This window comes from Ursus maritimus, unplaced genomic scaffold (assembly GCF_017311325.1).
Source record: "Ursus maritimus isolate PB19 unplaced genomic scaffold, ASM1731132v1 scaffold_27, whole genome shotgun sequence".
NCBI lineage: Eukaryota > Metazoa > Chordata > Mammalia > Carnivora > Ursidae > Ursus > Ursus maritimus.
The window spans coordinates 10,782,092-10,847,629 of NW_024425230.1; the positions used below are offsets into that span (position 1 = coordinate 10,782,092).

Consider the following 65,538-nt stretch of genomic DNA (forward strand, 5'->3'; position numbering starts at 1 on the left):
TCTAGAAGTAATTTTATTACACTTCCATCTTTGTATGTACTTTTTCCTATATTGTTTGAATTCTTCTTAATGATGACTGTGAGTTTAAATTTAAAAAGAATATTGTTTTCATGCCCCCGGGTGGCTCAGTTGGTTAAGTGTGGGACTCTTGATTTCTGCTCAGGTCATGATCTCAGGGAGGTGAGATCGAGCCCTTCCTTGGGCTCTGTGGTGGACATGGAGCCTGCTTAAAACTCTCTCTCTTCCTCTGTCCATTCACCCCCTCTCTAAGGAAGGAAGGAAGGAAGGAAGGAAGGAAGGAAGGAAGGAAGGAAGGAAGGAACGAATGAATGAACAACATTTTTTCTTTAAAATTTTATAAAGAGTTGGAAGACAGTTTGATGTAGGCAGGACATAATAAACTGGGAGGTGGAAATGTAGATGTTTTGTTTATCTGAATTTGCCTACATTTACAATTTTTATTTTCTAAAATATTGAAGAAAATTGAGTAATTTAATTCAGAATGAGACTGGCTCCCTCTTAGGCAGACAAGCCAAATGTGCTTTTTAATTTTTATACTGATGGTACTTGATCCCTTGTCCATTGTTTTTTTCCAAAATTCACTGCTTGGAAAAACATTCATTTCTGATTTTTCCCAAAATGCTTTGGAATCAACCAATAAGGGGAGGGCTACTTTTAAAGAGAGTGGAATACAGATAATTACAGTGAAATAAAATTAGAAGAAAAATATGCCTACGGGGGGGAGATATTATTTTTATTTTATTTTTTTCATTTTTTTAATGATTTTTTATTATATTATGTTAGTCACCATACAGTACATACCCGGTTTCCGATGTAAGGCTCAGTGATTCATTGGTTGTGTATAACACCCAGTGCACCATGCAATACGTGCCCTTCTTACTACCCATCACCGGCCTATCCCATTCCCCCACCCCCCTCCCCTCTGAGGCCTTCAGTTTGTTTCTCATAGTCCATAGTCTCTCATGTTTCATTCCCCCTTCTGATTACCCCCCTTTCTTTATCCCTTTCTTCCCCTACTGATCATCCTAGTTCTTATGTTCCATAGATGAGGGAAACCATATGATAGTTGTCTTTCTCTGCTTGACTTATTTCACTTAGCATTAGGGAGATATTATTTTTAAGTAGCTGGATTTAGAAGAACTAATGTAGGGTTTTTATAAACTTCACTATGGAGTTTTTAAGCAGGGTTCTGTCACCAGCTCTCTGTTCTTCTCTACTAATCCTCCTGAGAAAACTGACAAGGTTTGCAGCAGAACCAGGGAACAGGACACACAGTAAGCCTTCAGTAAAGCTACACAATTACAGTTGCTCTTCACCGGACAGAAGAAGAGCTTGAGGATCAGAGTGGTCAAGTGCCAGACCTCAGGTCAAGTCTACCGGGTCTCATCAAAATGAAGTGGTTGAAAACAGTACTGAATCTGTCCTGCGAGTGCCATTGATTTAAAAACATCAGTAACTTCAGTGGGAAGAGTCTACAGTATGTTTCCTGATCTTATCGTATATGTTTATACAAATAATAAACTTATACAAATGAAATAGATACGGTCATATGAAAATGGCTGGATGGATTCTCCAGAAATTTGGGGCATGCGTTTACTTAAAATATAGGCTATCTGGGGAGCAGGAAGTTACATTTGGGGGGCATGGGAGTCATCTTGGAGCAGCTTCAGCTGCTGAAAAGAGCTTATCAAATTTGCAGGTTGAGTTTTGAGCCAACGTAACCTAAAGAAACAGCCTTTGGAACATACACACAAAAATTTTTTAGGTTTTTTTAAGGGGTCCCTTCAAAGGGCTGGTCCCCCCATCAGCTGATGCTAAGACACCACCAGAGGCCCTATGTGACTGCTGACCTGTGCCATGTTGACCACGGGCAGAGGAAACAGGCAGTGGTTTCACATACAAGCCTGTACAGGAAGTCACAGGGGACAGACCCCACAGGGAGCAGACACCGGTTGGAAGCCCAGCTGTGTGTCAGCAAGAGTTTACTACTTAATGATTGAACTGGGCGTACTGGGGAGGCCAGCTGGACATGGTAGTAGCAGTAGCTAATATATTGGGGGTCAACATTGGGGTCCCAGCCCCTGTGCTGTTCCCCTTACACGCATGGACGCCTCCAATCCTGACAACAGACCTGTGAGCTAAATGTAATTACCCAGTTATCCCCCTCAGAAAACAGAGAAGATGGAGCGCTTTCCCAAGGTGGTACCTGGCGAATGGCAGAGGCAGCAGACAAACCAAGGCCTGGTCCAGGGTGTAGTCTGCAGACTTAACTGCATACATTTGAATGCCTGCTCCACCACTGCCTAAATATGCGGCCTAACAAGGGCCTTAACTGTACTATCACTCAGTTTCCTTGTCCATAAAATGGGCAGAATGATAGTATCATTGTTGTAGGGCTTTCATGAGGGTGAAATGAATGAATAGCTTATGAACCCCTCCATGATGGCTGGTACCCATGAAGTCCATAGAACGTTAGCTACGATTACTGTGGCATGATATTTCATATGCTTTGCTTCTTTGAACATTCCACACAACAGCAAGAAGATACTAGACGTTCACGAAAAGAGAAAATTTGATTGAGTTTTCAAATTCTTTTTTTTTAAGTTTTTATTTAAATTCCAGTTAGTGAATATACAGTATATTAGTTTCGGGGGTACAATACAGTCATTGAGCTTTCAAATTCTGTACTAATTTTTTTTTTTTCAATTAGGCAAGGCCCTAAATTTAAGATTCCATCATTGAAAAACACCTGTCACTTCTTTACAAGTCTCTGGCACCAACACCCAAATGATGAATGACAAAACTCAGAGCAGGGATGTGGCCGGCAAGCAGGAAATGGCCACTTTGCTATGATGACAGGAGGATTTCTTCAGGATTTAAAATGGCGGTGTGCTTGGTGACTCACCTGGTCCCTCCCGCCTCTGTCATGAGCACAATCCCTGGGATGCTGTCCTCTCTACAGTGCTGGTTGGGTTGCATAGTCAAACTTTCTTGGTGTTCTGCTGGAGATTACTAAAGAATCATGACGAAGGGAACATTTCCTGCTAAGCAGGGGGGTGTGGGCCATGCGTATAGGGCACCTGTTGATTGAGCTAACCTGACAAGTCAGATCACTTTTTGGTTTGTGGAGACAACTACCGTGGTGGTTGTTTTTATTGTTGTTTTTCCAGAACAAAAGAGGATTTCTTAAGGTAAAGTGCCTTAGACTTCTTGTTGTATTGAAGTCCCCATTTCTTTAGCAAATTGACCAAAGGATGGAGTTTTTCTTGTGCCTATGGATTGGTTAATATGACTATAAACATTTATTCCTTGTTACATGTTTGCTTTTCACTCACACACACTCAAGTCAGTTTTTTGGGGGGAAAAATTGGCTGCCTTTGACTAAGTGGTAAGAGCGGAGATGAAAAGATAAGGTCAGTAATACAGGGGAAAATGCTACAGGAGGTTTGAGATAATAGAAAATATGTATATTGTTCTCTGCCCCCTGGTTCTTGGCACAGAGCTTCTAAATCCCTTGGCATTTTCTGGATGATAGGAGTATCTTTTGTTCTCATGAGAGGACTCTGGCTGGGCTCCTGGGTAGCTTCAGGATGGGGGCTGGTCACCAGAAATACCAAGCCATGATTAGAAACTTGGAATTGTCGGCCCCACCTTCTATCCTCCGGGAAGTGACAGGGGGTGGGGGCACTAGAGATCGAATTAATGATCAATCATGCCTATGTGATGAAGTGTCCATAAAAATACTCAAAATACGGGACTCCACGAACTTCTGGGTTCACGGACACATCTCTCTCCTGGGTGTGGATGATGCCTTTGTTGGCTAATTAGTAATAGGCCTTGTGAACAGATCATTCTCTCCTACATACTAGTTGAATCGACCTTTGTGGGTGAGTAAGAGATGTGGTTGGATTCTGTACAATTATAGGTTAATGATGGCCATGCATCATGCTGCCTGGGTAGTTTCTTCCCCAGGGCAGTGGGCCCCCTCACTAACTTGATTCCTTAATCTAGAAACATCCAAACTTATGTGTGAATACTTACAGTCCAAAACCCCATTGACAACGGCCTGTATGCTGGTACACCTGAGTAGATTTGCTACCTTTATCACCTAGAATATTCCCATAGTACCCTGACTGGCCTTCTTTCTTCTTTGCCTCTTTGAACCTACCTCCTGCAATTGAGTCACAACGACACCCTCAATTGCAAATCTGACCACGCCTGCCCCTGCTCTGACCTGTCTGTCCACCTCACCAGCCCTGTATTTCTTCACCTCATGGGCTATGCTCCTGTAAAACCAAGCTCCCTATACTTATCTCGAGTTTTCATGTCTTTATTTATAACCCTGCTCTTCCCGGAATGCTCCGCTCACTGGTCATCCCCAGGCCGGGTCTGACTCATCGTTCAGGTCTGAACTCAGATGTGATGTGCTCCAGGAAGCTTTCCCTAAGCACCAGGGTCGATCTACATCACCCCAGGTATTGTTCCATGTTAGCACCGATGTCCTGACTGTGCGCTTGTGCCCAGCCGCTGGATCAAACTGTGAAGTCCCTTTGGGTAGGCCCTTTGTCTTATTAATTCTCACTACCCAGCACCCAACACGGGACCTGATACTTAGTAGACATTCAATGAATGTTTGTGGAACTGAACTGGTTTTTGACTCCCATGGCTCTGGTCATACATTCTGATTACGTCCTTGTCAACAAATCTCTCCCTGTAGCTTGCATAGCCTTTGACCTTATGATGAGGGCAAGTGGGACAGGACTGGGGTCCAGGTTCATTTCCCTCTAGAATACCACAGCTGTTTGTTGCTTTCTGGCTGATGGAAACTGAGGGGATGTTGGCACACCCAGCTATTATGGAGTGTGCAGACCTCATTAGGAGGAGGACACTGGGTCGTTTCTGGGTGTGAACAGCAACCCCCCCCCACTATTATCAGCCCAAAGGGTGCCCTGGAAAGTAAGAAGGAAGCCATGCCCGTGGCTTCCTGACTCTCACACATGAATGTACATACACACACATATAGGCACCTTTTTATTCTCAGCAACCCACCCCAACCCATCTCCTTGAAGACAAATGATGGGGGGGCTGACACTCTCTCATGACTAGCCTTTTAGACACATAAGAGAGCTGTTTTCATCTTCATTGGCTCCTTTATTGTAGGAAAGAGGGGAAGACTGTCGTAAGTCAGAGAGAACTGGGCGCGAGGTTAATTTCCCAAGTGGCTCTTACCTAAGGAGGAGTGTGTGGCTGTCTCATCTTGAAGTTTCTTTAGTCTTTGAGCAAGAGATATTCACTGGAGCAGAAGTGCTGGACATTTGCAGCAGAAGTGAAGCCTCTTTAGGGAACGTTGTGGAGTTCCAGAAACACAGTCCAGTGGATATTCTTAGGCTGGCTAATAGGGGAGTTGGTTGGAATAGACCAATATATTATGGGTTTACATCATTTGTTCCAAGACTTTGGAATATACTCTTCTGCTCATAGTGAAAATTCCAGGAAAAAGCCAAAGGAAAGTGCTGCTTTGTTTCTCCTCCATTCGGGGCGTGTGTGTGTGTGTGTGTGTGTGTGTGTGTGGTGGTGGTGGGGAGTGGACCCAGCATGGATTTTTAAATCCACAGCCTCAGACTTGAATGACCCTTTGGAACTGGGCCCAGCCACGCTGACGTGCTCGCACACACGGTGCTCGATGTTTGCATGATTTGTCTGTGGACCGTGGCCACTAACTTATTACTTTTTTTTTTTTTTTTAACAAGGAGACGAGTTGGATTCATCTGGCAAATGCCATCTGTGGCTTTCCTCCACTGGAGCCTTCCCTGAGAGAGAAAAAACTTCGTTCTTATCACAAACATACCATTTAGAGTAGCTGGTGCTTATATTCTCCCTCTCTTGTGATTTTCTTAAGGACTGTTTTTATCAAAAGTGAGGAAGCTTTAAATTAGAGAGGCAATTTCGGCCGTAACAAGACGAAGAGGCCACTTCCTGTTAGAGCAGTCCTTCCTAGGGAGTTGCTCAGACGCCTCGCCTCCCTCGGGGTTTCGTTTAGAACAATGAGTCTGCGCGTCTGCCGGCCCCAGTGTGGCCCTGGGCTGAGTGTCTCTGCGCCGTCTTATGTAGTCGGCCCGAGACGGAGTGATTGCCCCTTCAGTTCCACTCCACTTCATCGAGTGAATGGCCTGTGCAGAAATCAGGGATGGGCTGGGGTGGCCTGGGGGGCTCCGTCGTTAAGCGTCTGCCTTCAGCTCAGGGCGTGATCCCGGAGTTCTGGGATCGAGCCCCATGTTGGGCTCCCTGCTCTGCTGGGAGCCTGCTTCTTCCTTTCTCACTCCCCCTGCTTGTGTTCCCTCTCTCGCTGCTGGCTGTCCCTCTCTCTGTCAAATGAAGAAATAAAATCTTAAAAAAAAAAAGAAAAAGAAAGAAATCAGGGATGGGCTATTTTGGGGATGGCAGGAATTGGCTTTGACGGCCCGGCCAATGGTGTGTGTCGTGGCACAAGGGTGATCACCAGTCCTCCCAACGAGTTCCAGGTGCACGGACCTGGCCTCCTTCCCGGAAGATTGGCTGGGAAGGTCCCCAGGATTTCAGCTGTGCGGCCAGTGCTCAGAGCATTTTGGGAATTCCCGAAAAGCCCTGCAGCAAAATAGCTGAGCCAGCCCGCAAATTCTTCAACCTGAGCTTTGAGAAACGGCCAGTCACAGTGCAGAGCCAAATCGGGTCATCGAAGTAACGCCGCAGTGGTCAGAAAGGAGCTTCTGCTGAAAGTGAACACGTTTGTTCTGCTGTGCAGTTTGTCATCTGGCTCTGCAGATAATTCCAAGAGAGGGCAGCACAACTGTGAACGATGTCAAGGGCCTGCAGAAATTGTTTAACCACTGAAGGTCATGGTGTTTGCTGTTATTTGCACGGTGTTCATTAAAAAAAAAAATCGGCTTTAATTCTTTTTCGTCTTAGCAAGTGAAAGGCAATAACCATTTTTGAGTGCCTGTTCGGGGCCCAGAACTCTGCTAAGCACTAGGAGAGTAAAGAGGATTTTAGCAGTCGTAACCCCAAACAACAGACACAGTGCAACCCGGATCAACACAGAGGTGTGTCCTGCTTGGGCAGAGCGGGGGCGGGGGAAGGGGGGATTAGAGACTGTCCTGTCTTGCTGTACCTCTGAGAGAAGGGCCGAGGTGGGAAGAAAGGGACATTGCTATTAACTAAATCAGCCAACTCCCAGGTCTTGACATCAGTCCTCCTAGCGATAGATGGCCAAGTTGACAGAGCCAAGCTGAGTGCATTCTGATGTCAAGTGAGAGGTAAGTGGCCAGGACTTCAGGCCCACGTTGTCCAGCCTGAGAGCAGGGATAGGCAGGCCAGCTGCAGACCGAGCCCTGGAGAGAGGAGTCCTCAAGCAGAGGACACGGTCCCCCTGTTGCAGACCCGGAGCCAGGCAGTCTCACTCTGGACTCCCTTTTCTACCCTCTGGCCCTTTATCCAATTAAGAAGTCAAAGAATTCCCATGCTGGTCCAGACAATGGTCCTGGGCTTGGTCTCAGAGAAAGAGAGTCAAACCCCCAGCACAATCAGTGGAAACCGCTCTTGGTGGGTGGCCATCAGGGCCAGGAGGTGCCTACGTCGTGGTGAGGCTGACCAGCATGCCCTATCCCAGGGCCTTTACGCACCTGATCTCACACACGTGTATATCCGCTCTGTTCCTTATCTTCCCCCCATGCTCATAAGGTGAAGCAAAAGAAGCAAAGGGTGTGTGATAGGAACATCGGAGACCCACTGAATGTCCAGCAGTAGGGTGCTGGGTAAATTCATTCTTGTACATTTTTAGTCCAGACTATTAGGCTGCCATAAAAATTATGTTGATGAAGAACCTTCTAGATTCCAGCATAGTGATTGACAAAAGCATAATGATTGAAAACACGACTAAGTTCCTAATGGGATCTCAATGATGTCTAGCCTCATACTTTAAATGAACAAAATATGAAAACATTAATTTATTTCTGAGGGTAGGATTGTTTACTTTTTTTGTACTTTCTGAATTTGATGTGAACAATGGAAGTTATGACATTTAAAAAAATATTTATTTTTTATTTGAGAGAGAGAGAGAACATAAGCAGGGGGTGGGGGCAGAGGGCAAGGGAGAGGGAGAAGCTCAAGCAGACTCTGAGCTGAGAGTGGAGCCTGATCTGAGATCCTGACCTGAGCCGAAAACAAGAGTTGGATGCTTAACCGATTGTGCCACCCAGGTGCCCTGGAAGTTCTACCATATTTTGAAAATTAACAGATCCTCCACGCCAAGCTGCAAAGACTGCTTTGGTCTTGTGGATAACCTCTAGGGGTTAGATCTCCCACAGGGCAAGGATTTGTGTCTTTCATTCTTCTCCCACTACCCTCCGATCACCCCCTCCCTACTTAGCACAGAGGAAGAGCCACATGCTGAAACCAAACCAACCGGGAATGAACACACACTGAAATTGTCTGGGGCCCTGTAAGTGCTTACTCCCAGTCCTTCTGGGAGAGGGCTCAGTTCTTTAAGAGCTCATCCAGCCCACAACTGTTGTCCAGCAAATGCTATATTCCAGGCGCAGCTCTTGTTATGGGCAATTTCCATGCCCGCCTTTTCTGTTGACTAAATAGCCTCTCTTGGGGGTTTACGCTCCTGTTGTCTACATAGTCAGGGAGGGAGGGGGAGGAGACAAAATAACGTCAGGTGAGTCTCCACTATTGTCTCATATAATCCTCACAATAACTGTGTGAGGATTCTATAGACAAGGAGAGGAGTTGAGCTCAGAGAGGTTAAGCAATTTGTGCAAAGTTACACAGCAGTGAAGGAGCCCAGCATGGCCAAGCTCCTGTTTTTCCTATGACACGACCCTGTCACTTTAGAGGAGCACAAAAAAGTCAAGTTCTTTATTCCATACCCAGCTTTATATTCCACTAACTTTAGTAAGATGTCCAGATATAGAAACTCTGCAGAATTTGAAGATTCACCAGATTCAAGGAGGATTGTTGCTATTCTGGGGTCGAAAAATTGTTATTTTCCATGGACAACAAAAAAGCGCTTAGAAGTTCTTATACTTCCTTTTCTTTGAATCTTCACCTTGCATTGCGACCTCACCAGCTGGTCACGTTCTATGAGATGTCAGGGTTTATCTTCACCGCAGAAATTCTGTAAGCTGACCCGAGTGACAGGAGCACAGGGCTCTCCTTATGTCCAGGGGATGTTGCTCAAGTGATGGCCTTCCTGCTTCTTTCCGCGCTCCTCTCCTCTGCTCTTCATTTCCTTCGGTCACTGCTCTCCACGAAGGTCTTTCCCCATCTCAAAACTTGGCACCTGCTCTTCTTGCCAGGAGTGCTCTCGCGGCTGGCCCTCCTGTGGCTGGCTTCCCAGCATCATGCCCATTTGGGCTGACATGCCATCCTTTCCCAGAGGTCTTCCCTGGTCCTCATCTACGGGAAACCACCCTCAAAGAGCCACTGTGTCTCCCACCCTCTTGTGGATTTTCTTTCAATTACCAGCTACTATTTGCATTCCTTCCTTTATTTGTTCGTTCATGTGTTTATTATCTGAAGAAGCCCTAGATCCATGGTTGTTTTTGTCTCCATAGCAACTAGAGTAGTACCTGGCATGTACAACGTACTCAATACATGTTTTCTTTTCTTTTTCTTTGTTCTAAGTAGGCTCCACACCCAACGTGGAGCCCAACATGGGGCTTAAACTCACAACCCTGACATCAAGACCTGAGCTGAGATCAAGAGTCGGATGCTTAACCAACTGAGCCACCCAGGTGCCCCAATAAATATTTTAGAATGAGTAACTGGGCTCCCGAAGCCAGTGAGTATAACTTTGTGCCAACGAAAGCAGCCTCCAGGCAGAAATGGCGGGGTTAGGGCAGCAAGATGAGAGATTATGAAACCAGAACCCCATTATCAAAAAGCTTGGAAACAAGGTCACCTTTTAAGTATCTAGAAACCCCCACTCATTTCTTCTACCCCTTGTCTTCCATCCCACCTGAGGTCTGACTCTGAGAGGCTTCTCTCTGCCACCCGTAGACCACGGGATCTTTTTTTTTTCCTGAGTAACACCATGGCACCAAAAGATCTGTTTTATACTGGAATCCATTTCTAACATAAACACTGTTTGTCTCCTGCCGTTCAGGGGTATCTTTGTTTTCCTTGTTAAGGACTTAACTTCTTCCCAAAGATTAGATCGTTGGGAAGTTGCTATAGGTCTCCTGACTCGATATCAATCCCTTCTGCAGTGAAAATTGAGCTGGTCCCCTTCCACGATGAGACAGGAAGTGGTGTAAGCCAGGGGGTGGCCCCACGACAATGTCTGTGCTGTGTCCCCCGGAGAAAACCAAAGCCAAAAGCTGGGAACAGGTGACAGGAAGACCTGCAGATAGAAACTGACCTGAATTCTGAGAAACGACCAGAGAAAGGGAAGTCTGGACACCAGCTGGTGTTCCTCCCAAACCTGCTTATTGTGTGAATTCCTAGAAATAGTGCGATACCCAGAAACAGGCAGGAGCCGCACACCCAAACAATGACTCTCCAGAGATCTGTAAAGGTATCAGGAAAATAAACTAGGCAACATGGCAGACAAAGGACAGAGCCCAGTTTTGGCCGACTAAGCTTTTCCTGCTTGTTTCGTTGTCGCTGTTATTGTTCTTGTTGACCTATTAAACTCTATCAAGAGATAAGAAGTCTAGTGAATGTCCTCTATTCGAAAACATACCTCTGAGTTCCAATGACAGTGGCAAGTATTCTTACCAGCCACCATCTTTAGGCTGCGGAAATGTTGTAGTGAAAAGCCAGCCATAGCTCTGTCTTCACGGAGACATGACCTTCATACAACGACAGAGGACCTCCGGGTCCTGAGGTCTCTAACCGAGGCTCCTCTCTGCAGGACAGCAGTGTTCCAATACACTGCACTTTGCAAAAGGGGGCATGGCATCTAAATGTTCTAATGCATATGTTCATCTCCGCGAAGGATTTCTACAGAGGAATTTTATCCCCCCAATAATGTCATCGCTCATGAGGCTCTTTGGCCTAAATATTGGATGAGAATCTCGCTAAAAACAAGGTCTTTCAATGGAATAAGACGTGAGCATTCTCTAGCTTCAGACCTTACTGAAACTACATCTCCTTTTTGATTTCTTATGCTTTGCTTACCAGAAATCTATGCTGAATCTAAGAAAAGAGTTTCCTTCTTAGATTTTAAGAGTAAGAGAATTTTTTAAAATGCAAGGGCTGAAGAGCTATGTAAATTTTTCCTTTGACGGTTTCCATGGCTGGCAATGGCATTTTGGGGTTCCAGAGAGGTATTTATTTGGAGACTAAGGAAGATGTGTGAACCAGGAGAGGAGAAAATGGGGTAGTAGGGCAAGCATAGGAGATGCTTCGGGAAACCTGAACTCTAATCCTGGTGTCTCACTGGTGTTATTCGGGATGGTGCCACTTTTGCCTTGTCTAAAGTGAGAGGTGCTGTCCAGGGAAGTGTGCTGAGACCCACTAGGTTCTATGAGCCTGTGAAGGGCAAAAGTGTCTCCTGTATACTCTAATGTTGTCAAAGGGATAAGCAGCAGCTCCCCACCAGACAATCCATGTAATTGAAAAAATAAAATGGCATTAAGAGTGAAAAGTACCTAATAATACTTGACATTTGCCAAAAGTTTATAATGTGCTGGGCAGTGTTGCTACAGTCTTTCCATTAAATTTCATGACTCCCCGATGGCAAAAGTAGCATTCTGAACTTTTTATTTTTTTATTATTATTTTTAATTTTTTAAAGATTTATTTATTTATTTCAGAGAGAGAGAGAGAGCACAAGCATGAGCTGGGGGAGGGGCAGAGAGAGAATCGATTCCCCGCTGAGCAGGTTGTTGACTTGGGGGTCTATCCCAGGACCCCGAGATCATGACCCGAGCTGAAGGCAGACGCTTAACCAACTGAGCCACCTAGGTGCCCCTAACCTTTCTATTTTTCCACACCCATGGAGGCTGGGGCTCAGAAAAATGGCAGCAATGGCCAGAAGTGATAAAGCTGGAAATTGGCAGAACTAAGACTCCAGTCCAGGTGTCACGCTGCAGCGGTCGGGTCTCGAAGGGGGGAGACTGTTATGAACAGCTTGTCTTCCTCCATAGATGGTCTCTGTGAGCCATTGAAGGAGGAGGGGAAGGAACGGAGACCATGTTTCTCTCTTTGGGTTTCATATATAAAAACAGCTTCATGGAACCATCTCACAAGAAGGAATTTGCTGGAGGCAACCTGAGGCATTACCTCGTAGCTGACCCTCAGGTATCCATTACCACCACCCACCTGGGACCTGCTGATTTGACAAAGGCACCCAGACATCACTCCACAGTGACTCATCTCACTGTCTACCTGTCAATGCCATCGTCCTCAGACATTCTGGTGGCCTGACTTAGTTGTCTGTTCATGTCTCAAGGGACATGCCTTTGAGATGCAATGTAAGATGCTTTGAAAAATCAGATATTGCTGAACTGGATTGCACTTGGGAAAATCCAGGGAGGGTTCTCTAGATTCCAGGCCTGATGGCAAATGATTAAGTGGGAGTAAAACCCCGAGAGGAGATTCTCTAGGAGGGTCAAAAGCCTTAAAACATAGGAATGGCTTTTAGAGATTGTCCAATGCTGCAGTCATTAAAAGTTCGAACGTGTGCTAAATCATTCATTCATTCATCAGACATTTTTCTGAGCTCTGTGTTAGGCTCTAGGGAGGCAAAGATGAATAAGGGAGGGGCGCCTGGGTGGCTCATTCGTTAAGCGTCTGCCTTTGGCTCAGGACGTGATCCCGGCATTCTGGGATCCAGCCCCGCATTGGGCTTCTCCGCTGGGAGCCTGCTTCTTCCTCTCCCACTCCCCCTGCTTGTGTTCTCTCTTGCTGCCTGTCTCTCTCTCTGTCAAATACATAAATAAAATCTTAAAAAAAAAAAGATGAATAAGGGAAGTTGCCTACTTTCACCATCTTGTTGGGAGATACCTCTTATTAGCACACCCTCATTAGTTTTGCGGGAAATTTTACAAGTTGTATTGCATGGTGTATCTCTTTCTTTGGAATCAGAATATCAACCTTGAATCTAGATCAGGGTCTCATCTCTCATTCTAATCACATGACTGCTCTGAACCTCAGTTTTCTCTTCTGTGATTTGGGCATAATCATTTCTACTTCATTGTGTCATTCTGAGGGTTAAGTGAGATTCTTCGTATGGACGGACAGTTGCCCCTTGAACAACATGGGGGTTGGGGCAGTAGAAATTCTGCATATCATTTTGACTTCCTCAGAACTTACCTACTAATCGTCTACCGTTGACCAGAACCCTTGTCAATAACATAGTCGATTAACACATATTTTATGTTGACTGTATCATAATCTGTATTCTTACAATAAAGTAAGCTAGAGATATGAAAATGTTATTAAGAATCCATAAAGAAGAGAAAATATATTTATGGTACTGTATTGTATTTATTGAGGAAAGTCTACATATAAATGGACCTGAGCAGTTCCAACCCATGTTATTGTGAAGTGTCAACTGGAATTTGCCAGTGATTTAAGGTAAAGGATGGTGAATAAATTGGGCGTATTTTGGGGCTCCATGAACAGATTTCCATCCTCCTTCTATATTCCAAGATCTTACTTGGCAGCCTTACAGGCAACAGATACGCTTTTTTAAAAAGTTGATTAGTTGAAATTATCTCCTGCTTTTGTTCCTAAAATGAGACAAAGTCCATTTGTATTAATTTCTCAGGGTTGGCATGCTTGGGAATTCTTGTATCAGTTACAGCTCTTGGATGATACGCACCTAGTGTTACTCAACTTAAAAAGGCATTTCAGGGACGAGACAAGGGGGATTTTTTAAAAAGATCTTATTTATCTATTTGAGAGAGAGAGAGAGCAGGAGCAGGGGGAGGGGCAGAGAGAGACAAAGAGAGAATCCCAAGCTGACCCCCTGCCGAGCATGGATCCCGATGTGAGGCTAGATCCCACAATTCTGAGGACATGACCCGAGACAAAATTGAGAGAGTTGGACCAATTAACTGACTGAGCCTCTCAGGCTCCTGTAGGAGGATTTTTGATAACTTCATTAGTGCAAGAAGCAAGCAAGGGATTTTAAGGATTATGGACAAGAGCCTTCATGAACACCTTCTGACCGCTGTGGCCCAAACAGGAGCAGACTTGTGGTGAGAAAGCCGCAGACGGGCCTAGGTTTTCTAACAAGTGCTGAATGCCGCCCATGTGTTATTGAGGGCTGACCCAGTTCCTAATGGCACCAACAGCAGGCATGAAGCAAGTCCTTCTGTTTATAAGCAGCTCAAGGTCAGGTGGGCTTGGTCTACCTGGCTGGCACTGGGCCAACAAATGCACATATTTGGGAAAGGCTGGCGATGGGCCAAGCTGAGCGGCTGGTCCCAGAGCTGATCTCCTGACCTCTCTGCACCCTGAATTCTCATCTGAGTTCTCCTTTTCTCTCTTTCATGCCATTCGCCAGTTCCCCATTCCTTATCTGTCACCTTGTCTTACGTTGAATAGCTGACCCATCCAGGCCCCTCACCCTCCTGACTTAAACACTTGACCACCTACTGGTTTTTGCTTCCAAGTAGTCCCCAAGCTGCAAAGCCCGAGTTCAATGTCTAGAGTTCTTTCTACCTTGGCGGGCGTGGTCTAAGGCAGAGTTTCTTAAAATCCCTGGACTTGCTGGGGCGCCTGGGTGGCTCAGTTGGTGAAGTCTCTCACTCTTCCGCTCAGGTCATGGTCTCAGGGTCGTGAGATCAAGCCCTTCGTCTGGCTCTGCACTCAATAGCGGAGTCTGCTGGAGATTCTCTCTCTTCCTCTCCCTCTGCCCCTCCCCCCACTCCCTCTCTCCCTCTCTCTCTCAAGTATATAAATAAACCTTAAAAAAAAAAAAAATCCTGGCCTTGCCAGAGACCCCCTTTCGGCAGGCCTGAGTCAGAAAATTCATGGGGTATCCAGGAATCTCTCCTTCCAACACATACCCTAGGGCATTATGATAATCAGATTTGAGAAATAGCTCGAATCCTTGTGGGCCTGGTAAGAGTTGATAATAGTGTTATGTTCTTCTTCATATTTGCATTTTCTGTGAACAAACTCCAAACTGCCGCATGATCGGTTGTGTGGGTGATTTGAGCAGCAAGTGTGGCCTTAATGGAATGATAAGAAATACTGTGTCTGCCCGGTGGGGAAGGGGCTCTGGGTGCTGACGCATCCCAGGCTTTCACCAGGTCTTAGGAGACATATTTTAGAGCTCTCGGAGCGATAAGGCTGCGTCTTCAACTGTGGCAATTCAGTCACCCAGGAAGATAGAAAAGGAGAGATTAGGTTCAAGTGTCTTATACCTTGTTTATATAAAAAAGACAGAAAGACTGGAGCAAATAATTAAGCTGCGTGATGGTAGGGACCTCCACATGCTCCACTCACATACGGTGCCTGGCACACAGGAGACTGTCCATAAAGCAGATGGGTTGAATGAATAAATGAATGAAGGGCCGTTGCATTCAGGGAATGTGAGTGTGACAGAGCTCCTGACCTCTATTTGCATATGGGTCCTCCCACCTGCATGATGCGGGGAAGAACTTAGCTAGAATCACAAGAATGGGGGGCGCCTGGGTGGCACAGTCGTTAAGCTTCTGCCTTTGGCTCAGGGCCTGATCCCAGCGTTCCGGGATCGAGTCCCACATCGGGCTCCTCCGCTGGGAGCCTGCTTCTTCCTCTCCCACTCCCCCTGCTTGTGTTCCCTCTCTCGCTGGCTGTCTCTGTCAAATAAATAAATAAAATCTTTAAAAAAAAAAAAAAGAATCACAAGAATGGGGTGTAAACTTGAGACCACTGTCTACGGGATAGACATTCACTCTCTGTGGGAATCCTGGGCTCCAGGTGAAAAGGGGAAGAGGAGTGTCTCTAGGACACCGTGTGGGGGCCTGCTGAGACAATGGACTCAAAAGGCTTTGTCACCTCCTCGCTCTTGAATAAATGTGAAGGATTATTGTATGTTTCCTCCATGTAAATCAGACCAATTCTCTACCCCATGTGACCCCATCATCACGTCTCGGTTTCATATTCCAGAGGGGCATCTTTTAGAAGGAATCAGTGACCAAGATCTAAGAGACACTGGCGCTTTTTTGCTTCTTTTTCTCAATATGCAGACATCCCATCTCTTTCAACTCCAGAAGAACTAAAGGTAAACTCTGGTATTGGCAGTAGAGGATGTCGTGCTCGGTGACCTCGAGCAAATTCCTGGACATCTCTAGGACTTGGTGTCCTTCCCTATAGAATGGGCCAGTTCGTTTCAATCATCTGTCCTGTATCTCCTATGGCCTCTTGGAAGCCCCCTGCCAGGAGATAAAGGGTAGGTCTCTTTAATGGTCTGAGGATAAATGGGAAGAGGCTCAAGGGTGTGACAGAAGCAAAACAAAGGTGAGCGCCCTTTGACCCCTTTCCACAATGCACACATGGAAAGGTTAACAGCCAGGACAAAGAAAGGAGTCCGGAAAGAAAACAATAGTAGCCTTATCTGTTTTTCCTCTCAGTTACAGTGACCTTCTCTGGGCAGCTTACCCATGCTGTGAATCTATTTTCTTCTTTTCCACCTTCACTCATACTACACATTCAACAGGTCAGTTCTGCTGGCTTTCTTGTCTGCACAATGGTATTCCCAAGCTTTGCGCTTTCCTGTTGCTCATTTTTCATTTTCTCAAGCAAAAGAGCAGTTGTTCCTGTTTTTCTGCTTAGCCCCTCACAAGGACAGACTCTTAAAACACTCTCAGGCATGACTGCTTCGACAACTGGCTTGCCTTTGTTCTCCAGAGGACTGAGCTCCCTGTGTACCATGCTGTTCGGGGTGACTCTAGCCTCTCACCCTCCGGCCCGCCTACCCCTTTCCAGGTGTAGCTTCCCCATGCCCAGGGAGCGGGCAGGACTTGGGCTCTGCCAACTGGCCTGTTACCATTTCATGCATGTCCCTGTCGCTTGGACCCGTGAGCCCTTGGGAAGGGGTGTAGTGAGATGTAAAGAGTAAAGGCTATGCAGATCATGAAACCACGGCTTTACACGGAACTAGCTTTGAGAACCTTACAAAATTTTCTAAGTTCTCTGAACCTTAGGTTCCTCTTGTATGAAAAGATAATAATGATAATCACTTTGCAGAACTGTCTTTAGGCTAAAATGAGATCATTGCAAATGGGTTGCTCAAAGAATGGGTTGGTATTTGCTCATGAAATGACTAGCTAGATGTCCTGATCTCTGTTCTTTGCCTCTAATTTCTACCCAAATTTTTAAAGTTGGATTTTTGTCAAACCAAGCAGAAAAAAGACAGTTTAAAAAATGGGCAAAGAGGTGGAATAAGAGATTTCACAGAAGATAAAGCCCAAATGGTGGATACATAGGAAAAGTTGTTGGACCTCCTGGTAGCTATGGAAATGAACACTAAAATAATGGGGAATCACTTTATAAAAAGAAAACCGGACAAGTATTAAGTATTGGTGAGGATATAGGAAACAAGGAGTCTCGAGAGTTGTATATTTCAGATAGATCATGATGTATTCCTACAATAAAGTACAAACACGTGCCCATTCCTAAAATAAAATGCAGGGAGCCTGATCTACGTATGTTAACACAGATAAATCCTGAAAACAGCAAAGAATGATAAAGAAGATAAAGAAGTATAGAACAGTGCGACCACATTAATGTGTTGCCTCAACACACACACACACACACACACACACACACACACACCCTATATTGTTTCTGAGGGGGAGACAGAGTAAGATTATGAAAACATGAACGAGATAGAGTCACACACGTTGGTACTATTGTCTTCTGTTGGAAGGAGCGAGAGGGGAAGCCATCAAAAACTTGCAATAACATCTTTGACTTTATCTAATATGTTAGATTTCTTTTTTTAAGATTTTATTTATTTATTTGACAGAGAGAGAGACAGCCAGCGAGAGAGGGAACACAAGCAGGGGGAGTGGGAGAGGAAAAAGCAGGCTCTCAGCAGAGCAGGGAGCCCGATGCGGGGTTCGATCCCAGGACCCTGGGATCACGCCCTGAGCCAGAGGCAGACGCTTAATGACTGAGCCACCCAGGCGCCCCTAATATTTTAGGTTTCTATATGTAGAAACATCTAAAGTAGATAGAGAAACGTGGGTGGTGAAAAACTGGGTGGCGATTAGGTGTGTTTGTACTTTCTTCTTATTTTCGAGACTGAAAATACTTTATAGTTTTAAAAATGAAAAATAATGTAAAATTTTTATGATTGACACAGTGAATTACCAAATGGAAATTCAGGTTTGCCAAGGACCAACCTACCCAAAGGATTGACCTATGCCCATTTTCCTGAAGTTTCCAGCGATAAGCTCAAAAAGAATGGTGTGGGGGCTTTTTAACCTACACAGAATCATACCTGAAGTGATCTTAAAAATCTAGGTCCGTTGTTAAGAACATATTTAAAAAGCTTCAATCTTTCCTACAGATATACTGCTTCATGTAAGGTGACCGTTGTACTTTTGTTTTTTCTCATTTTCTACTCAAAACTGATAGCATATCACCTTCTGATAATGCCTTGACCTTCAATGCTGAGTGCTGAAGTCATTTACAGAAATACGAAAAACAGCTCTCCCCAAGGTCCTTCCCCCAGATCCCAGGTCTCTCCTGAGTGGTAGTGCTTAGTGGAAGTTGGCCACCAGGATCCTACGTGGTGGCTACACTGGACCCTCCAGAACTGCTACAGGAGAAGAACAGAGGATTTGCCTTGGGATTATTGGATAGTAGGGGCGGTTCAGGGAAGAGAAGAAGGATCTGGATGTTCAGTCTCCCTGGAATCAAATTTAACACATCTCATCATTGAAGCAAATGACTGACGCAACTGTTCTAGATTCATCTAAGGCTTATTGAACATCCATTATGGCTCCATATTTTATGGGATCTACGCTTTGCGATTGTTCCCCCAATATTTCTCTCAACAACCACTCGAATTGTATTATTATTTCCATTATTCAGATAAGGAGACTGAGGCCCAGAGAAGTTGAGCGGCTTGCCTCAGGTTGTGTATTTGGGGATCCAGGAGTGAAAGCCCAGTCTCTGATTCTGTTTGGTGTTGCCTTTCTCTTAGACAATTCTCTGACTGGATCTGTTTTCCTCTGTTGAAGAGCAAGCTCTTATTTCTCTTTCCAGGAAATGTTTTTCAATTACCTGAAAACATGTATTTTGAGAAGAGCCTCACACTTTTCCCTACAATGTCCTACTTGATAACCTCAGTGGACGCAAGTGAAGAGAGAATCCCTTTTGATCACTTCACCTTTGCAAATGGAGTAGGCAAATGACCCCAAGTCAGAGTCAAGCTTCGTGTTGCCCACGAGGAATGCCTTATCCAGGGGCCAGCAGGAGAGAGCCATTTGATTCCTTTTGAAAGAGAATAACAAGTTTATGTTTGTTTGAAAATACATGACAGCTTATTATAGGTTTAATATTATTAAAATGGTTTGTAATGTTTTTCAAGGATTTGAGATAAAATACGTCTTTTCCACGTTTTCTTTCATCAGGGAATCTGTCCATCCCTCGCTGAGTAACCCAGACTCTTTTCTGAGTCTTGCCTCTGACTGTCCATCTTGAAGGTTTCAGTCAACATCATTGAGACTGGCCATGTCCAGTCATATAGCCCTCCGTTTAGTGCAAAAAAAAAAAAAATACCTGGTTGGACTCCTGGGAAGGTTTCTTACGTTGCTTGAGGAGTTCATGCCCAGACGGCTGGGGCAGGGGAGAACTAATGACCTCAGCAAGAAGGATGCCAAGGACGGTAGTTGCACACCACTGCAGATATGGCAAATTAGGAGTCATTGGGGTTCACCAGAAAATCATCCATGGTCCTCCTTCCATGCCTTTGGGGCCGAGAAGCTCCTGCCTGATCAAGCTTTTGAAGGAGACGTCCAGGAACAGACTTGAGGGAATGACAAATGTTGTTGTGAAAGGCAAACCGCTTCTCCACAGCGAGCTGGTATCTGACGTTGCCTTTTGTGCTGTAAAAGCCAAATGAGAGGCTTTTAAATTATTTCCGTTGCCTAGGAAAGAGAAGTATTATCCGTGGTGACAAAATCATCAAATTTTATTATGCACAAGTCAGTGCTATATATTTCAGAGTTTTGCTTTAAAGGATATCATTTAGAAAAATGGGACAGCTTTTCATTGGCTTGCAAGTTTCTATTGTCAAAACATATTACCAGGAAAGTACAATATGTTGTAAAATGACAAGGAACTGCGATTCAGCCCTGTTTTGACTTTATTTATAAAAAACAAATTAATAGCAAATGAATAAAACTTTTAAACCATTATCTGAGTAATAATACTAAACAAAACAACTAATAAAGCAACCGCATTCAAACAGCTGTTTAAGAAAACCCAATGATATTTCATCCATTGTCAAACTTGGCATTTGGGCAGAATAAAGACCAAAGTAAATATTTATTGATTCATGTGAGAACACTGAAAATTCCTCCTTTATAAGTAGGATAAGCAAATAAACCATGATTTATAAAAACCCTGGCTTACTAAATCAGCTAATGGGTCTATTCAAAAAATTCTTATCATGTAAACTGTGAACTGACAATTATAATTGAAAATTACCAGTTTCTCTATGAATTTAATATACATATAGTTAACCACCTGCTTGACTGTTCTACAGAGCCATTTAAACGTGCAAATGGATGTACAAATGTTTGAAGGCTTTTGAACCAAACACATTAATTGCCAGTCTGTGTTAATGGAAACAGGCAGAATGGATGCTTGTCTCTCTCTGTAATAAATATAAAAATTCCCTGGGCTTCTGAGTCTGTGCTGAGCACAAATGGAGGTCTTTTATAGGAGAAGCTCATGTGTCAGATGGAGCCCCTCAACCCCAGCCATGTAGGTGAAAAGGAGACAGGAAAAAGTTACGCCAGCCAGATTGATTATGCGTGTCACACTCTTAACATGGCTCTGTCCAAGCTGGGGACTGGTTGCTTCCCGACTGAGCACCGACCACTGCAAAATGGGCCGTGAGAACCGAGATAAAGTACAAAGGAAGCCAGTGGGCACGTCGGTGCCCTATTCCTTTGTGATCCCATGCTTTCCTTGAACCCCTGGACCTGCCCTCACCAGGTAGTGACCCATGAGCTCCGAAGCACTTCCTCCCATGAAAGATGTATCAGTCCTCTCTTCCTTGTCTACTTATGGGGTCTAGGGGTTCACGGACACCTGGCATAGACTCCTCTGCTCAGTCTCATTCAAAGGAGTCACTGGTTGTCTAGGGCAGGTGCCCTCTCTGGGAGCTGGCACGCCCTGCTTCCCTGTGACTCTGCCCATCTCAGTGCAAATGGAGGGGCCTCAGCTCGACTCTGAGCTAGAGCTCTCTGATGGATGCAGATACGCGGGAAACAGTTGGGGAACCTTTGGGGCGAGAAAGACTCATCCCAAGGTAAGAGGCTGCTGGGGAAGGCAGGTCAGGTCCCATCTCAGAGCTTTAGACCTCAGAAGGGAGTGAAGATTCTGAGGAGTGTGGGTCTCCAGACTTTGCCAGCAACACAGTCCCAAGGTTGCTCATCTGGGTCTTAGGGAGCAGGAAATCTGCAAATAACAAACAAAACAGTAATTTCACTAAAAATTTGGCAAATAGGTTGGAGCCCAAGCCATGTTTGGGCGGGGGGGCTTCTAAAAAAAAAAAAGAATACAAAATAATAGGAAACATTCTCCACTTGGTAAAAATCAACCTCATGTGGGTCTGTGAAGCCTTTAGGGCGTTAGAGATGATGTCAGGGGCTAGTGGGGATGGGCTTATTCATGGAGCCTTCTAGAAAGTTCTTGGGAGTAGAAGAGGAACTTGGCAAGAAGCTGAGGTTTTTGAAGAGCAAGTTGGGGTCAGAGTGAATGACACAGAGTGGGGTTATTATTTTTAGTGGGACCCAATTTACCTCCACAGACTGATGGCACCTGGAAACACCCAGGTGAGGTGAGGTATGAATAAAGTATTACATGTCAGCCATTTGAAAATTTGTTTCAGAGCCAGCCGGTCCAACCCCACAAGGACATCCTGCTCAGTGCTGTCCCTCACCTCAGCTTCGGTTGCTTTGCTCAGTGCCACCACTGGCATTCAGTTTTGCTCTCCAGCTTGTCTCTCCATGGCTTTTGGATGCTCTCAAAGCATCGAGGCCAAACTCAAAGGACAAAGACTTTCCACCAGTGAAGATATCAAGAAGACGGTGCCACAGGCTCTGAGGGGAAGTTCAAGAGAGGAGCTCCAGACGTCCTTTGAGCAGTTGTGTCGTCGTGCTGTGTGGTTGTTCCTGGTGTGCCTGCGCATACCGTCTGGTCCCGGGACTTACCTCGCATGGTAATTACACAGTGAGGGGGGCCAGGCTCAAGCTAGACCCAGGTCATTGCTGAGGCAGCTGCAAGAGGAAGACAGAGACCCTGCTGCTCTTGGGAAATCAGGTCCTCATTCCTTTGAAGTCAAGAGAGACAGAGACAGAGAGATGGCAGAGGAAGACAGCAGATGGACAGGGCACCCCTGGGGCCTCAGACTATATGCATGTGTGCACAGAGGTCAAAGTCTGGGAGGAAATTGTGTGCAGAGATGTGATCTGTGACCCAGAACCCGTCTCTGGGCCCGGGAGCACCGTGGGCTGGCTGCAGGCAGGCTGACTCTGCATGGCAGAATGAGGAAGGAGAGGCCACTGGGATGCGGGGAGGTGGAGACTGGACCACCTGTAGGGCCGGCCTCCATGAGGGTCCAAATCCCAGTGGCCAAAGCGGCCTGAGCATTCCAGGCCCCACACATGCGTCTTTGTTCATTTCAGGGGAACACTTCTCACGGGGGCTTCTGGGTGACAGCGGGAGGATTTTGGTGCTGAAGCTTCAGACGCAAGAGACAGTGACTCAGCAAAGGCCTGCAGCTAATGTGTTTGGGGTGTGAGGAATGGAGCAGGCTTGCTCCTGATGGCGGGGGTAGGGGGGGCGGGGGCGGTCAAAGGTAGGGTGACCAACTGTGCCAGTCTGTCTGGGACGGGGTCCCAGGGCATGGGGAACATGCTGGGCAAACAGGACAATTAGGGTCCCCTGAATGAGGGCAGTTCATCACTGAGCAGGGCATTAAGACCTTGACTAGGTAGGAGGTGACTCTCCAGCTTTGGGATTATCTGGGTCTTAACATAGAAACTTCCTTCACAAAAATCAGGTACAAAAAAAAAAAAAATTCTCACAAAGCACAAAACAAACACCAACGCAGACAATTTTCTCTTTTTTTTTTCAGCACTTATTTTTCTAATTATTTTTTTAAATTTAAATTCAGTTAATTAACATAGTGTATTATTAGTTTCAGAGGTGGAATTTAGTGATTCATCAGTTGTATATGACACCCAGGGCTCATTATCTCAAGTGCCCTCCTTAATGCCCATCGCCCATTCCCCCACCCACGTCCCCTCTGGCAACCCTCAGTTTGTTGCCTAGAGTGAAGAATCTCTTATGGTGCCGACGATTTCCTCTTAGTGAATTTATCTGATATATAGGAACTCTCATTTTTGCCGAGGAGCCACTGCTGATTTATTTTTCAGTTTAGAGAATTTCTCGCACCTTCGTCTTCCTGGGGGATCCTGGTGTAGGAGTTGAGGTTCTAGGCCTCAGCTAGGAAGGCAGCTGTCTGGGGAAGGGTTCTGTCCTAGCCTCCGGCCAGTCTTATGTGTGCGTCACACAGCCGGTGAGAAGCGATGGCTGAGCAAGGCAGGCGAACAGGTGCCTGGCTCAGACGAGACATGAACAACGAGCCATAGTCCAGCTTGTAGCAGCTTAAATCTTGGAGCCAGCTGGGGGACTTTATCTTGGAACCAGTCAGGCTTCTTCTAAAAGGGTCAAAGACCTGGTATCTACAGCCGGGCTGGAGAAAGAAGAAGGTTAACGTGCAGGTTGTCGGGCTCCCCCCAACTCACCTCTTCCTTGTGAGACATCTGTATTGTGATCAGAAGCAACTGTGAGACAATCAGAAAGCCCCTGGTTCAATGTGGACACTGCTTAAAACACCTCCCATGGGCAGTGGGCTTGATTCTTGTTTCGTTGGTCAGAGGACGGTTCTGGGGCTGGTTGCTTTAAGATGGCTTCAAGTACAATGCAATTCATTTTCTTTCTTTCTTAAAAAAATGTGCTATTTATTTATTTGTGTGTGTGTGTGAGAGAGAGCAGAAGCTGGGGCAGCAGCAGGCAGAGGGAGAAGCAGGCTCCCTGGGATCATGACCTGAGCCGAAGGCAGACACTTAACCGACTGAGCCACCCAGGCGTCCCTGCAATTCATTTTCTTAAAAACACCACTTTCGTGTGATTGATCCCACTTCTCTTTTAGAGGAACAGGTGTTGGCGTCTGCAGCTGGCCCTGCGTGTTTAAGATAAGTTATCCACTCACATGGTTACCGAGGTTTTTTGTAATGTCAGGTTAAGATAAAGGCAGGTATTCGTTGCTACAGTTTTCCCCGGCACCCAGCATTCTGTGTTTACCTAGAAGAGCCAGATGTTGAATTAAGGATGAAATAACAAACACTGGGATTTGCTTTTAAATCCACCTCCGTGGAAGTGGGTTCTCTTAAGAGGTTTACAAGGAAGTTTTGACGTTAGCCTCTCCCAAGGAAGATAATGAAAACTAGAGACTTGCTTAATTTTCTATTCCTCCCGTGAATACGCATACACAGACATCTTAACCCTGGTTTGAGGTAGGCAGGACAAAAACATTATAGTGTGCTAAGGTGATTAAGCTGTTTTTCCATAATCTTAGTTCCCTTGGAGCTATTAAGCCTGATTTGCAGGGACGCTGGCAGATAGCAAATATTCAGCATACATTCTTGTATGGGCTTATATGGACATGTGGAGCTTTCTTAATTATGCCAGGAACTCTTGTGGCTCAACATGAGGGTTTCGCTCTTAAGTTCCTGGACTGCAGTGACTCAGGGCGTGCATGAAATACGGAACTGTTTTGTTGAAAGCCTCTTTCACTCTTATTTACTGCCCGTCGGTATATCAGCTCCCAAAACGAAGGCTGATCCTTTGTGTTCCTCGAGTACTGGGGTGACTTGGATGACAGTGTGCCCTCTCTTGTGTCCCCAAGAGTATCAACGATGCAAGTTTTCATGGGCTGTCTGGCCGGTGGGGTAAAGCCCCCAGTCCAGAAACAGTCTCCGTATATCCGTCTGTGCGCATGCGCCTGCTCGCCGTATTTCAAAGGCAGCTAATTAACTACGGACCATAAACCTTTATACTTTACTTGAATGAACTCAGTAAACCAGTCCAGGCAAGTCTGAGTATCTTCAGTGATAGCAAATACAAATAAGCTATCCTATAGCTCTCGGATGGATGTTGGCATCTTAGATTAAAAGACAAAAAAACAAAAAAACCAAAAAAAAAAAAAAACAAAAACAAACCCCCAAACCTGACATCTTCACGTTAAAGTGAATTTGTGTATGTGAAGAACACAGTAAATACTACATGTGTGAGTGGCATTACTGTTACTTTGGTTTGGAAGACATTATGTCCTTCTGTCATTAAATAGACATGGGGCTGGGGCAGAGCAGGGGAATGACTGTAATGACCGTGGCAGCATGCAGGAACTACTTTTATATAAGAAAAAATTCCTGGCACCTACTGCCTTCAGTTTACTCATTTAATAATTATTAAAAAATAAAATAAATAAAATACAATAATATGAGCTAATGTAATCAATATATAAAAATGTATAAAGGGGCACCTGGGTGGTTCAGTCAGTTAAGCATCCGACTCTTGATTTCGGCTCAGATCATGATCTCAGGGTCCTGGGATCCAGCCCTGCGTTGGGCTCTGCACTCAGTGGGGAGTCTGCTTGAGATTCTCTCTCTCCCTCTCCCTCTGCCCCACCCCCCACCCCCGCTTCTTGTATGTGGTCTAAAAATATCTATATAATCAAGATAATAAAAATAATTATTTCCCTGAGACCTCTACTAGTGTTGTACTGTTGTACTATTTGGGGGAAGACCGTTGGTAGAAGAAGTTGGCAGAAAGTGGCTTCTCTTCCAGCAAATTCCTGTGGAGGCAGGAACCCATTGAAGGACGTGCCTACAGGTTTACCTGTTTTCACTGGCAGATGCTGCCTAAAGCATGTCTCCTCCTGTCCACGTAAGACACGTTGGTTTTTTGAAAACGTGAGCAGGGATGAAATCTCCCCTCTGTGAGCACAGCAACAGCTCCACGTGAATTCAGTTCTGGTGACGTTCTGGAGATTGGCATGGGTCACTTTTTATCTGCCTTCACCCGTTTCCCTATGTATTTGTTTTGTTGCTTCCTTCCCTCACTGACAGATTCATGTCTTCTTCTCAGGAAAAGCTCCTTAGGTTAGTGTGTAATGGCTTCTAGAAGAGTTCTCCGGTCTAGAAAAATCTAATTGTCTTGGCAAGTAAGTCCATGTTTTATAATATTGTTTCAGTAAGAAGAAGTATGCATTTTACAGTTAGTTTTTTCTCAGCTTCCAAGGGGGCTTTTCACCTCAGATATTAAGAAGCGGGATTAGAAAGAAGGGAATTAAAGCAGAGACAGGAAAAAAGAAAAAAAAAAACCCCACAAGATTTAATTAAAAAAAAAAAACATGCAGGGCAAATGTAATTTCTTTCCTGCATAATTTATATTAAAATTTATCAGCTGCTGAAAGGATAAATAGCCCAAGAGAGTTTCTCCTTGGCTTATACTTTCATCATGGGTATATTGGCTCAAGTATAATGTAATAGTTTTCTATCTAAAGGTAAAATAATCCAGATGCCTGGGTGGCTCAGTCAGTTAAGCATCTGCCTTGGGCTCAGGTCATGATCCCAGGTCCTGGGACTGAGTCCCGCATAGGGCTCCCTGCTCAGCAGGGAGCCTGCTTCTCCTTCCCCCTGCTTGTGCTCTCTTTCTTTGTCTCTCTCTCTCTCTTAGACAAATAAATAAAATCTTAAAAAAAAAAAATAAAGGTAAAAAACTTCAATTCCTTGGCAAGCTAAGAATGAACCCCTAAAAATTTGTGTAAACCTGCATTTATGTATTTTTGTCCATAAAACGTAGTTCTCAAAATCAAAACCAAAATATTTACAAAGGTATCATGTGCACGTTACACATTTTCTTCGCAAATTGCAAAATGAAATTTCAAAGCCAGTAACAGCCAATTTGTTTCTTTCAAAATGTCTCAGCTGAAACATAAAGGCACAAACTATTGATACAACTTGCATGGATCTTAAAGGTGACAGCCTGAGTGAAAATGCCAATGGAAAAGGTACAGTTCTAGCATTCTCAAAATGACAAAATTATAGATAAGAGATGAATCAGGGATTAGGGAGGGGGAGGGGATCTCTGCACAGGGGCAGCTGGAGAGTTTCTTTGTGGCGATGGGAGTTTTTTTAATCTTGATTGTGGTGGTGAAGGTATGAACCTAGACAGGATAAAATGTCACAGAATCATCCACAAAAACATATGCAAGAACGATGACTGCATTCAAAAACTGGCCAAATCCAAGCGAGTCCTGAATTCTAGTTAATTGTAGGTAGTGTGTCAATGTCAGTGTCCTGCTTTTGGGTCATGTAGTATAGTTATGTAAGAGGTTACCTTTGGGGGACACTGGGTGATGGAGACGCAGGATCTCTCTGTACTATGATTGCAGCTTGTGGGCCTGTAATTATTTCAAAACACAAAGTTAGAAACAAATCCCTGTGCTGAAGAAAAGATTCCAGCTACTAATTAAACATACTTAAGGAAGCAATTTAGTCCAAGACTGGTATCCTTTCAGGAGGCAGAGCTTTTAGACAGAAACCCAGAAGATTCTTGACTTAGCATATGCTTAGTATCCGGTTCTGCAAGTCTTACACTGGGTAGCTTAAAGCGAGCACTGTTTCTGTGGCTTCTATTACAAGAGTAGAATCGGGAAATTTTAGAGTGAGCAGAGATCTTACGGAGAATGTAGGTCAGATTTTCAGGTTACATCTCTGGGTTTTGGTATCCTCATTTGTAATAGGCGGGCTTTGTCCTAGATTCTTTCACGTCCTGCCTACTTCTAAATTTTAGAACTCACCACTTTACAATAGGAACTACAGAAACTTTAATGGCAAACTGATCAATTGTGGCTCAATATTTATTGCATGAGACAAATGTCTCCATTTACGTCGACAGCCAGTGTGGGTCCACAAACAATCTATATATTTAACACCATCTCCCATTTTATAAACACTTGGAGAATAATTTAGCAGGGCTCTGCCACTTAGCTAAATTTGAGAATTTCCCAGGACAGAGGGCCTGGGCAGTTTTCTTGAGATGATATAGCAGGACACAGTCCTTGAACAAAGTGTATGGCTTTTATCCATTTGAAAGGGGGGGCTGACTTGGGTCAGTGTCTTCCAGTATGCGTCCCCCGGCAGCTCATCAGAGCCACTAAATTAACCCCGGGGAAACACAAGACCCATAAAACACAAACACTCCGGAAGCTTTAAAAAGTAGCCATTGTCATTTGGGAATAAATGAAGGTAACACTCTCTCAACAACCAAGACAGCTTAGGCTTGCTCATGGTACTGCTTTTCTTCATGGACTGCTAAAAACGGATTTCCTTGGGGAAACCGAGCCCACTGTACCCCCCCGGACTATCTGACCCCGCGATAGTATGCACCTGCAACAAATGGATCTTAATTCAACAGCAATTAACATTTTGTCTTGTGGTCCTGATTTCCCCTAAGTCTGTAACCATTTAAGTTACAGTCTTACAAACACAAAGCAAACACAGAACGAGCACCTCACAGCTTTAGTGTCATCATTTTATTAACAAAAGGAACCCATGGGGTTCAAACCAGAGTACAAAATACAATCTTTATTTTTTTTTCCTGTGGGTTAAACTGTTACATTTTTGATAATAAAAATAAAAAAGCTTTCATAGTTAACTTATCAAAAACAAAACCCCTGCCTATTGAGTTTCTTATTGTGCAAAACAAAAACATAAAAATTAAAGTTCTGCCCATGGAAGGATTTTGTGTGCCGAAAGATGCACGTTCTCCATTTCGACATTTGTGCATCAAAAAGAAAATTCTAAGGCCACAGTTTTCTTTGCAAACTAAACAACAGAATAACAAGCAGATAGCAGCTACATTTTTATCTTCATTCCCAAGAATTCTGTTGCAATGTAGAATTTTCGACATTCATAGAATAATTTCTTGATTATAAAAAGGTATGCAGTTTCAACCTACTGCTTAAGGTCAGATATACTGACACCAATTCGATAAGGCAAATCATACCTCTTAGCTGTTCTTTTAAGTGCTACAACATCAGCTTTGCTTTAATTTTGTGAGCACATTTCATGATGTCTCTCACCGGTGATAAAACAATCCTAGTGAAGGATTCCACTGAGTAGCTGGAAGCCAACTACCTGGCTTTTTACATGGGACCAAACAACTAAACTTTCTTCCTTCAAACCGCTTTGCTTTGCTTCTTTCGCTTTATTTGGTGTCATGGAGACGGACCGTGTCTCGACAGGGTGTATAAACATCAACTCAGAAGTCAAGAAACAGTTGAAGAGCATCTTTTTTTTTTAGAGGAAAAACAAAACTGTTGAGATAACACTTAAATACACAGACCTGTTTAAAAATACACAAAAACAAAGCAAAAAAACCCAAAACGAAAAACAAAGAACAACCAACACTAAAAACCAAAGCAAGGAATAAAGTTCTGTGGCAGCTGCAGTCCCACAATTATTGGTGTGACAGTTTTGCACTGTGATTTTAAATAGTGGCTTACAATGAAAAAAATTGCGTCAGATGCTTACGTGATTACAAAGAGAGGTATGTCCAGAAGGGGGAGAAGTATACATTTACTTAATGCATATAAAAAAAATCCCTGATCAGATGGCCAACTAACTTCTAAATACAAAACTTAACCATAGAAGAACTTTGATACTTGTGACTGAATACACCGATTAAAAGAAAAATTACTCGCTCTGGTGAACAAAGTATGGCATTCTGCATGGGAAGCACCAGGGTTTCTAGGTCGAACCCATAGGAAATGGAGAAAACCAAAGTACTCGGCTGGTCCAAAATCTCTATCGTGGGAATCCTTACCTCCCTTCCACTTAGGGTCCGGGAATGCTCTCGGCTCAGGAAACCAACAGATGAAAGGAAAAGCAAGTGACCACATGACCACGAACAGAAGGGGGAGAAGGGGACAGTAAAAACACTGCTCAGACTTCTAGCAGCAACACAATCTTGTTGGTCGGAATATCCTGAGGTTAAATGATAATAAAATATTGCACCAAAACAATAAAGAAAAAAATCACAGTTTGAATAGAATTACGAAACAACTGGACTGGAGGAACAACGCGCACGGACAGCACAATGACTGTCGTCGGTAGACTTCAGTCTCTTGGCAGGAGTTCAGTACGTCCTTCTTAAAAACCATGGCTTATTTGTACCCTCTTCTGATTTTGCATTTATTTTGAAATACCCTTTGGTAGACATATGTTAAACTTTCATCTAACACTAGCCTTATAGATGTTTCCCTCGGCCCACCTGCAGATTTAGTGATAGGTCAGGGCAGACCGCGACTGCCAATTAGCAGAAACTCCACACGGGGCTCATCAGGCCTGGAGTGTTCAAAGGATTCTGATAACCCCACTAGAGGTAGGTTAAGAAAGGCTTTTGTTTTGGTTTTCTTGTTTGTTTTTGCATTTTTTTGTGTGTAGTTATCAAGGCAGCCTGAGAATGCAACCTTATTATTATTATTTTTTTCCCTTTCTTTTTCTACTGTGATCCTAGGTAAATAAGCCACGGGGGAAATCAAACACATATCCTAACAAAGCATTTAAAGGGGGAAAAAAGTATGGCCTTCAACAAAACGTGTTCTCATACTGAAATTCATCTTTCCCCTCCGAACTGACATGCCTTGCAAGGAACTCTTTTCTTGGTTTCATAATACTGGAGAGCCCAGAAACTGTATTACTTCATTAGGGCCTCATCAAAAGGTTCCTCTGAGGACTTTAGTCCTATGGGACACAGTAAGAAACCATGAAGCCCCTCGCGTGTCAGGGTCACACTTCGTATTTAGAGTGGGCCTTTTTCCTATCCGTGCACGGCTCTGTGCTGCTACCTTCTGCAAAATCAAGGCTCCCAATGAGTCTGTATTTCCTTAAAGCTCAGGGCCACTTCTGTTCCACCGGGAGAAACCTTTCTAAAGTGACAGTCGCACAGTGTTTCCACTCTCCACACAGAGTCTGTTCTCTTGGGTCAAGCGCAGGCACCCTTCACTTTCTCTGTCACCATCAGGACTTCCAGGACGTTCTTCTCATGCGACTTTTCATGTCGTCTTCACTGTATTACTTAAAGGGGACTCACGACCATATCGTAAACTCGTGCAATGACCCTGCTGGCCCACTGGGAAGTTCACCTAGTCTTTAATTTCTATCACCTTCGATCTGGATGTTCATTTATGTTCTTACACGCCTCTTCTCTTCCTCTTTTCCAAAAAGGCAGGGGGGAGGGAACTGATATTTTGATCTGACGATGAACACAGTGACTTCTGAAATCTGTTCAGAGAATGAAGGAAACAGGCTGGGTCTCTTCTACATCAGGAGGATGCGGGTCAACCTGCAAAAAAAGAGGGTAGACCAGGATTACTCTTCCAGCACCCTGTAAATAATCTTCGTATCTATTTCTAATTATACAGTGGTTAGAAGCCAAGTTGCTATGAGCCTATTAATAAGAAGTCCCAGTGGGTCACTTAAGTGCTCTGTACTCCACGGCCACAGAAAACAATTTAAAGGCGATCCACAGTACTCTACGGGCATGCCATCGTTTACAAGGGAAAATATTACAAAAGCAGGTAATCGGATCAGTACCGGTCTATCATCACCAGAAAAGTTTTTAAAATATGTATCCCTTACTAATTAGGAATCAGCAACAGATACTTACAAAGGATTGTTTCCAGACGGCCAACTAAAAGTCTCATTTGCTTTTGTTTTGCTTACCTCTGAATAAAGAGGCGGAGGCTGAAACCGGAATTCCTGTATGCAGGCGAACATGGGACAGCATGCTTCCCCCTCACAGTTAGGGGGCTGCGGGTAAGGAGGCACGTGTCGAGAGAATTCCTCCTCTGACACCACGTCTGCGTAATTTGGTGGCGCTGCGACAAGAACACAGTTGGGTCTCAGAAGTCCGTGCAAAAACTCATTACATCAATCTCTTCTGAACTCTTTACCAAAACAAGAAATTGAGCTCAATTTGAAAATGATGTTTTTCCCCCCCTCTAATGAGCAAGTTTTTGGGCCCATCACGACAGAACGTATTTAAAGGATTCTGCTCTTGTGAAATCACTACTCACATTTATTGTATATGCTACTCTTTGGAGAAGCGTATGTTATATAGTGCAGGTAAAAAAAAATCACTGAAATGGGACTACAGAAGATACAGAGCGCTGTATCCTGATTCGGACCCCTGTTCACTGTCTCCCTGTTAATAAATGGGAATCGAGAGATGAGACTTTATTCTGGCTCTGCCATCAGCAGCTCGGGGCCCCGGGTAAGCTCGGCTCTCAGAGTCCCTTCCAGGAAGGTGGTTTTATAATTTCGGGTACTCAGAAGAGTCAGCGTAGCTGTGGCGGTAGGAGCCGTCGTCATCTGAGCACCTGCCGCCTCAGCCGGTCCCCGGGTAACCCCCGGGGGAAACGCTCGTGCGGAAAGAACGTCCGAGCCTCATACCTTCGGGCTGCTCGGGCAGGGTCAGCGCCAGCCAGCTCATGTCCATGCTGAACCGGCTGGCGACGCTGGAGTTTCTGCTGCCGAAACCGTGGTACGGAACTGTGCCGATCACCAACGGCAGCTCCAGCATCAATTTTTTAGCACCAGGAATGTGAATATACACCTAATATGTCCAAAAAAGCCAAGAAAAAGAAAAGAGAGAGGGAGGGAGAAAGGCAAAAATAGAAGTTAAACCTCCAATTTATTTTGTCACAGAAACAAGGACCTTTCTTGCCTGCCATCACGTCCCCAACAGAACTGTAAATGATCCCGACCAAATCAGATGAGGAACAAACCAAAGGAAGGGCCCCGGAAATACGGTGAATTCGCTCCATGACGGGGAAGTGTAGCCTTAACCCACTTCACTATAAGTGAGCACGGCTTACGTAATAATTATAAAAAACGAAGTCTATGTTGTCAGTAGAACGAACACGACTTAATTGCACGTTATTTAATTAAATTGCTCAGGGGGACAGTTTTTGATTGAGAACAAAGGCCAATCCCCATCAAGCCACGGTCTGCTCTAAGGCTGACATACAAGAATATTGTCCCAGGTGTTAAATGTACATATTCGTGGCAACATGGCACAGCTGCTGCTCCATTATACATATTTTTCATTTTAAGAAGATCTCTGCTTACAGCTAAGGAATAGTCCACTCTGATAATGCAGCAATCCAGGATGGACGGAGTAACAGGTGGGATTTTGAGAGTCTTCCCATTCCACGTGTCGGTGCCCCCAGAAGCAATGTGGTTTCCTCGCACGTTGGCAACCATGTGCCGGACGGTCTTTGTTCTCCCACTTGCCAAATACGTCTGGGTTTGGAAAATAGCAGCTTTGGGAACAACCAGCCGAGAGGAACAATTCTCTATCTCTGCATAGATTGGAATGGCTTCTCCTAAAAAGAGAACCAAAAAACACCTTCAGAGACTTTTCAGAAAGTTCTCGCCCCGGTGGAAGACAGCCGTTCACCCATTAGAGCAAAAGTGGTCACGTGACTTAAACAAATGGAGAACTTTGATGGGAAACTTGCATCCTGAATCTGCGTCCGAGATCTGAGAATTCGCTGCAGGTCCTGGGAGATCCTGGCTTCTACTTATTGCGCTGTTTGCTTTTCTAAAGCAGCAATATTAACTTGCCAATTCTAAAGATATGTAAATGACAAGTATCTATACAAATTAAGATAAGACATACGAATAAATGACCCAGTGCTATGTTAAGTACAGAAGACCACTAACACGCTCATGAGTGCCACCAAATTAAAATCGGCCCAACAGGAGAACAAGGACGTTGCTTTTAGGGAACTGATGTGAAGGCATGAGTGAAACAACGGCCGGAGCAGGCGACTTTCCCGTCCGCATCACGTGCGCACTCCTCTGCCATCTGTACCACATTCCTGTCCAGTGGGCCGGAGCCCTGGCGCGGGGGCCGGACCCGCTGGGCGGAATCAGATCCTTCACACACGGCTGCTGCAGAGTCTATCTGACCGTTCAGGCTGTTCTACGCTCTCGCCCCGTTTGCGTACGTGTGCCCGGCACAGGGTCAGAACGCCCGACAGGGGTTTCGTGCTACAACAGCGCTCTCTGAGCAACGCTGCTCCCCACCTTCTTCGGCAAGGTCAAGTAAAACGCTGGCATTTGCCCACTCTCCCAGTTTTAGTCTTTGTTACTAAAGTGAAAGAAAACTCCAGGAGTTTTACTGGAATCTACTCATCCACTCAAAAATACTTACATGTCCATTATTTATATGAAAAACAGAAAGCCATATTATCCATGTTTTAAAACAGCATGTATGCCTCATGAATTACAAAACACACTATTTAAAATCACTTAAAAGTAGCTAATAAAATGCGTGACTCCCCCTTTTGGACTGTCGAACATTTTGCTTACCATTACAGTATCCTTTTCTTTCAATTTTGGCACTCAGTGACACAGGACCAGACGTGAAAAACCAGCAGCCAACCATTTTCTCTTGAGTTTTCAATACAGGGGTCTTGAAAATTTCAAATAACAACAGGACTTTAATTAAACCAGGAGAAAACTCACAGAACTTAAAATTATGTCATTCTCTATTAAACAGTTGTGAAGAAATGTCTTCCAGAAAACTTTTTCTCCTCATGTGACATATTAGACAAAATGCTTGCTGAAACAAAGCATTGAAAAAAAAATCATTCTCTTTTTAGGAAAACTAAAATGAACTGTCAGACTCAAATTAGGTTGACACCATCCTATTTTATCCTACAATTATTAGAGTTCTGGGAAATTATATAACTTCCCTTAAGGTAATAATAAAAAATTATAGTAGTAACTATTAACATGACAGAGATTTTTTTTCTTTTAAAAAGAAATTAGGTAAAAGAAGAAACGGTATAAAAATCAATAGTCAGTTGTATTTGTTTGGGCATCTAAAATGTAGAAGCGGCAAACAGCCTTGTTTCCTGAATTCAAAAACGCACGATTAGGCGGAAATTTCAAGTGCCCTTGAGCCTGGTTTTGGGTTCTGTGCGATGGTAGCACAACACACCCAATATAATGGACCCGCAAGGTTATCGAACAGACCACCCACCTTCTCTTCTACGGCGTCAAGAGAAAGGACACAGATTTAAAAATGCTCAGTTTAAAAGACGCACAAACCAAAAGCTCATCGTCACACCCAAAGCCGCAATATTTTTTTACTTATAAAAAGAGTGTTAAAGGATTAATAGTTTCCCTTTTTGGCAAAATAAGAACATCTCTTTATATCATTTGCCACAATGGTCCCATAAAGAGTTTAGGAATAGCCAACTTCCCAATTCTAAGTAGTTTTTGACAGTACAAGACAGTATGGTCAATTTGCAAATACAAAATAAACAAACAAACAAAAACCCCAAGGTGTTAAGTGGATGGTAACTTCCAGCTGTTACCGCAGCTTTCAGCCTGGTCGGCTGGGGTGCTGGCCCTTCTGGGATTTTGGCCACAAGGGGCCATGCCGCCAGGGCCTAACTGTTCTATTGTCACCCTCTGAAAGTGAACATTCGAGTGAAGTCCATTCCATTTTCGAATGAAAATACGGTGAAACACCTTTTAACTCCTGTTTTTTTCCCCTTATCTTTCAAAACATTGGCCAGAAAAAGAAACCCCCAGTACTAAACATACGTCTTTGGAACGTCTGTATCATGATGGCAAGTTCAAATTATCCCAGTATTTTCTATGAAGTAAAAAAAATCATTCATTCATATTTAAATGAAGAACCATTAGGTCCTCATAGCTATCATGAACGTACAAGGTATAATTTTATATTATTTTGATAATATGGGTTTAGATAAAAGAATCTCACTCATTAGCTCCCATCTTGCCTATTCTGTTGTTACTTATAGCCTAATCTTTCTTATCAGCCTACAGTATTTCTGGTGATTATTAGAAGTTCAATGCTTTAATGTGGCCAAATCTGTCATAAGGAAATGATAAGAGAAAGGCTCTCCACAGCAGCTGCGCGCACTTACTTAATGTTAGAAAATGACATGCAAAATGGAAGGATACGTAGCATAATGGCCTCAGCCTCAATAACAGGCTGAGCGTGATTAATACTCTTCCGTAATTACTGTGCCTCAACCTGCTATTATTGAAGAGTTTAGAACACCACAGCCCCGTGAACGTGGCCGCGCTGGAAAAAGTAACCGCTCTCTGTGTGCGCATTATTATTATTAAGCCTTATTAATGCATCTCAAGCCTGTATCACTTTTTGGCAAAAGCAGCCCTGAACAACGGAGACATAATCAATAGTATTAACACACACAATCTGTCATTTGCCCAACCTAGAATCACACATTGCTAGGGAAGGCGCACGGGTTACAGGATTGTATGGCAAAGGGACAGGACAGGTGCGCACGGCACGGGCTCTGTGTACCCAGCACTACGGATGCAAGGAGGAGGGGAGGGGAGGAGGAAGAGGAGGGGGAAGCACTTACTAATAATGCTGGGGTGTTGACATCGATGTGACTAATAACCTGGAGCTCCCGCTTCACACTCTGGTCAGGCACCTTGGGTCGTTCCAAAACTGCCCTCACACAGTACTGAATACTTCCGTATTTCCCGGTGAAGGAGGTTACTAAAGGTCTGGAATGAACCAAAGAGGTTAACTGAGAAGTTTATCTTTCAGTGAAAACACAGCTGGGGAAAACACCCTTGAAGTGATGGTTTGGGTTAAAAAAAATTAAAAAAAAAAAAAGAATGTGAACAGGGTAAGTCTACGGAGGGGCTCTTCTAGATCAACAGGCATAACCGAGTGTTAGAAGACACCTGGTACCCTCACATCGAGAAGGGCATACTGCAGAGAAAGAAAACCACAAAAGTAATACCGTTTCACTTACTCAGATGGAAGCTGAAAGCTAAATGGAAATTCATGTTTTCCAGGCTGTAATAAGAGGATGCCTTCACCTAAAAAAAGAAAATACATGTTAACTAAGGTTTGTATTAGATCAAGAATTTTCCCAACCTAAATCGTAGTTTTTTGACAAGGAGGTTTCCCTGGCTGTAGCATCCAGGGTACTCCAAAAAGGACATTAATCTCTAAGGTTTAGAGAATGAGAATTTGAAGCAGTGTCTACCAAGTTTCATCCATTTCGAACCATACCTATACAGAGTTTCCATCTTTAAAGAGACCAACCACACAAGCAATTACCATGAAGTATCGGAGCCCAGAGTCCTCAGGTACATACATATGCACACACATATTTGTCTGCCCCACTGGAACCGGCACAGGCGTCCCGACGTTATATTACAAATACACACCAATGCTATTACACTAACATTACAGTCTACTCTTGGAGTACTATGAGATGCCAATATTAAATTGGATTTAAAACTGATTTAGCAAAAAATACACCTATGTATTTTGGGTATACCATAAAAATCAGATTCCGTATTCCTTGGGCAAAAAAGGAAAAAGGAAGTGAAAAATTTCCTTGGAATATTGTGCAGATTGAGTATAATACCAAACAGCCAAACCAACAGGACAACTTATGCGGTAAGGGTCATGCATTTACGCTGAAGCTCTACCAATTAATAGGTGGTTAGTTAATTGGTGGTTGCGGGGTCGGCCAAGCATGGCCATGACTCCTCCCTCCCGCTCTGGGCTCTGGGTCAGCCAGCTCCACTTCATCTCACACAGAGGCTCAGCCCTGCTTGTCGGAAGGCCGAGATGCAGGGTGCGGATGGACCCTGAGAGGCCAGGGGTGCTGCTGGAGCCCCCAGTGAACACACGACCGGCATCATTCAGCTCCAAAGCCAACTCCAGGGCTGTCGTGTGGCTAGGCAGCTCTGCAGAGATACTTAGAAACTTCCCCTTCACTTTATGCTCATTGATTCAAGTTTAGCACTAAACCCCCTCATCAAGGGTGGCATGATTCAGGTGAAGAAAGTGCAGCACAGATGAGAACTTTCTTTGAGATTTGCCTGGTCAGCTGATACTAAAAACAGAGATTTCTACTGTAGCCATTCATTTAAAAAGAGAGAGAGGGAGAGAGAGGGAGACATTTAAAAGGCTAATAATAATGGATAATATATATAAAATATATATTTATATATATAAAAAACATAATTTTTTCACTTATTAGGAACAATTAACATTTCAACCTTGCACTTGCAGAAAACAGGGATGCATTATTGGTGCATTTAGTCTTCTGAATCTACTCCCAATTTTCAGTGCGTAATATATTGGAAGGAATAAAAGTAAGGTATTTGCCACTGAAGATCATTCAAATAGAAATACAACACACATGGGTGACTTGGAGGCGAAGTGAACAAGTGACAGGGACAGGAGGCCATGTTCGACCACTGCGATGGAGGCAGCTCCCAGGGCTCAGGTGTGCCCAGAGCTGCCCTCCCTGTTAAGACTCAGCACTGTTACAGCAGGGCTATCAAGTTCAAGGCTCAAGGCAATCCCAGTGCTCCTGAGAGAGCTGGACTAAAGTTCTCAGTTGTAATCCTTAGACTACTGAACATGACAATCCGTGAACTTCACAATGTTTAAAAGTGTGGATTTCATAGGAGTCCAAACCTTACGGTGCTTAGACATCAGGCACCGTGGATACAAAGATGAGTAACGTCAATCCTCAGACACACCATGGGAGGAGAGGAGGCTACAGACACACACAAGTAACGAGCAGAGAGTGCAGGAGCCTGCTCTGGACGTGAGGGCTGGCATGGAGATGTGTAGAGGGGGTTCACAGGAAGGGAACAGCGTGAGGCCGGGCACAGTGGGCATATCACACTCGGAATACTGAAAGAGATAAAGTTCTCTCATCATAGAGAATACAAATTAACACAGGAACTAGAACATTTAAAACAAGACTTTCCATCACCTCCATACAAAATAGGGACACAACTGGAGAAAGTTGATAAACATAGGTTATAGCATTTAGAATCACATCTTAGTTTTCTTCCTTTCTCTTATTATTATTTTTTTATGTAAAAGTTTCACAAGCTGAATCATGCGCCCATTTCTGCTTCTGTTCTCATGGCTCAGTACTTCTGCCTTATACACTGAGGACTACAATATCGCAGAGAGGTGTTCCATTCACCAATGGTCTTACAGCCCAAGCCCCTCATTCAGGGCACTCGGGAGCTGTGGGAGCTTTGAACATCATTACAGAGTCAAGGACTTGGGCTCAGGAAGGTTGAGGGACTCCCACAAGGTCATATATTGCTGGTAGGTGACCAAGTGAAACCAACTCTGTTCTGTCTTGTCTTTCTACCGTAATTCCTCAATAATTAAAAAAAAAAAAGCAACCACAATGATAGCAAGGAGATTAGATTAACAGTGCCAAACAATTACCTGGGTCGATTTCCTGAAAATAGATCTCATAGACACATTTCCCAGAAATCTAGACTTTAAAATCTCTTCTGGTGATTGAAATTCAGCTAGGTTTTGCAAATAAATGACCCTGAGAATCTACAACTATGCAAAGTTGCTAACTTCTTCTAAGCTACAGATGTTAAGAGTGTTTTGTTTTGTTTCGCTCAATGAGACCATCTAAAACAAACTATGATTTTTAAATAAAACATAATTTTTGCCAATATTTGGTAATGATATCCTTTAAAAACAAGCAAACAATGAATCATGGAACACTACATCAAAAACTAATGAAGTACTGTATGGTGACTAACATAACATAATAAGAAAGAAAGAAAGAAAAATAAGCTAAACATTTTCAGGTTGTCTAGGCTTAGATATTGTATTCCACCAGAATGAAAAAAGCAAGATCTAACCTATAATTCAAAACAGTATTTGTCAGACCAGATTTTACCAAAGCAATTTTTTATTGCTAATCCCAGGTCCAACTGCTATTAATCTCACTTCTCTTTACTCAGTAGTTATGGGCACAGAGATATTGAGAGTCCAAAGTCCTGACAAAAACCACTTTACTTCTCTCTTCCATGACCCTTGACTCCAGCCAGCCATCTTGAAAATCTGTGTAGTCCCTAATAATTGGGGGAGGCATGTGTGGGCTGATCTTGGAAACCATAGGGAGGAAAGGGTCACCCAACACACTGTACTTGTGAATCCAAAAAGTAGGCTTTGGTTCCAAACGTTTTTTCCTCACTACTATACTTGGGATCACTGGATTCTCAACGTACCTTGAGGATTTAACTGTGAACAGACTACTTTTCTAAAGGAGGAAAAGGAAAAATTGCACATACTATTTATTTTGTATAAGACACAGAAAACGTTAAGACATTGATATATTGCCTTTAACTCTTCAAGGGAGGGAAGTTTATACCATTATCTCCTTTTACATATAAAAGCTGAAGCTGATGAGGCAGAAAAGTAAAACAGTTTAAAGTAGCTTCCACCAGCTTCACGAAGAGCAAGGCTCACTGTTTCTAGTGTTTTCATGATTAAGAAAATCACTTTTTGCATATTTACTATAGATAATTATATAAAATTTTATATTTATACACACAATATACATACAGATGAAACAGCTACGTCTTGGGTTCCCACATAAGCACTTGGAAAAACCCACACTATTAACTGCCTTCACAAGAGTGGACAAGAAGTGGGTTCCTCCAGAAACTTACAACGCCCAGATCCCACTGTCTCCAAAGGCCTACTGGAGAGGGAGGGGGATGTTGCAAGTAAACAAAAAGAAGCAACGAATAAAAGACAAAAGAATAGAGGGCTGAGGCAGAACTCTTAAGTTCCTCTGCTCCCAGAAGGAGGAACCCAAGTATGATGGGCAAGTCAAGAAACACTTCCTTTGAACTCCTACCGCTCACGAACTACTTCCCTCTTCCCAGGATTGAGGTTTTGCTAATTCATCGTGAACCAAAAACGAGTGTGTCTACCTCTAGCATGGGAAGAAGGGGAGGCCCATAAAACACTAGGCACCACAGCATGGAACCCCATGGACTTATTCTGCTCACCATCCCTCAGGCCAGAAGGGACAGGACCTAGATCCCCAGATCTTAGATTTCTGACTGCTCATCACAGGTTCCCATGGCAACGGTTCACTCCCGCTGCAGTCCTGGAAGGTCCTGGGACGCCGGGCGCTGGGCAGGCCCAAGCGAGCCAGAGGCGAGGCGCCAGGTAGACGTGCGCACTCACCTCGCGCGATCGCCCCGGTGCTTTGCAGCGAGGGGGGCACAGGCATTGTTACCCACCCGTCACCGGCGGCCAAACTGAGACTCGGACCACCCCGTGGGCGGACCCCAGCCCCGGATCCCGCCCCCGCCCCCCTAGCTGGTGGGCATCCGCCGGCGCGCTCCCTCCCGGTTCCTGCCAGCCCCTCTGCGGAGCGTCCCGTGGCCCGGCGGGGACTCCGGGGCCGTGGCCCTCGCTCACCGGCCGGGGGCTCGCGCAGGCTCAGGCGCACGTTCAGGTACTCCACCTCCGAGGCGGCGGCCGGGGCCGCAGCGCCAGGGCTCGGGCCCCAGGCGGCAGTGGCTCGGCCGTGGGCCTCCAGGCGCAGCGCGCGCAGGGCCACCGGCTCGGCCGCCTCCAGCAGCACGTGTCCCGCCACCGTCTCGCCGCTCGAGTAGCAGCCCTTGCGCTCATCCTCGAACACCAGACCCAGGCTCTTCACGCGGCCCTCGGAGCCCACCGCCGCCGCGGACCCCGCCTCGCCGCCCATCCCGCCGGTCTATGGAGCCGCTCCAGGGAGGTCGGCAGCTGCCCGGAGCCGGCGTGGCGAGCAGAGTGGCGCCGCTGTCACGGGCGCCCGCCGCACGCCGAGGGCCGCCGTGGCTGCTGTGCGGTGCCCGGTGGAGCCCTGGCGCGCCGTGGGGCCTATCGCTTTAACAAACCCAGGTGGGACTGGACAGGGGCCGGGACAGCCCACCCCCGGCGCGCTCCCATAGGCTGGCTGTGAGCACCGCCTGGCGCCGATTGGTTGTAAATGGCTACTGAGTCATTTCATAGGCGCTCCCACGCACCGGATGGCGCAGGTAGGCAGTGCGTGATCAGGCACTGGTGACCAATTGGGATACGCAGGCGTACACGTGCACAGGCCGCTTATTGGCTGGGGAAAGGCACAGTCCTGGGACACTGACCAATAGTGAGGCGGTGCGCCCATGTGGACAGATAGTGGGAAACAATATTTGTTAGGGAGGGGGCGGAACCGGGAATCTCCGGCTCGCAGAGTGTCCGCCGTTCCCATGGTTACGAACGGGGGCGGGGTTTTTGGCAGCGTGGGGACTGTTTGCAGAAGTCGCTGGGTTTTTGCATTGGTATATGACGTTGTGACTGCAACTGGCTTGTGTTTATGATTTAATCTGCAGGACTGTGGGGAAATAGATACCCTGGAAAATGGAACTCAGCAATAATTCTCCTGTGAGTTTTAGGTGGGTGGGTGGGGCGGCTGCCTCGAAACTTTAATGGATAACTTGGTAACTACTAACCTCCAGGTTTCTGAGCCCCGCCTCTCCGGGGGTTTCGGAATTCCCAGCCTGAGAAAAAGCGGCAGACTGGAGGAATGAGGCTGTGATTCTCAACCTGGTACGACCCCCAAGGAGTTTCCCTGGGCTCACAGCTTTTCTAAGCTAGCCCAGAACACTGATTCTTCCTGTTGTAAACAAGGTCATGAATCAGGTGGTTTCTCTTTTTTTTTTAAGACAGATTTATTTATTTATTTATTTATTTATTTATTTATTTATTAGACAGAGAGAGACAGGCAGTGAGAGAGGGAACACAAGCAGGGAGAGTGGGAGAGGAAGAAGCAGGCTCCTAGTGGAGGAGCCTGATGTGGGGCTGGATCTCTGAAGGCCGGGATCAAGCTCTGAGCCGAAGGCAGACGCTTAAGGACTCTGCCACCCAGGCGCCCCCAATCAGGTGGTTCCTAAACAGTATGTGCTGCCCAGGTTTCTGCTCCACCCGAAAGGATTTCCTGACCTCCGTGTCATAGTCCAGGAAGACTTCCAGTTGCATTGATGACTTGGTATCCACACCCATAGCTTCTTTTGCCAGTTCTCATTTTTATTTTGTTCTTTAATATTCCATTCTTTCTCTATTCTTTTCTCTTTTTTTAACCATTTAGCGTGGCTGACATTATCTGTCCATTTTCTAACCCTTTTAAGTTCTTTCCTTATTAAAGTTCCAAGTTTGTGAGCTGTTATCACAGATTGATCTCATATTGAGATTTAAAACCTTTCCTGAAGTAGGTATTTCCTTTTTTTTTTTTTTAAAGGATCCCAAAGGAAAGGTTGGCTTGCTGCCTTCTTTGAGTTTAAATTATTAACGTGGAACTTTACTAAATCCATACAACTTCGAAGTATGTTTATCACTTCTGAAGGAAAGTGGAAGGGGCCACAGATCTCTGCATACGGTTCTGAAATAGCTGTTAGTTTAGGACCACTTTATCTAGAAGAGTTCCGCACATGCTGTTACTGGTCCACTTTTCTTTATAACACAACCTCACCTTATATGCTTATTTGTGTTGTGCTCATCACGACCGTTTGAAGCACAGAACTTATTCTCCTCGTTGTATCTGTAGTGCCTAACACAGAGTTTAGGACACAATCAGCGCTCAATAATGTTGACATGATTGAATGAAGGAATCCCAACACATGCAGTATTATTTCGCTTTGCAATAAATGAATAGTACTCTGCCTCTTACTTTACTACATCTTCATCCTCTCTGGGCAGATTTCTCTATTCCCACCCCACACCTTCCAGATTAGGTGGCTGAGAAAGATCAGGCTCTCTTTGCTCATTTGTCAGTTAATCATACTTTGACTACAGGTAGCAGAAGGCGGGGACAAACGTTGGCTTAAAATATAAGTATATTTCTTGTTTACTTAACCAGAAGTCCAATAGCAGGTGCTGTCAGGGTTGGTTCTTCAGCCACCTCTTATCTTTCTCCACTGCCATACTCAGCTCCCTTCCTGGTGGCAATGGTTACCACGGCTCTAAGTATCCCAAAGCAGAATTAAAAAACAAATAAATAAAGCAAGGCAGTCCAAGCTCACACACACACAAAAAAGTCAAATTTTTCCCCCTTCCCTTCCTCTCTTCCTTTCAGAAAGAAAATACATTCCCTAGATGTCCCCAATAGACTTCTTACATGGTGTTGTCCAAAACTGACTCGTCTGTGCACCCGTAGGTCATTAACTGGCAAAAGCAAATGAGATTTTTACAATTCGCTCAGACCAGTGATTTTTCTCTGGGGGCTAAATAAAATCAGAGCTCTGTTAGCAAATGGCTGTTGTGTGGTCAATCTAGAGCCATTCGACTGGCGTAAGTGGGCCTGGCCGTATGCTATCATAGAACAGAGCTGTCTCAGCCAAACCTTAAAAAAGGAGGATACTAAAACAAAAACCATTCTATGACGAGGCGGATGGTAATTTATATGGTGACCTACCTCAGTCGCAGATGAAATTCCGTTTTTATTGTGCATACATTATTATAGCTATTTGAGTTCTGCTACCATTAATATGGCAGCATGTAGCATATTAAAAAATAAAAAATCCAATCCGGCAGTCTCCATTATTTAACTGGTGTGTTTAGATCATTTACATACAATGTAATCTTTGCTATGGGTGGTTTCAGGTGCATCATTTTATTATTTGCTTGATTGTGCCTCTGTGGTGTGTGTGTTTCTCTGTTCCTTTCCTGTTTTCTTTTCCATTATTTAAGTATCTTTTAGTAACCCATTTAAATCTATCAATTTTCAGACTCTCTTTGTAGTATGTTTGAAGCAGTTTCTCTAGGGATTACTGTTCCCCTTTATGTCATAGTGGGTGTGTATGTTACATCCACGTGTATGGATAACTCCACTAGACACTGTTTACATTTTTGCTTCAGATAGTTATGCATATTTTAAACACTGCAAGAGAAAAACAGTCTATTATAATTACCCATGTATTTATCATTTCTGTTTTGCTCTTTCTTTATCCCGAAGTTCTAAATTCCCTCGGGAACATTCTAGGTTGAAGAATTTTCTTTGGCATTTGTTTTAGAGAAGGCCTGCTAGCAGTGGATTCTCTTAGTTTTCCTTCTGAGAAGGTTTTCGTTTTGATGTCATTACTAAAGGATATGTGTGCTGCATATAGAATCCCATGTTGGAAGTTCCTTTCTCTTCGCCCTTGACCGATGGTGTTCCATTGTCTTCTGAGAACTTTGGTTTCTAATGAGAAACCAAGCAGCCCTTCAAATTATTGTTCCCATATATGTAATGGGTTATTTTTTGTTTGCTTTCATTATTTTTTCTTTATCTTTCATGAATTTGAATATAATGTGCATGGGTTTGGTTTTCTTTGCGTTTATCTTGTGTGGGGTTCTTACAGCTGTATATTTATGTCTTGCACCACATTTATGTTTTCTGCTCTTATGTCTTCAGATTTTTTTCCACACCAGTCTCTTTCTCCCCTCCTTTTGGGACTTAAATATGAATATTAGATCTTTTTGATACTGTCTCAGAGGAACAGAGACTCTGAGTTTTTTGCTCTTCCTCCCCCCCCCCCGTTGTAGAAATTGGATAAATTCTGTTGATCTGTTTGCAAGTTCACAGATTCTCTTCTCTGTCACCTTCATTGTATTGTTTAGATCATCCAGTGAATTTTCTATTTCAGATGTTTTATTTCTCAGTTCAAAAATACTCATTAAAAAAAAATTGTGTCTGTTTCCCTGATAAGAACATCTATCTTTCCATTCATAGTGTCTATCTTTATCTCTTTGAGCATGACTATAATAGTTGTTTGAAGATCATTGAAAAAAAAATTAATACCTGGGTAATCTTGAGCTTGACATCTGACTGTCTAGTCCTTGGAGAATCAGTCACACTTTCCAGTTTTTTTTATGTTTAGGAATTTTAGATTATATCTTAGACATTTTGAATATTATGTTATATTAAAATCCTCTGGAGAATGTCAACTATTTTCATTTAATGGGCAATGAACCTGGGTATGCTCAGACTGTTCCAGACTCACCTTCTGTGGGCAACAGTTCCAATGTCAACTCAGTTCTCAAATCCTTCGCCCTTTGGCTATGGGTCTTTTCTCCATGTGAGCAGCTCAGAATGAGCTGGGGACTTCTGTCAGTTCATACACAGAATTAAGGGAAACTCTCATCCATTTCTTTCCTCTCCATTATTTGCCCCATTTTCTATGGCTTTCAGAGGCCCTTTTCTTCAATCCTTTGGATAGAAATTTGCTGATTCTCTAGAATTTTTAGCTACACAAGCTGCTAAGCAGTTTTATACAATTGGGATTACTCTCAAGGCAAAGCAGTGAGGGGAAAAAGAGAGAAAAAGATGAGGATTTCGTATTAAGACAAGTTTCCTCCTTAGGTTTTAGGTAATGCCAATATGACCACCTCATTGCAGCCCCAGGACCAGAGCCATTTTTAAGGCAGGGCAGAAGTAAAAAGAAAGAGAGAGAGAAAAACAAAAATATAGGTGAATCCATACTGATACAAATAAATGATTACATAAATAAATGGAGGAAAAGAGACAAATCTTCCTTATAGAAGAATTCCCAGTAAGTGATATAGATTCTCTTCTTGCTCCCCTTGATTTTGCACCAAAGTTAAGGATTTGTTTCCAACCCCGAAAACACTGCTTTAGCCAGATAGACAACATCAGTGATACATTATGTTGTAGCATCTTCCTCTGATAGGATGTCATGAAAACAGCATATCACTCCTTTTGGTATTCTTCACCCAAACCTATAACTCCATTCCAAGCAGGAGCAAAAGATCAGGCAAACTCAGCGTGAAGGACATTCTACAAAACACTGACCAGTAGTCCTCAAAACTCTCAAGGCCATAAAGACAAGGGAAGACTGAGAAACTCCCAGACACGAGACTGAATGCAATATGGTGTCCGGGATTGTATCCCCGGACAGAAGAAGGACATTAGTGGAAAAACGAGTGAATCCGAAGGAAGTCTGGAGTCTGGTCATAGTCATGTACGTCGTGATAAATGGTAATTGTACCAATGAATAGTTTCTTAGTTTTAAAAAATGCATCATGGTAGTGTTAAGATGGTAAAATGGGGTAAAGTGGGTGAGGGGTGCATGAGAACACTAGACGATCTTTGCAGATTTTCTGTAAGTTTGGAATTATTCCAAAATAGCAGCAGGGATTTTTTCCCACGGTCTCCTGCTTGCAGAAACACTTGATCTTGGTTCTCTGATTAAGAGATAGGGGAAGCCCTATGATATTTTTGCCGTCTGTGGCTGCTTTGTTTTTCCACACTGGGGTCATCCTTGATTCCAAGCCAGGAGATGAAAGAAAACCCTCCAGAAATCTCACTCACGATGGTTTGCTTTTTACATTTTGACTTCCCTCCCCAAGCCGCTTGCTGATGCCAGTTCCTAGCTACTTGCTATTCGTTCCCCTTTTCTTCCTCCTTCCTCTTCCTCTTCTTCCTCCTTTTTATTTTCAGAGTTTTAGTTATAACCACTGGGAGAGAAGTCTTCTATTGTGTGACGCTATGTTCTCCAGCACTAGAGTTTCTTTTTTCCCGCTCCTTCAGATCTTAAACAGATAAAGTGCTGTGTAAGTACCAACATACATTCATTATCTTTTTGGAGGGCACACACATTCATCTTGCTTTTAGCCTCACTGTTTTTATCCGGTAACTTTAATTTGTGCTCGCTCCTACCTTGATTTTTATTTGGAGGCTGGCTGATGTTTGAAGCTCATTTTCTACCTGAGTTGGAAATCGACTACAAAGCGAAGATCTCTAGGAAGAAGGAGAAGGATCTAACCTCACTTGAACATTCACTGCACACCAGCCTGGGTGCTCAACGCGCGTGATCCCGTTCAACTTCACAAAAATTTCTGTGAGGGGGCATCTCGGGATAGAGATCAAGTTTGCAGACAAGGAGCCAAGGTTCAGAAAGACGGGTGCCTTGCTCCACATTCCATTTTCAGTAAGTGACAAGGCCAAGGTCAGACCCAAGGCATTCTGTGTTCATCACATTGCCCTTCAGTATCATGGTTAAAGGGAAAAGAGAAAGGAAGGAATGGAAGAAGGATGGAAGAGAAAGGAAGAAGGAAAAATGCTTGATTTATTTTATTTTTTTAAAGATTTTATTTATTTATTCGACAGAGATAGAGACAGCCAGCGAGAGAGGGAACACAAGCAGGGAGAGTGGGAGAGGAAGAAGCAGGCTCCCAGTGGAGCAGGGAGCCCGACGCGGGACTTGATCCCAATCACGCCCTGAGCCGAAGGCGGACCCTTAACGACTGAGCCACCCAGGCGCCCCTAATATTTAATAAGAGGAAAGAAGAGACGTTCACCACTCCTAGCCGGGGTTCCCTACCAGCACAGTGGGCAGGCCCTCGACACTGAGGTGCTCCTCTCTCTGTTAACCATACCCTCCCAGAAATGGGGAGCACTCTGCTGGAGCTCCTGCCCCCCACCGGCCTAAAGTGATCCCCACCTTCTTTCTAAGATTGGTGGCAGCTGCAGAGGAAATAAAGGAGCTTTTTTTTTTTTTTTAACTTGAAGGAAAGTTGGAAGGGAGAAAGCATATGGGGGAATAGACAACTGAGCAGGGAAACAAAAAAGGACAAAATACACCCAAAAAAGGAAACACTACAGACGTATTTGTTGTATTCCCCTCCACCCCCACCGTGGGATGGAGAGACAGGAATTCATGTAAGAACACAGGACTCTTTTGCTGCAGATATCTTATTCTGAAGAGCAGAAAGGCCCTGCCTTCTTCCTGCCGGGTTCTCGCATACATAATGTCGTTGAATTGTGACAGCAGTAGAATGAGCGCAGCAAGAAAGTGTTTCCTGCCAATGAATTGAGAGTAGATTACAGTTCCATTATTGCAACTGAACAGGCAAACATGAAACCAAGACGCATAAGATAAGTAACAATTAAGGATCTTAAATAAACATAATTAGACCCATGCTGAATGCAGAATCGATGGGAAGAGCTCGCCTGTGACCAAACATCATCTGTTCAACGTCATGGCCCTTGAGGACTATCCTTTTACCCACAGGGGTCTGCTTTGACGGATAGGCCACATAGGGATTTCACAAAACACCTTCTTGCAACTATTTGGGGGCTTATGAGGAATCTAATTGAATTGAATCATAAAATTATCAGTTGCAAATTATAAAGCTTTATTCCACTGTAAATTGTGAAAACTGTAGAAAATCACTGTAGGAATCAAGACTCTTTCCCAGTGGACCCGAGCAGAGAACATGTGAGGGCAGGGGAGTCCCATGCTCCTATTTTGGTCCCATTTAGACCCTTCTTCCCTGGTCTGAGGCCAGAACCACCATTCCCAGCTTAGTATTTACATTTGCAAGTGTGTGTGCATGTATATAGTTTTATATGTTTGTTTCACACACAAACGCACAAACACGTAAAATCATACTCTAGTTACGGGCTCTGCACCTGGATTTTCGTCACTTCAAAGTATGCCGGAGTCTGTTTAATCACGACTTAAAGGTCGGCCTCATAGTTTTCATGAAAATCATAGGATTTCATGGTGTGACTGTACCATTGTTTATATAATCACAGCCCACTAATAGGCATTTATGTTCCTTTAGATTTGGAGCTATTAATAATGATTTTGCTCACACCCTTCTGTAAGTGTCTGCATAATTATCTCCCCTAAGGTAGAAACCCTACAGTGCGATTGCTGGGCCAAAGGACATGTCATTTTTAATTTAAATAGATACTGCCAGATTGCCCTCCAAAAAAATTATAGTCTCATCATTCGTGCGTGGAATCACTTTTTTATCTTGCCAACCGTGGATAAAGACAGTCTAAAATTTTGGCCAATCAAAAATTGGGTGGAAAGGGTATTTCATTGGGGTTTAAATGTACTTTTGTATGAATCTGAGTGAGATTAAGCATATTTTCATGGGGTATGTTCTATAAAATGGCATTTCATCTTTCTTGCTCTTTTGAAGGTCTTCCCTTCACCATTCACTGGGCACTGACTGTACACCAGGCACTTCACGGAATGTTCTATTTAATGTGAGAGATACACAGACAGCAAAGAGGGCATTAACATCTGAAACCCAGAGAACTTAGTCCCTTCCTCAGTTTTATAGAGCAAGTCATAGTAATAGGGTTTGAACCTAAGAACAAGAGCCCCTACTCTTGTTTTTTCATGGGGGCGATGGTGGTGGAGATGGGCTTTGCCTCTAACAAACCTGCTTTTGAGCCTTGGCTCTGCTACTTCCCCTGATGGCATGACCGTGGATAAGCTATTTGGATTTCTTAAGCTCTGGTTTCCTCAAAGTTGGTCTAGAGAGAACTTGAGGATTCAGTGAGAATATGTAAGTGTGAGTTCCCTGTGAACGGTCGTCTTTGTGTAACAGTAGTCGGTGATATCATTTCTGTCATTCTTCCTTCTAGAGGCAAGACAAAAAGTTCCCATTGAGATGCTGGGAAATATATTTTATTAGCTCGCATTAAAATCACATTTCTAATTACAATCTTCTGAGGGAGCTTCAAAGTTCACTTGTGTCCTGTGAAGAATGTTAGGATTTTGAATGACTAGATTTGTGTGTGTTTTAAACATGTTCTCAACTATGCTGGGCCCCATAAATATATGGAATAAGGATCCCAGGTAATGATCCAAGGCGTGTGCTCAGATCCTAGTGGGTAACGGCTCTCACAAGCCTGAGCATCGCCAGACACTGCTTCGCAAAGGCGTAATGGGACCAGCTTGCACCCTTGATTTTGTACCTCAAGCCACACCGTCATGGATTACGTGGGGAAACAACGAAGACCTCTCAGTTGCTTGGGCCCAATATACTTTGAGTCTCATTAGCAGAGTCGAAATAATCCATTTCATTTATTCATTGCACTTAGGCTAGCATGGAGAGAGGTAGTTCAGTTATTGTTAATAAAGAAAATTAATGGATTATCACAAACTTTGAGTTGGAGTCAGAAGTTTGTTTGTTTGTTTGAAGGCGGGGAGGACCAGAGGGACAGGGACAGAGAGAATCTTCAGCAGGCTCCATGCCCAGTGCAGAGCCCAATGTGGGGCTCGATCGCACGACCCTGAGATCATGACATGAGCTGAAATCAAGAGGCAGACAGATGCTTAACCGACTGAGCCACCCAGATGCCCCTGGAGTTTGAAGTTCTTTAAAATTGGACAAGGTGGGTTGGGGTGGAAGAACTCACATTTCACTGAAGGAAGCCTTATTTGCAGAGGCCCTGTTTCTACAGATTCTGCAACCAAAGCATGGCTGATATGCACATTCTAGAAGACAAGCCAGATGCTAACCAGCCACCAAGATGTGGCCACCATGTATCCATCTATCCTTGAAGAAAGAAAAATGAGTGCTTTGTAAAGTAGCCATTAGAAATCATGAATGTTTCCAAGTGGCGTTTTAAGACTGCCAATTAGATAATTCATCACGTTTGTTGCCAATAACCACAAGCTTTAAATCTGCCGCTCAATGATTTTCAAAGAAGTGACTTACCTTAAGGGTTGACTGGAATAATCCGCCTCTTCAAATGTATGTGGAAATGATACGCCCATGAGGACCAGAGCTTGATTTACGGACAAGGAGCTTGGAGATACTGACTCTGGTTTACTAAACACGGAGTGGCTCACCTGATTTTTCACACGCACACATGGTGAAAGGCTCTGTGAGTGAGGTCAGAAGCCTGTCCCCACCCTGCTTGTGGAAACCTTTGTCATTGATGGAGAGGTGGCAGAGGGGAAGATTCACAGTTTATTGGCAGGTGTTTGTTAAACTTGGGTTTTAATAGTGTGGGTTTTTTTTTGTTTTTTTTTTTTTTTGTTTTTTTCAGGTCTCATGTTTAGGACAGAAACAGGATTGTACCCAAGGGAAAGGATATGAATAGAAGACATTCATCTCATATTGCCCGGGTTTGGGCATACCCACTTCCTGTACACGGAAGAAGCCAAGAGGGACAGGGGAAAGCAGAGTGGTGACCACTGCTTAGCCCAGATCCAGTTCAGGGCAAGAGCACCCTAGGTTAGTGGTTCTGAACTCAGGGTGCACTTTAGAATCACTTAGAGAGCTTTAAAAAATACAGATGCTTTGTCCAGGGGTGGGGGGGAGGACTGGGTGGCTCATTCAGCTAAGTGTCTGTCTCTTGGTTTCAGCTCAGGTCATGATCTTGGGGTCCTGGGATCAATCCCAGGACCCTGGGATCAATCCCACTCAGCAGGGAATTTGCTTGTCCTTCTCCCTCTGCTCCTTCCCCTGTGTTCTCTCTCTCTCTCTGTGGAATAAATATAACCTTTAAAAAATATATAGATGCTTGGGCTCCACTCAGATCAATTGAACCATAGCCTCTGACCTGGACAGTAGTGTTTATATTTATTTTTACTTTTTTAAATAACTTATTTATTTGAAAGAGACAGAGAGAAGGAGCAGGGTGAAGGGCAGAGGGACAACCAGACTCCCTGCTAAGGAGGGAGCCTGATGTGGGCTCGATCCCTGGACGCTGAAACCATGCATGACCTGAGCCAAAGTCAGATGCTTAACTGCCTGAGCCACCCAGGCGTCTCTGGACACTAGTGTTTATTATGAGCTCTCTGGTTACTTCCAGCTTAAAATAGCACATCTGGAGTAAGGACTATTCATTGTCTCAAAGATGAGTCAGTTCTCATTGATCTCAACCAATGGGAAGCAATCCGGTAATCCCTACTTCTTTAGGCAATGGTACTGTGAAGATTTAAAGTTATAGATTCAAAGAAGAAATAAAAATGTATGGAAGGTGACAGGTGTGAGTTCTTAAGCTGAGATCGTAGGGGTTCCATAGGCCCCTGAAACTGCATGCCAAGCTTTGAGCATATGTAGGTCTCTATATTTGAGGGATGGGGTGACAGGGGGAAAGTATTCATCCCCTTTAGAGGATTCCCAAAGGAAGCCACGGACAGCAAATATTTTAGGAACTGCTGAGGGGAAAAAGCACCTTCATGAAATCCATGCCCACGTGAAGACTATATGCCTATGTGCATATAGGTTTGAAGAAAGAAAACTTACAGGTAGGAGGGTCCTGAGTGCTCCCCCAAACTTTCACTGTTCTCCCATTGTTCCCCACTCTCTAACTGCCCTGGTCACCAGTTCCTGGTGCCTGCGGCAGCTCCCACCTAACAATTCAGACCCCGAGGGGATCACCTTTCCTCGATACACCTCAGCACAGACGAGTGAGTTCGATCTCCTCAAAACTACAAACGAGGAACTAGAACAAATCATTAAGATACTCAACCAATGATGGAAACAATTCCAGATCAGATGGAGAATTTCTCTCTCTCCTTCTTTTTTGAAAATTTCAGAGGGAGAGTCTTTTAATTCTCAGGCTCCTACGCTCAGGCTCCAAATTTCTGTTCCACTTCCTATATATCTTAACTGGCTTCCCCCCAAACCCTCTCCCTTCTGGCTACAGGGGAACATTCTCGTAAGCCAAAGCCCCTGGCAGATCAGTAAGAGACTGTTACAGTTTCTAAAATGTGGAACATGCTTCATGTCTTCAGCACCTTTCAACTCCAGTCTGTTTTTCCCCCCTTTGGCTTTAGTTTAATTCTGAAGTTTAAAGTTGAGATCATTTTTTTCTTTTTTTAAATAATAATATTTTTTATTATATTATGCTAGTCACCATACAGTACATCCCTGGTTTTTGATGTAAAGTTCCATGATTCATTAGTTGCGTATAACACCCAGTGCTCCATGAAATACGTGCCCTCCTTACTACCCATCACCAGCCTATCCCATTGCCCCACCCCCTCCCCTCCGAAGCCCTCAGTTTGTTTCTCAGAGTCCATAGTCTCTCATGCTTCATTCCCCCTTCTGTTTACCCCCCTTTCTTTATCCCTTTCTTCCCCTACCGACCTTCCTACTTCTTATGTTCCATAGATGAGAGAAACCAACTCCAGTCTGTTTTCAAAGCACAAATGGAAAAGAGGTTTGAGCTAAATCCTACCAGTTGATAAGGGAATCCTAGCAGAACTTCTTCAACTGAAATGTGCATTGAATCCCAAGGTTATCTTGCTAAAGTGTTGATCCTGATTCCCTCTGAGAACCTTCTCTCTGAGAACCACTGTACGTAGCAAGATCTTAAAGGAGTCCGTTGAGGATGACTCCGAGGTTGGGACCCTTTGGCTCTGTCTGCCACCAAGCAGGTGACACCTCCTGTTTCAAGTTATTGACCCTGCTCTCCCCCTAGAACCCTCTGTGGTTGCTGCAGCTGTGTCCTTCCTGTGGGCTCTGTGCTTTTCCTACTATTGCTGATCTCACTCCTTCCTTTAGTTCAGGAAGATGGCCTTGTTCCTGCCATCAAGGAACAGCTCACATTACAGCGCTGCCTTCAGTCTGCTGGAGAGCTGATCTTGGCAGCTCACGGCAAGCCCCGTCCCTTCTGCTGATTGGATGGGTTTGGAGAGTTATTGCTGGCCCAGCCCGAGCAGCATGACCCTGGTGTTCCATGAGCATCAGTCTGCCCCCGTCCAGACACCTGCTCTTTTTCCCTGCTGGGTCTCAAGCCGAAGTCTGAAACCGAGAATTGTTCTCGCCTCCCTTCTCTCGATGTCTGCGGCTGGTCCTGCTGGTCCAGCCCAGCTGGAGCATGAAGATGAGATGCTAACCGCAGGGGATGATGGAACAGAGATGCTGAGACACAACACCTTGCCCCATTTCCCCGGCGGCTGCCCCTGGGGCTGATGCCAATCCCGCCCGCATCAGCGTTACCGCATCAGCGTTTGCTCCGCTCCGTCGACTTGGTGAGTCAGATGTCCCTGGGTCTTGCTGTTCCAGCCCTGGAAGCTGCTGGCATGTTCAATCATTGCTATTATTAGTAGTGCTAGTAGTAAAAAAAAAAACAGTCACAATTAGCATTTATTGTGCCCCCTACGCTGTAAGCTGTGGACTCAGCATATCACATTTGTTCTTACATTTAATTCTCCAAAGAACCCTATGAGATAGTTTCTTTTTGGGGTATAGTTTCCCCAATGGGGAGACTGAGGCCCGGAAGGGTTAAGTAACTTGTCCAAGGTCACTCAGATATTAAGAGGTGGAGTGAGATGGGAACTCACAGGTTTCAGACCGAAAGGCCCTGCTTCTAACCACGATGACGCACTGTCTCCGCGGCCAAGTGCTAAGCCCGCCCTGACTGACAACTGCTAGAACTTCAACCTAAACAAAACAAAACAAAACAAAACAAAACAAAATCAAAACCAAAATCCAAAACGCTAATGAGTTTCTTTTAGAAGCTGCCGAACGTCATCTGATCCCGCAGCATTTGTGCTGTGGGCTCTGTGTAAACAAAGTTCTCAAAAGTTTGTGGGCACACTTTCTGCATATAGATGACTGCTCACTGTTTAAATACCCGAGAAGGGAGTTGATACCTTCTGTTGTCCCCGATTGGTGCAGGGAATTAGGAAGGAAACATGACCAGCAGTCAGTGGAAATCATTAAGTGCTTTGTGCCCAGAGTGATTGTAAAACCGTAGCACAATAGAGGAGCTAATAGACCCGCGGCCCGGAGCTGCCATATGTCAGTGGACGGCAGGAGCCGTGAGACGGTTGCCTTCGTAGCCTGCATAGGAATATTTGGCCCGATTGCCAAGAACTTTGGCCTCTCCTGGCACGTGAGAGCCCTGGCGTTACAGCAGCCCTGCCACATGGAAACGCTTCGAGACAATTCCGCCTTTGCAGAAAAATAACACGATGCAGCCTTTGCACAAAAATAACACACCAGAGTGCTTTCTACAGCGTTCGTTGCTCCTGTTTTGCATTTGCATTGCATTTGTCCTTAAGGATGTTTAAAGAGTTTTTAAAAGTACTTTCTTTCTGCATGCCAGTCATCATCTGAGGGAGCTCTTGGGGCTCTGTGTCTGGCATCTTCTGGTTCCTCCTTTTGCAAGGCACACTCGTGCCTGCCAGGAGCACTTCCTAAGGAGACCGAGCCGTCAGCACTGAGGGCCACCGGCAGCTCTCTGGCTGGGTTCTTTGGTGGTGAGCAATAGAAACCATCTCTGGCTAATTTCAGCAGGAAAGAATGGGTGCTTCTTGGAAAGCATGTGGTAGTTTACAGAAGGAGAACCCGGAGAACCAGACTCAGGACAGGAGACGACATGGACAAGATCAAGAGATGTAGACATCAGGAACTAAAGCTTTGCCTTCTCAAACTGCTCATTGTTAGGAGGAAACCATTTCTTCTTCTCTCGAGTCAGCCAGTCGTGAGGTTCCTGGGGTGGGGAGCATCTGACCTTCCTTACTTCAGCCAAAAGTCCACTTTTAGGACCAAGGAGGGGAAACATCTTGACTGATCGTTCTGTTGTGGTGGCGGATTGCCAAAGGGGCCTCAATTACCCCCCTTCTATTAATTATCTCCCTCCTATTATCCATGCTCCCCCCCTTTTTAAGCAGGCTCTATGCCCAACAGGGGGCTTGAACTCATGACCCTGAGGTCAAGAGTCACATACTCTGCAGACCGAGCAACCCAGCATATCCCTGCCCTGTTAAGGAACGTGACTTTGCAGCTTGCTCCATCAAGGGGACAGGTTTGCGTCCCCACCCTTGAACCTGGACTGGCCCAGTGACTTGCTTCAGGCAAGAGCAGGTGGCATGCCGTTTCTGAAGCAGGGCTCAGGGGGCTCAGGAGCTTCTGCTCCCTTTCTTGGAAGCTTGTCAGTTCCAGAGAGCGAGTCCTGGCTGGCGTGATGGAGGAGGAGAGGCGTGGAGTGGAAGTGAGTTGTCCCAGCTGAGGTCATCTTAGCCGGTGTGTCCACTATCTGCTACCAGGCATCAGAGGATTCCCCAAACTAGTGTCTGGAAACAACAACGGACATTGATTACCTAACACACAGCTTCTCAAGTCAGGAATCCAGCTGCAGCTTAGATGGGAGGTTCTGGCTTGAGGTTGCAGATAAGAAGCAGGCTGAGCCCGTGATCTTCTGTGGCTGGAGGATTCACTTCCAAGGTGACTCCCTCCATGGCTGGCGACTTGGTGTTGCTTGTTGGCCGGAGGTCTCCATTACTCCCCAGGACGGCCTGTCTCCACAGGCAACAAGATGGCTGCCCCTCAGAACAAGCAATCCAAGAGGGCAGGCTGAAAGTGGCAGTGCCTTTGACGACCTACCCTCAGAAGTCTCCTGCCTTCACTGCTCTGCCCCGTTCTGCTTATTAGAAATGAGTCGCTAAGTTTGGCCCGTATTCAAGGGAAGGGGAATTAGGTCTTACCTTTGGAAAGAAGAATGTAAAAAAATTTTCAGACACATCCTAAAATCACCCGGAAGAGTGAGCCTCGAGTAACCCCTCTAGCAGACTACAGATGCATGTAAGCCCCCAGCACGAGCGCAGCCGGCCCGCATCGGCAGAACTTCCCAGCTAAGCTGCAGACCCATGGGCCAAATCAATGCATGTTTTAATCACTAGGTTTTGGCATGGTTGGTTACATAGCAGTACTTAATATACCTACTGAGACTGTGTGCCGTGAGGGAAGGCTAATTTTCTTTCCTTTTCTTCATTAAGATTTTATTTATTTGAGAAAGAGAGAGAGTACAAGCAAGGGCAGAGGGAAAAGGAGAAGCAGACTCCCTGCTGAGCTGGGAGCCTGATGTGGGGCTCGATCCCGGGACCTGGAGATCATGACCTGAGCCGAAGACAGACGCTTAACCATCTGAGCCAGCCAGGTGTCCCGAGGGAGGGCTTATTTTCTAAAGGAGGGTCAGAATGCTACCAGGCACAGAGATCTGCTAATATACCTGTCTTTATGGAACCTTGACAGTTCTTTTTATTTTTTTAAGATTTTATTTATTTATTTTAGAGAGAGAGTGCATGCACACACGAATGGGGGTGAGGAGGAGCAGTGGGAGAGGGAGAGAATCCCAAGCAGACTCCACGCTGTGTGTGAATCCTAACACACGATCTCTTGACCCTGAGTTCAGGACCTGAGCCAAAACCAAGAGTCAGACGCTTAACCGACTTAACCAGGTTCCCCAAACCCTGATAGTTCTCTAAAGGCATGGCACGGGTAGATGTCATCGTGTGAAACAATCATAGTAGTAGAAGCGTTTCAAGGTCCAGAGTTACTGCAGACTATAAGCTCTCAGAACATAAAGGTCATGGTTACCTCGAGTAGCCCTGCAAAGTAGAGCACAGTAGAGCTGCTCAGTGACTGACTCTTGGTACAGGAAGAGGATGGTTGACACTGGAGGTCCTTCTTAAGTGTTAACCATCTGAGCAAGGTTTTAGAAGTGCAATAGGAATTTCTGAATTACTCCGTAGTAATTACTGAATTATTCAAAGGGTTTTGAATATGCAACACCTTGAAGGTGTGGAACAGCGTGGCATAATTTATAAACTTAGTAGGGTGGAATTCCTAGAACCTGAGGTCCAAAGACACTCTGGTGGAAAACAAGTATAAGGAGGAAGGAAAGGGACAGACTGTCAAAAGCTTTCCATGTAGTTGGTCATTCATCTTCGTGTTCCCAGGACAGTGTGAGTTGATGCATGCTATCCGGGTGTAATTATTAACAGGGGTCCCTTTCACTGTCAAAAATGTCCTGGTTTGGGCAATAAATTCTACGGTCCTCGTGATCCTGTGCTGTGATGAGAAGAACCAGTGTCCACAGGTTAAGCAACGACGGCTTTTCACTCTACAATGAAACAAAGAAAAGACAAATTTTTTTTTGAGTTGAGGATACATTTGCAAGAAAAAAATAATCAAGGAAATTTTTTCTTTTTTCTAATATTTTATTTATTTATTAGAGAGAGAGTGAGAGAGACAGAGATCACGAGCAAGGGGGCAGGGTAGAGGGAGAAGCAGACTCCCTTATGAGCAGGGAACCTGACGCAGGACTTGATCTCAGGACCCTGGGATCATGACCGGAGCCGAAGGCAGACACTTAACTGACTGAACCACCCAGGCGTCCCGGAAATTATTTCTAGTAAGTGATTGCCAAGGCAAGACTTTCAAAAAAGCCTTCTTAACCCTGTTTCCCACAAGATTATATTTTAATGTTTTGTATGGCTTCCCGTTAGGAATGTAAACTTAATTTTTAATATGAACTGACAGTTTTCTTTTACTATATGTACAAATTAAGGACTTTTATGACACCACGGTTGTTTGGAAAAGTTGTGTAAAATAAATAGATGTTTTTTCTGATCAGAGAAAATAGTCATGGAAGAAACTTCATTGTTTCTCTTTTTCTACATACTATTTAACTACAAAAGTAATGCTCCTGATAAGGACTCAAGTGATACAGATTTACTATAAAAATTATTATTCAATTCCCTCCCGATTTTTAATCAATCCCTCTGAGTTAGCTAATGGACTTTCTTGTCCACAAAGTTATCGAGATATTTTCATATATTTTATTGAAATAGTCTATAGTTTTATTAATAATATTGTTATATTTGGGCATTTAAATATGGGTAAAATTTTTGGATATGATCTGAGATAAGAATCCAATTTTCTTTTTTATTAGACACTTTTAATCACTAATTTGAAATGCCTTTCTATATTTCCATAAGTATATGCTTAGTTTGGGGATTTATCTTGTGTCCCCTTACTCTAAATACATATTTTCGCATTTACGCACCACTGTTTCAATTTCTATGGCTTTGTATTATGTTTTAATATCTGATAGGACAAGGTCTCTCTTATCGTTCTTGTCAACAATCCTTATTGGTTTTCATGCATTTTTTTTTCTTTCAAATGATTTTAGAATCAGGTCATCGAGTTCCTGTTTAAAAAGTTCCTTGTTGGGGCGCCTGGGTGGCACAGCGGTTAAGCGTCTGCCTTCGGCTCAGGGCGTGATCCCAGTGTTCTGGGATCGAGCCCCACATCAGGCTCCTCCTCTAAGAGCCTGCTTCTTCCTCTCCCATTCCCCCTGCTTGTGTTCCCTCTCTCGCTGGCTGTCTCTATCTCTGTCAAATAAATAAATAAAATCTTTAAAAAAAAAAAAAAAGTTCCTTGTGGGGCACAGGGGATTTTTAGGGTGGTGAAACCTTCCCATATGATAATGTAGTGGTGGACATTATACATTATGATATTATGAGTTCACGGAAACCAAAACAAAAATAAACCGTACAATTCAAAAAGTGAAACTCAACGTGGACTCGGACTGTGGACTTCAGTTAATAATGATGCATCACTATTAGTTCATCACTTGCATTGAGTATACCACACCCATGCAAGACGGTAGTAACAAGGAAACTAAAGGCAGGGGAAAAGGGATATATGGGAACTCTCTACTTTCTACTCAATGTTTCCGTAATTCTAAAACTCCTCTAAAGAATGAAGTCGGTTAATTCAAAAAATTTCTGTTGGAATTTTTGTTGGGGGCTGCACTGATTAATTTGTGGGGAATTGGCATCTTTAAAATGTAAAGTCTTGGGGCGCCTGGGTGGCACAGCGGTTGAGCATCTGCCTTCGGCTCAGGGCGTGATCCCGGCGTTGTGGGATCGAGCCCCACATCAGGCTCCTCCGCTATGAGCCTGCTTCTTCCTCTCCCACTCCCCCTGCTTGTGTTCCCTCTCTCGCTGGCTGTCTCTCTCTCTGTCAAATAAATAAATAAAAAATCTTTTAAAAAAATGTAAAGTCTTGGCATCCTAGAACATTAGTTCAGGTCTTCCCTGATGTCCTTCCTTAACATTTTATTGTTTCCTTCAAGTACATCTTCCACTTTTTCATTATATTTATTCCTAAGCCTTTTACAGCTTTGTTGCAATAGTAAAAAATATATCTCTTATTTCTACTATGTATTCCTACTGGCTGTCTCTGTGATTTAAGAAAGATGATGCTTTTTTAAGCATAATGTAAAGTAGTTTATTACTATATATTATGTTGTCATTTGACTTCATTACTCACTAATTCTACATTGTCCCCAAATCAAAACTCTTTTAAAATAGTTACCATGAATTGTCTTTTTATGTCTTAGCTCTGGTGTTGCATTAAACTCATGTGTAGGCATATGTACTAAAGACCAAAATGTTTTCTGCATTGATTGCAAAGAACTTTTAAGCCTGTCTTTCCAGGGACTTTAAGTAAAGATTTTTAACTCTGAGAACAGCAGTTTTGTGATAAGCTACAAGAGAATTTACATTATTTGTCAACAATGGTATTGCTTATGCACTTCCTTTCAGTCCACGGTTACTAAATAGGGTACAATTACAGTTCTGGCATTCATGATTCAACTCCAAATCACAGTGCTACACAGACAACTAAGTGATTATAAAACAATACTTTTGCATATGTCAGAGGAATTTCAACACACTTCCTGAATGGGAAATAAATCTTTTCACTTATGCGGGTACGTTAGTCATATACTTAGATTATGTTTTCCATTGCTAAATCAAAGATTTTAATTTCTCTTCTTTATCTTGGTCAGATGTTTTTATGGTTATTATTTATCCGTAAGTTTCCTATAAAATTTTTACACTTATAGTTATTTAAAGTGTATCTTAAAATTTAGATTGATACATTACCCCTAAGTTTCAGAGTAAAATTAAAGCAGAGAATAAAAATAGAAGGGCAGTACAATCCAATCCAATTTGATTCCATTTTTATCCCTTTTGCTAGCTTATTGGTTTTATAATTTTCTACTTACATAGTCTATTTTCAAGTGATAATGTACCAATCAATTTGTAGTTAAAGACACTTAAGCTAATATGCTTCCATTTATCAACCTTTGTGCTATTGTTGTGATATATTTTACTTTTATATGTGTTATAAACACTACACTACATTGTTGTCATTTTTCCTTTAAATAATTGATTATTGGGACACTTGGTTGATTCAGTCAGTAGGGGATATGACTCTTGCTCTCAGGGGCATGAGTCCAAGCCCTATGTTGGGCATGGAGCCTACTTAAAAAACAGACAAACAAATAACCAATTATCTTTTACACAAAGATAAACACCTGTTTACCCGTGTAGTCACAGTTTATAGTGTTTTTATTTCTTCGTATAGATCTGTATTTCCAAATGGTATCATTTTCCCCCTGCTAGAAGGACTTCCTTTAGCACATTTTGTAGTTAGGGTCTGCTAGTAATAAACTTTTTAGCTCTCATAACCCCGAGAAAGTTCCTATTTGACTTTGGTTTTTGAAAGGTGGATTTGAACTCTTAAGTTGCCAGTGTTTTCTTCTACTGCTTTACGGATGTTACTCTACTGTCTTCTCACTTGCATTGTTTCCAAGAAGAAATATGTTGTCATCCTTACCTTTGTGCCACTGTACAACCCATGTCATTTCCCTCTGATTGATTTTAAGATGTTTCTCTTTATCAGTGGTTTTGAGGAGTTGACTATGATGTAGGTTTCCTTGAGCTTCCCGCATCAGTGAGTTTAAACTTTACGTCAAATTCATAAAATTTTGAACATTGTTCTTTTCCGAATTTTTTGAAAGATTTTATTTATTTATTTGTTTGAGAGAGAGACAGAGAGAGAGCACAGAGGAAGGGGAAGAGGGGGAGGGAGAGAATCTCAAGCAGACTCCGAGCTGAGCACAGAGCCAAACACGGGGCTCGATCTCATGACCCCGAGATCATGACCTGAGCTGAAACCAAGAGGTGGTTGCTTAACTGAGCCACCCAGGTGCCCCTCAAATATTTTTTTTTCTACCTGTCCCCACTGCCCTTCTGGAACTACAATTACAGGTATATTAGGCTGACTGAAATTGTCCCATGGATCACTGAGGCTCCATTCATTTTTGAATCTTTCTGTTTTACTTTGTTTCATTTCGGATAGTTTCTTTTTTTAATGTCTTCATGTTCACTAGTCTTTTCCGCTGCAATGTCTAACCTGCAGCTAATGCCATCTAGTGTATTTTTTAGCTTATACATTGTAGTTTTCATCTCTTGATTTTTGATTTGGATCTTTTTTATATCTTCTGTATTGTGTTACTTTTGCAGCATATGGAATACAGGTATAATAAGTGTTTTAATGTCTTTGTCTGCTAATTGTAATATCCATTTTAGTTCTGGGTCAGTTTCAGTTGAATTTTTTCCACATTATAAGTTGTACTTTGTTTGCCCCTCTTTGCATGCACAGCAATTTAAATTAGATATCAGACAGCATAAATTTCACATTATTCAGGTGCTGGATATTTTTACATTCCAGTAGATCTTCTTGAACTTTGTTCTGGGATGCAATTATTCAGAAGGAATTTGATTGTCACATCTTTATGATTTGTTAAGAGGGACTGAAGCAGAGCTCAGTCTATGGCTAATTATTCCCCACTACAGAGGCAAAGCCCTCTGAGCCTTCTGCCTAATGCCTTGTGAATCAGGAGATTTTCCAATTTGACCAGTGGAAATGAGCATTATTTCCAGTCTCTTGTGAATCAGAGTCCCATTACCTCCAATACTTCTGGGTGATTCTTTCCTGAGCCTTAAGTAGTTTCTTTGCACACGTACACTGATTAGTACTCAGTTGAATCCTTGAGGCAGAGTCTCAGAAGATTCCCATAGTTGCGTCTCTGTCCTGCTCTCTTCTCTCTGTTACGCCATTCTATATCACTAGTCACCTTGGTCTCCGCAGACTCTCAACATTGTCTCTTCAAATCAGGAAATCTGCCTGTTTCCTCCTTGGTTCTGTTTCCCCACTCTATGAATTAGAAACTCTATTCAGGAAGTAAGCTGCAAAAATCACAGGGCTTTCATTGCTGGTGAGAGTGTAAATTTATGCAAGTGTTTTATGAAACAATTTGTCATTGATTTTTAAAATTGAAGGCATGTATAATCTACAACTTAAGGATATACTCGAAACATGTGTGTTCAAGAGTATTCATAGCAGCAATGTTTATAATAACAAAGTTTTAAAAACAAGCAAAGGTCCATTGATAAGAAAATGAATGAATTGTGGATATTCATACTATAGAATCCTGGGTGGCAATGAAAATGAGTTCAGGGCAGCTTTATGTATCTCAGTATGGGCAAGTCTCATCACAGTGTTAAAGGAATAAAGCAAGTTGCAGTAAAAACATGGCATCATACCATTTGTATGAAGCTCAGAGGCATATAAAATATGAAATATATTGTCTAGGGATTCATACACTTTGATGGCAGACAAGAAAATTATGCACACAAATTTTGGAAAACTAGTCACCCCTGAGTGACAATGGATGAGAGGGAGGGAAGCTGGCATAGAGAGGAAGAGGGTACCACATATTGGGTTGGGGGAACTTCAAAAGTATTGCTAATGTTCTATTAATTTTTGTGGAAAGTTTACAAGTATTTTACAACTATTTTTATACTTTGTACATTTATATTATTTACTTGTTAGTATGTATGAAGTATTTCATAATAATAATAAATTAAATAAATTTTTCATTCACACTAGCTATATAGGTAACAGAATTTTAGTTGTTTAAGCTAATCTTATTCAGCCTTCTAAAAGAGCTGTCCTCAAAACTATAATTTATTCAAACGCATTATAAACTAATTGAATTTTAAGATGGTGTTTGGAGGTCTCCAGTTCTTGAAAATGATTGTGCCTTATGAAAAGGTACCTTATGAACAACCAATTAAAACATTTAATTGAAAATATTAAACTTACATTGGCAGGAAGTATAAACACAATCAACTTCTTTTAAAATCTCTGTTTGGAATAATTAACATGTCTTTTGAAAATGAAAATTACAATCTTTATTAGTTTAAAGATAAATTCCTACCAGTAATATTAAAATACAGTTATAATTCAAACTGCATTGTAATCATTAGTTTTGTTTTTAACTGTAACATTACATTAAAAAAGGAAAAAATATAATAACTTCTATGTTGCTAGAACTGGCAAAATGCCAAAAGTATACTCATATAATAATAACATGTAAAATCAAACAAATTTGGTGTGTATGCATTTGTGTGTATTTTGTATGTATTTTACATGTAAAATTCTCCCAAAGTTAACACCTTAAAGGGAAAAAACAGTATCATTGTGAATCCAAGAAATCGTGGCTTTGAGTTGAGAGGAAGAATTTAACTTTCTCTCATGGTAGGCATGCTCTACCCCAGGGCCTTTGCACATATCATTGCCTTTGTCAGGAATGTTCTCTTTCCCCAGGTATCCTTATGGCTACTGTCCTCACTATATTCAGATCTCTGCGCACCTTGTCGGTGAGATCTTCCCTCGTCACGCATCTAAAATATTACCTATCCCACCCCTAATAGATCATATCCCCTTATCTGCCTTTATTTTTTTCCCATAGTACTTACTGTTGTCTTAGCATACTGTATATTGTTGTCTTAGCATACTGTTGTCTTAGCATACTGTATATTTTATGTAATTCTTTTCACTGCTTGTCTCTAAAACAGAATTTCACTTTCTCATGGACAGGAATTTTAGT

General features: G+C 43.6%; 1 protein-coding gene and 1 long non-coding RNA gene across 3 annotated transcripts; both read right to left on the reverse strand.

The window, feature by feature from the left end:
• Positions 1-18,029: 18,029 nt before the first annotated feature.
• LOC103659999 lies at positions 18,030-23,315 on the reverse strand. The gene is made up of 3 exons (XR_567651.2): positions 22,129-23,315; positions 19,737-21,644; positions 18,030-19,448 (listed from the first exon to the last, which is right to left on the reverse strand). It is a non-coding gene; the product is annotated as an uncharacterized LOC103659999 (long non-coding RNA).
• A 5,520-nt stretch (positions 23,316-28,835) lies between these two features.
• ARRDC4 (arrestin domain containing 4) lies at positions 28,836-42,085 on the reverse strand. Of its 2 annotated transcripts, XM_040642729.1 has the most exons (8): positions 41,637-42,083; positions 37,162-37,228; positions 36,760-36,907; positions 34,703-34,805; positions 33,455-33,711; positions 32,777-32,939; positions 32,048-32,202; positions 28,836-31,667 (listed from the first exon to the last, which is right to left on the reverse strand). In XM_040642729.1, exons 1-8 carry the CDS (start codon positions 41,923-41,925, stop codon positions 31,611-31,613), a joined length of 1,239 nt encoding a protein of 412 aa, XP_040498663.1. In that variant the 5' UTR covers positions 41,926-42,083; the 3' UTR covers positions 28,836-31,610. The 2 variants fall into 2 exon arrangements, with proteins under 2 accessions (XP_040498663.1, XP_040498664.1); XM_040642730.1 differs by lacking the exon at positions 32,777-32,939 and having other exon boundaries at positions 41,637-42,085.
• Positions 42,086-65,538: the final 23,453 nt, after the last annotated feature.

Excerpts from the sequence above, each read along its gene's own strand:
- ARRDC4 (XM_040642729.1), bottom strand. The coding sequence starts at position 41,925 with ATGGGCGGCGAGGCGGGGTCCGCGGCGGCGGTGGGCTCCGAGGGCCGC. Across the intron at positions 36,908-37,161 it reads AGCTTTCAGCTTCCATCTGA|ACCTTTAGTAACCTCCTTCA; the intron begins GTAAGTGAAACG and ends GGTTCATTCCAG. Across the intron at positions 32,940-33,454 it reads GAGTGGACTATTCCTTAGCT|GTGTATATTCACATTCCTGG; the intron begins GTAAGCAGAGAT and ends TGGACATATTAG.